Genomic DNA, 72,089 nt, shown 5'->3' with positions numbered 1-72,089 from the left:
AAGGTTCACTACAATTCATCTTAAGTTTAAAACTCTAGTGGAGGAATACATCGTAAAGATTGATATCGATCATAAGATACGTTATTTTATTAGCTTACAATGATATGAAACAATTATTTAAATGTTAATGTAAATGTATCCAAGATTTAGATTAATTGAAAGGTATCTAAATCAAAAACAACTATAAATCTCTTTGACAAATATTGATTAACAATCTAACCGATATTGTAAAGTCACTTTTAAGAAAAACGATTAACTAAAATTAAAACTGAATATATTTATTTAAAATTTATTAAGTTTAAACATTCCAACTATCTTAACAACATAAACAAAAATAACTATCTAATCTTACAAAATTTAAATTACATTCACTAACAACTAACTAAATCTAATACGTACTAACTAAATATAAATCAATGATACATTTTAAAACATATTAGAAGAGAACTATAGTTCCACAAGTTAAATGATGATAGGACCTATAATTTAGCACGATACATAATTTATAACAAAAATTAAACTTATCCTTTTAATTCTAATAAAATCACCATTCAATTAACGCCAAATTATAACTATAATTGCTACTAAACTATATTAAAATATATATCTATTTAAAAATACTAACTAATTAAAACTTAAACTATATTACATTTAATATTAATTTGATACTAAACTAACTTAATTTGATATAAAATAATTAAATTTACCTTTACAAAGTTAAACAAAACTAGATTAAAATAACAACTAACTTTAATGACTAATACTAAAATGAATATTACTAAATTAATTATATATTAAAACTTGAGCAAAAGACTTTGCATAAGTTAAGGTTATCAAAAAAAAATTTTAAAAAAAATTAATTTAACTTAAATTAGACTAACTTAAAAACTTTAATACTTTAAACTAATATAAACTATACTTACAAAATCAACAATAGAAAAGCTAAACAAACTTTCATAACCTAAACTAATTAACTAATTCAATTAATCCTATAACTACATACTAATTTAAAATACCTAACAAAGTAAATAAATTAAACTAACAACCAAAAATAATTTACTAAATTATACTAATTAAACTAACTTAAATCTAACTTAACTTAGACTAAACCCTAACACCCATACTAACTATCACCTAACTCTATTAACCCAAGCGCTTTTCAAGAATGAGGCGCACTGCCCTAAGCGCTGACCTAGCGCATCATCAACTTCTCCCTTATGATGCACTTCAACCAAAGGAAGCATTAAGAGAGAAAGGTCTCTGTCAGGACAAAATTGCCCAAGATACAAATTGCCCCCATCAACATTGGTTAGCGCATTCCTCCAAGGAAAAAGTGCAAATTGCATGGTTTGTTTAAAAACAATCTTAAATGCTCCCCCTCCAACATTGAGCGCTCAGTTTCAAATGGAAAAGAAGATGGCATGGGGACAGGGTGACGTCACCCCCCCATGTTGATTTGATTTGCACAAACAAACTATTTAATAATAAAAAAAAACCATTTTTTTTTAGGCATTATCTAAAAGTGACACCCATGGAAAGAGGGAAAGGAATTTAAGACATAAAGATTATTAGGTAGCTTAGGATATTTAGTATATATATGATTATATATATACTTTTTTTTTGAATTTTCTATGTAACTTTAACAAGCATAACAATGGTTTCTCTTATTTTATTTTATTACAAGGTTTAAAAGAAAAGGATAAATAATGGAATATTCTCTGTCTCAACAAGAGGATAAATTATTTTTCTTATACAATTTCTAGCATCCTGTAGGTGTGTGTTTGTTTGGAAATTTTTTTGTTCACTCTTTTTTTTTAAGTAGGATCAAAAATTGAAAAGCTAACATATTGCTAATATTATCCCAAAGTTTTAATTCCTAAGGTTTCTTATGGCTTACAAAACTAATAGTGCATCTCTTAAATCTATTAGATGATTAAGGTAGGATTCAATACAATTTTCTATCACATCTAAAATAGATAATACCAAGGACTAAATTCGTCATTCCATTCACACCTAAACTCATGAAGGAGCATACACAGATCATACTTTGAACAATATCCTTCCATCATTTATACAAGGGAGTAGAATTGAATGGATTTAAACATGAAGCTAAAGATCGTGTCACAACAATGCATGATTAAATTGATTTCTTAAACAAACTTGAATTAAATTATATCAACCATATACATTATTTTCTTTTTCTTAACATAATCTTCATTTTGATCATATAAGGAAACTTGAAAATTTGCTCAATTAAACCATCATCGAAACACCTTATTCCTGATGTGCATCCATCTATTTTTAAATTACGATTAAATCACAAGACAAGCAATGATACTTAAACACCAATTTTTTTATTGGGAAACCTAATTCAAAGGCTCAGCTGGGAAAGAATCAGGAAGAAAACCCGGCTTCGTTGCCCCCATCCAACAAAGTTTGAAATACAAATTTACATAGGATATCAATCCCAAATACAACAATTTAAAAGAATTTTCTTCATGACCCTCATCAAGGGATTCATAGCGATTTCTGTAACACATTCAAGAACCATGGAGGAACCAGAATTCTGATCAAGTGACAACAAAACATAACCAAGAGACAATCAAACATGCATATTCATACATGGTTTTCACAATATGGTTCACAATGAATCAACACTAGGGAAAGGTGGATTCTTCCAACCAGGAGAAGTCAAGCACAACACCAAACAGATGCCCAATCAGGGATATATACCAAGAACTTTCGTTCTTCCATTTCAACATACCATAATCATACAAGGTTTGTGCTGACAGGTAGGGGCCCATAACACCCTACCCTTTCTCCCTCTTCTCATCCTGAGAAGAGACTCTACACTGATTGGAGTCCGACTAAACAGACCTTTCCCAAAATTGGTCACTTCTGCCCTCTCCAAGGGTGAGTAATACCAAAACACCCATGCAAGAAAAATCTCAAAATTGCAAACATAAACATGAAAGGAAATCATCCAAAAAAATAACATGGTTTTCAAAGTTTCCCAACATACCCACAAACATACAACCATTTAAACAACAACAAAGTAGCATAAGCATGAAACTAGAATAAAATCTGAACAAGGGAGATGAGAAATCCAACCTTCACAAAGAGGTAATGGCAATGAACAAGTTTGAGTAGAGTTCCCTTCTCCTTACTCCAATCTTCAAGAACTCCTCTCTAAATGTAGAGATTGGGTAACCACCTCAACTAGTCCAATGAAGGCCTCTAAATAAGCCTCCAACTCAACCACCCAAAATGAGCAATAACTACTTCCACCCACTAGCAATTCTAGAAACTCCTAACTCAACCTACACTATGATTAAACCCTAAGTGGAGATGAGGTGAGGTAATTCAAAATAACCATGGTCAATTTTCGCACAAAGGCAAAAGGAGACTTTTTGAGTGACCTCAAAAGTCAATAAAAGGGGCTTAGGGGTTGGAAAAGACCCCTAACCCATACCCATACCCTTTGGGTATAATTATTTCATGTTTTAAAGCCTTAGGAATAGGTTTAGAGCCACACAAAGGCTAGGAAATAATTAGGACCAACTAACAACTCTAAAATGCAGATTAAGCACTAAACCGGATTAAGGGTGACTAGAATCGATCAAGAACCAATTAGTAAACTGACACTAACTTAAATCGACTTAGGTCCATGGGTTACACAGCTAACCCTAACTAGCACGCTGAGGAGCACAAACAATTCACGAGTGTCAAGCGACACTAACAGAACATAGTTATGAACATTAACATTTACTGAACACAAAGAGATACATACATACATCTCACAATACAGTACTTGAATTACAAACAACAAGGTTTCCAAAAATTAGCACATAGAGATCAGTTCTATTCCTTCGTCGGTTTCCTCGACTAAAATATCTGCACACTCATTGCACACATCAGTAGTCCCGAAAATCACATGTATACATATCAGAAATTCACATAAATTAAAACATACATCAATAAGGGTTTCTTCATCTTGCTTAATTCTTAATCATTTAAAATCTCTTAAATCAGAGTCTCAATCCTACATTTACTAATTCCATCAACATACATATACATGAAATATTAAATGACAACCATCAAATATATTTGAATGTAACATCACATAACATGAAATAATATAATATGTTCTATGTATCAGATAATGTCTCGACATCTCGAGTCATGGGTGACAAAAAGATAAAATAACAACTAAGGCTATGAAGGGTCGGGGTGAGGCCTCACATCCTCCCCCACTAGGCATGAACTTCCTCCTGGAGTTCATCAAAAGATAAGGGTATAGAGATTGCATCCGTGGCACATCCTTCCATGAAGCCGTGACCTCATTGTAACATTCCCACGGGACCCTAGCCTAGTCTAGTTCTCAACCTCGAGGAGCTAGGGTCTGTCGGGCAATAAAATGGATAGTCTCTAGTGCTAATTGGCCGACCAACTCCACCTGTAGCCTCAATAACTGTACCCTGATGATCAAACTGGCAGTTGTCAACCGCTGCGAAAACTTTGTGGGACCTGCCCATGTCTCCAACTGTCGGCTTTGAAAAAGCCCCTCTCTGACCACTGGATGATTGTCCCTGCAGACACTCTCTAGCTATATGACCCATGCCACCACAAGCATAGCATGGCCCTCGGGTATAAGATCGTGTATCCTGTGATCCTGACTGCTGTGGGCCTCCTGACCTGCTAGACCCACTGTATCCACCCCTGGAAGACTGTTGAGTCTGCACTGACTATGACTGTGGGGATTGTACTCTCTGATCCTACTGTAACTGCCACTGCTTGGGCTTAGAGCCCTGATAACCCTGTGAGGTTTCTTGTTGCTGCTGCGGAGACTGTTGGCCCTTAGAGGACCCTGGTGTATAGTTCTGATTCCCTTTCCAAGGGGGTTTCTGCTGGGTAGAGTTTCGGTTCTGAGATCGATCCCGTGATTCCTGTCTACCCCGAGTATCCTCTGCCACTAGTGCTATCTCCACTACCTGTCTGAAGGTGGTAGGGAAGGCCATCCGAACTGGACCCTGAAGTGAGAAATTCAAACCCATGATAAAACGATGTACCCGTAGTTTCTCGTCCTTCATGTATTCCACATAAGGAAGGAGCTCGAGAAACCTTCTCTCATACTAAGCCACTGTAAGACCTCTCTGATAAAGAGAATGGAACTCCTCTATCTGTTTCTGTCGGAAATGCTCTGACAAGTACCTCTCTCGAAATCTTTCTAGGAATGATTCCCATGTGAGGGTATCCATCCTCACTCCACCTATGATCTCTTCCTAATGCCACCAATTGGAGGCATCCCCTCTCAACTGATGAATTGCTAGGCGTGCCTTTAGATTACTCCCATAGGGTCGTAATCCAAAGCACCGCTGTAGGCTCTGCAACCATGCCTCTGCTACTGTTCCCTCAGTGGAACCTGTAAATAATGGTGGCCCAAGTCGAATCAATTCCCTGATATCATCTCCTACATGTCTAGGAGGTCTGTCAAGTGGGGGTCTTCTCTGGTGTATTGACTCACCTTCATGCTCATCCTGCCCCTCTGACTGTCTCGGTGGAGGACTCCTAGTCCTCTCTCTGCCTCTGGGCCCGCCTCTCCTGGGTCCCTCTGCTTCCACTACTGGAATCTGCTGAACTGGCTGAACCACAGGTGCTACTCTCTGCTGAAGTACACCGATCAAAGTCTGAAGCGCATCTATAATGTCCTGCTTCGGGTTCGGTGGTGGTGGAGGTGGTCCATCCCCCTGCCCCTCTCTACCACCTCTCGCCCTACGACCTCTGCCTCGTGGGTTGCTTCGAGTAACAGGAGGCATCCTACATAATTTAATGTTTAGTTTTAAATTTTAGAAGCGTAAGGGTTTAAGGTTCCTAGTGTTGAAACACGGGCTCTGATACCAAAATGTCATGCCCAAACTATGAGGGCAAAAACACACACAAATCTTTTTTTTTCTTTTTCTTTCATGCAAATATTTCCTAGCTCAGCCCATCCTTGGATTATTTGGAAAACCACTCAAACACACTATAATCTACTGCGACAACCAAAGCTGCATTAAACTATCAGTTAACCCAGTTTTCCATAACAGCTCCGAGCACATAGAAATTCCTTACCATTATGTAAGGGACATGGTGGACAGAGATGTTATCAAATTGATCTACATAGCACTGAAGAACAAAATGTAGACATTTTCACTAAGCCTCTTGCAAAGTTGAAAATTGAGTACTTCAGAAACAAACTTAGTATGATTAAATTGTAACCTGAGATTAAAATCTCCTATTATGTAAATTATTCATGAATATTTAATCAAAATCAATATTGCAATATTGCAATACTGCTCATCAAGAATGTCTAATCAATGAATATGGCAATTTTAGCCTCCATAGCCTTTTGCTTCTCTCTTCTGTGACAGGTGTTTGCATGCAGGTGATTCTTGGGAGTAGTGGGATTGATCTTTCATCAACTTCAACAGTAATAACCTCACTTTTGTTGTCGATGGAAAGAAGGTTGTTCTCCATGGGATGGCCAATGAGAGACTGAAGGAAGTTTCAACACAGCAGATGGAGGCCATTTTTCGACATGATGGCATTGCATGGGATGCACATTGTTTTGTTTCGGCAGAACCAATAAAAGGACAATGAACACCCCACCGAGATGATAATCTCCAAAATATCTTGAGTACCCATGATAAAGTTTTTATAGACATTCCACATACCATACGTCCCCATCGTGGGTTTGAGCATGTCATCGAGTTGGAAGTTAGCGCCAAACTAGTCATCACCACGCCATACCGCCATCCCAAAAAATTCAAAGATGAGATTGAGAAGACGATTCAGGAGCTACTCAAGAAAGGATGGACCTGTCCCAGCTCTAGCCCTTTTGCATCATCAGTAGTATTGGTAAAAAAGAAGGATGGGACGATGCACATGTGTGTGGACTACCATGCATTGAATAAGAAGACAATAAAAAATAGATACCCTATTCCTAGGATCGATGATTTGTTGGATGAGTTGCATGGCGTGGTTTATTTTTCTAAAATAGATCTCTGTTCTAGATACCATCAAATCTGCATGTGAGAAGAAGACATGGAGAAGACGAGTTTTCGTTGTCACTATGAGCATTATGAGTTCCTGGTCATGCCGTTCGGATTAATGAATGCACCAACTACTTTTTAGTCTTGCATGAATCGCATCTTCAACAAACAATTGTGTAAGTACTTGCTGGTATTTTTTGATGATATCCTTATTTACAACAAAACTTGGGAAGAACACTTGAGACATTTTGATGAAGTCTTAGGGATCATGAAGGCCCAGTCCTTGTTCACCAAGCAATCCAAGTGTGAATTTGGAATGACAGAAATATTGTACCTAGGGCACATGTTAGTAAATATGGAGCGCAAGTCCACCAAGAGAAGATTCAAGCTATTCTTGATTGCCCCCCACCAAAATTTGTTCTCTGAGTTGCAAGGGTTCTTTGGACTATGCAGTTATTACCGAAGGGATTCTCTCAGCTCAGTGGACCATTAACAGCTCTGACTAAGAAAGGCTCCTTCCAGTGGAGTGAAAAAGCACAACACACTTTTGATAAGTTAAAAGAAGCAACAAGGACTTGCCTGGTTCTTGCCTTACTTGTCTTCACTCAACCATTCATTCTGGAGTGTGACACATTGGAGAGGGCATTGGTGCAGTATTGATGCAAGATAAATAGCCTATAGCTTATGAGAGTCGGAAGCTTACACAAGCAGAGCGCCTATATTTCATTTATGACAAAGAGATGTTGGCCATCATGCATGCACTGACCAAGTTTCGACAATATCTAGTGGGTGCCAAATTTGTCATCCATACCGACCATAATAGTTTGAGATATTTTCTAGAGCAATGGGATCTAAATGAGAGGCAACAAAAATGGGTTAGTAAGATTCAGGGTTTTGATTTTGACATTGAATATGTGAAGGGAAAGAACAATGTGGTTGCAGATGCTTTGTCAAGAAAACCCGCCATCTACTTACTGTCTCAAATTCCAACTGACTAGAAAGCACACTTATTGATGGAATATTCCAAAACCACATTTGAATGTAAGCTAATGGATGGCGACACTCAGGATGACCGATACAAGGTGGTGGATGCCATCATTTACTATAAGGATCGGATATACTTAGTGCCTGAATCCAAACTGAAGCAGAAAATCTTGAAGGAAATATATGCCTCACCCTTGGTCGGGCAGCCGGGGTTTTTCAAAACCTATACACAGCTCAGGGAGAGGTTTTTTGTGGAAGGGACTAAAAGGTGATGTTTTGCAGTACGTACAGGAATGTGCAGTCTGCTAGCAAAACAAATTTGAACACACTTTACTTGTCAGGCTATTGCAACCCTTGCCAATACCAGAACAAAAGTAGGAAAGTATTTCTATGGAATTCATCACCAGACTTCCTAAGGTAAATGGAAAGGATTGTATCTTTGTGGTGGTTGACAGATTGATGAAGTATGCACACTTCTTCGCCATCTTCTCAGATTTTCAGGTCGTAAAGGTAGCTGACTTATTTTTCAAAGAAGTTTTTTGTCTTCATGGGTTACCCCAAAACATTGTTAGTGACAGGGATGGTCGGTTTCTCAATATTTTCTGAACAAAATTGTTTCAATTGGTAGGAATAGAATTATCGCCAAGTACTAGCTACCACCCTCAGACAAACAGATAGATAGAGATTATGAACAAGTGTTTGGAAGGCTACCTCCGGACTATGTTTCAACACAACAACGGGCATGGGTCAAATGGATGCATCTGGGGAATACTGTTACAATACCATTTATCACATGTCTATTGGGATGACACCCTTCAAAGCACTATACGGGTATGAACCCCTTTCATTTATCGACATGGTATTGGGTGACAGCCACGCACCAAGGGTGAGGGATTGGCTTTAGGAAGGGCAAGGTGTCTTGAGATTCTTGAAGGAGAACTTACGAAGGGCGTAGAATCAACAAAAGCTCTATGCCAATAGACACCAAATCGAGAAAAGTTTCAAAGTGAAAGACTTGGTCTATCTCAAGCTCCAGCCATATAGGCAATCCTCATTGAAAGCACGAGGGAAAGAAAAGTTGAAATGACGTTTTTATGGTCCTTATCGTGTAACTCGTTGTATTGGTGAAGTTGCCTACGAACTTGATCTTCAAGACTGGAGCCGCATCCATAACGTCTTTCATGTCTCTTGCCTGAAGAAAGCCGTGGGATAGAAAATCGTAGTAACCACAGATCTCCCGCCCCTCAATGAAGGGAAGCTCGTGTTAGAACCAACTGAGATCATTGATGTATGGGAGAAGACTCTGTGGAACTGCACCTTGAGGGAATACTTGGTACACTAGAAACACTAGCAGCTAGACGACATGACTTGGGAAGGTGAACACATTCTTCAACATCTGACATTGCATTTGCTTGAGGACAAGCAAATTTTGGGACAGGAGGACTGTAATGTTCCCGTTATAAAATAAATAAATAATCAAAGTTTTGTTTATGGGTCGATTGATTTAGTATATCTTGGACCCATTTTTATTTTAATTGTTTCCTAGGTGTTGCCGTTGGCTGTCTTTGTAAACCCTCGAGAGTTCCTTCGAAGGGTATTTAAGCATGACATGTAGGTAGTAGTTGGTATGCGATTTGGATTATTTCATTGTATTTCGAATTCCTATTGGAGTTCTAGATTGTTCACTATTTCGGAAGTAAAAGATCTTCCCTATTTGGCTATTCCGGTTCCGGTGGGATTCAACCCTCACCCTATTCTGTCATGTAGTACTTGGCTTAGATTTGGCGAATCAGAGCATTAATCTTGTTTGCTAATATCATTGTCTTTTGAAGTTATATTCTGTTTGTGGTAATTTAGTTATTCCAATTATATTCACTATTAATAATATCTGTGTCAAATCTGTGTGTTTACCATTGGCATAATACAATGTTCCATTTCCCAAGTATAGCGTGTAGCCTACGTGGTCATCATCGTTGTCGCCTCCTTACTGGCAAGCTCGGTATACACCAAAAATCACTATATGCAGCTAAGCCCCTCCTCCTAGTCTGTACGATCCCTCTTCATTTTTCTTATTCCCTCCACACCAAAGCGTACATCACTATCACTATATACTGTATGACACTCACATCTCCTTGCCACACATCATATAGTCAAATTTGTTTTCACCATACATTACCAACTTGACCATTGTACGACATCCTGAGTCTATTGTGCGAGCATCCTTCTGTTCACCTTCCGCTCTGTGTACAACCATCCAAATCTCCAACATCTCACCATACGGCCTCTACAATTGTTCCATTATTTGACATTTTCAGCTATTGACGAAGAAAACGTAGGGGAATAGGAACATTACACCTAACCAATCAAATATTCCCAAACACAGTAAAGACAGAAGGGAAAATAACAATTGCAATACTTTAACTGCAATTGCATTGATGAATCAAGGAGAATCAGTCTCCAGACTGGATCACCAAACCCTTATACTTCAACAAGGGCACAAAACCCAATAACTCAGAAAAGTCACAAAGACACAAAAGCAAATAATATTCAATCGGTGACTTTCCCTTCACAATGAGCCCATCTTTATAATCTCCAAAAACCACTTGTTTCACAAATGAAACTCCACTGAAGAAGCTTCACCAACACAACATTTATTAGAAGCTTCCATTATATTTTTTTAACGAATAACAATTCCTTGCCCTTTTGTATTTAATACTTGACTTGGCTTATGACTAATTAAATAAATGGCCTTTTCCAATGATGACTCAACCCTCAATTTAAGTGAAATTATAAAGTTAAATTATAACTTTATAATAAGCCATTTAATGATCTAATAATAATTTGGGCACTAAAAATATAATAACTCCCAAAATACTCATCATTTAAATATGTGGTTTGAAGTAGGAGTCACACCTATTATTTCTCTATGTGACCAAGTGCACCTTTCAAAAATAGAAAGGGTCCATCTCAATCAACACCTGACATACCACAAATAGTAAGTACACAAAATTGAGCCTAAACAAAGTCCAGTCTGAGCCAAACGAAGATCAACCTGTAACTTACTGAATTGTGGAGAAGACAAGACCCTCCCAAGCCAAGCTACTGCCTCAGAAGACCCTCTATCCACAATAATCAGCCTACGAAGATCACAATAATAGGCTATTCTCAGAAACTCTAACGCTGACAAAAATGGGGACTTTAAAATCTGATATACACTTTGATTATGGCATCGATAATTCTTGCTTTCAGCAGTGGCTGCAATATCTGATCAGTATGATTATGTAGCAGTAATTGATGAGAGGACGTTGCCTAGGGTGGTACAAATTACCATGTTTGATCTTTCTTTATGATATATGCAATGGAATCTAATATATTGCTTATAGCAACAAGATTGTTGTTTCTGATATGTAATTAAATACTTGCAATGTATGAAGTAGTAATCCTTTTGGATGTTGGGTCTGGTATTTTTATGGTTATAGTTTGCAATCAATGATGGATGCTGTGTCTAATATGTCCTGTTTAACTTTTGCAATCTAATATGCTGGTATACACTTGCACCAAAGGGCAAAGGCAAGTTGTTCTGAAGTTTAAACAAAGTAGATATGTGAAGGATGAATAACAAAGAAGACTAGTCCACTGATTTTTTTTTGAAGCAATCTAAGATGCTGTCTCTAATATGCTGGTATACACTTGCACCAAATGCCAAAGGCAAGTCATTCTAAAGTTTAAACAGAGTAGATATGTGAAGGATGAATAACAAAGAAGACTAGTCCACTATGATTTTTTTTGAAGTGAGAATGAGTGCCTTCTTATATCCTTTAAACGGATGATAGGTTATGATCATTAGACATGTCTTATGCCCATTCATAATTGTACTCATACTACTCACACCTCTTTACACTTGACCCACTAGTAATCATATTAGCACCTATTAGTTTTCTTTAATCGATTAGCTCAGCATTCTTCACTCACTTATCTATGATAGAGTGGTCGACAACCTTGACATTGTTAGTTGATAGTTACCGACAACTTCTTTGCAATCATTGTCTCCTATTATTCAACTATCTCTATTGATGGTCATCATCCAACATTGATAAAATTCTCCCATCTTAGACGTAGATATTCATATCCTTATGTTGACAGACTGGTGCCTCATCTTAATAAAACGTATGCTTGAAATAAGAATTGCTGCTTATACTTGACATTGGTTATTATTCCATTTGGCCAGCCATGTCAGAATCTTCTTTATCAAGAATCCACGGTGGCCATGGAAAATCATTTTAATCAATGTCTTTAATATGATCACAAGTCGATATCTCCAACTTGTATAATGTTGACTGCTTAGTGTTCTTTAATAGATAATATTTGATTTCCATGTGGAGCTACTATTTAATGACGCTAAGGGTTATCATATCGTTCTCAATATTATAGTCATTTTTAACGTACAATTATTTATATCATTTGATTTGTTTTCTTCGATTCTACTAATTTTGTTTGTGAGCCATGATTGATTTGCCTTAGTTCATGCTTTTTAATATAGTTATGTAATTTAATTTTGTTAGTTCTATCAATATCATGTTTAAAACTTATTTTAACACGTAAATTTGTCATTATATTGTGTATTATATTTGGTTACCATTTCATTGAATATTAACATTGATTAATATAATTATGTTCTATTGACAAAATAATCATATTTATTATTATTTTTTATATAAAATTATATATTATACTCAGTTACCGGATTCGTCCATATACCCACGGATCCAGATTCGGGTCCGATTCGGATCTGGATCCGCGTATGCATCCATGAGGATCCGGGCAGGATCTGTAATCTTGCCTGTGGATCCATAAGGATCCACGGGGCGCGGATCCTTATGGATCCACAGGCAAGATTACGGATCCTGCCCGGATCCTCGAGGATCCACAAGAGGAGCCGCGCGAATCCGCGGCAGGGCCCAAATAAAGAAGCAAAAAAGTGGGCCCAACTTCATTTTTTAATTTTTTTTTTTCCTAAAGGCCCTAAACCCTAAAAACGACCCTCTAAATCACAAATGCAAGTTCATTTACTCTCTATTTTGCTCTCTCATACTTGCTAGTTTGAAGTAAAGTGCTTGGATTCGAAGGAGATCGGTTGTGGAGCTTCAAATACCTTGCAAGAAGTGTTTAAGGTATGCATTTCAACCATATTCTTGAGTTCTTTCATAGATTATTGATTTATTTTTAGTTTTCCAAATTTTCAAGTTTTTTTGAAAGTGCGAAGCATGGTTTTCTTTCATTTTTTTTCTAGATTGCAAGAATAGAACAATGAGTAGTCAAGGCTCAGTGGGTGGGGGTGGGGCTGCATCACCAAGCTTCAAAATTGATAAGGGGTCTCCTTTATGGAGACACACAACAAGAGTCGCACAATGCCCTGGGGGTGGGGCATACATATGGAAATGTAATTATTGCAACATACAACATAGAAGCTCCTATTCCCGAGTGAAACTACATTTTTTGGGTCCTGCGGGGGAAGGAATTCACATGTGTCAGGGTAGTGATAAGAAGGGATTACCAGTTGCACAAATAATAACGTTAGCAAAAGAGCAAGATGATGCTGATAGAGCAGTTGCAAAAGAAAAATGTGGTGCTTCCAAAAAAACAGATACACGAACACCATCATCCAATCAAACAAACACAAGAACACATCCTTTTTTGCCTGTGCCAACTACAAATGATGAAGATGAAGACCCATCTCCACTCACCCGCAAGAGAGGCCCACTAGATAGGGCATTCCAAAATGAAAAGAGAGACATTGTTGATCACAAAATTGGACATTGTTTAATTGCAAATGGTGTTTCATTTAATTTTGCTAGATCACCTTATTTTAGGGAGATCGTGGAAACAATAAATGATGCACCCCATGGTTACAAACCGCCTGGTTATGAGAAGTTGGCACTACCATATTACATGATGAGAGGAAAAATGTAGAGGCTCAACTTCAACCAATAAGCGATTTTTGGGTTCAATCGGGTGTGTCTATTATTTCGGATGGGTGGAAAGATTGTAGAAACCATCCATTGATCAATGTTATTGCTGTATGCCCTAAGGGGGCAATGTTCTTGAAGGCAGTTGATTGTGAAGGGCAAGTGAAAGATGTAGAATTTATTTCACGCATTCTCATTGATGCCATAGAGTCAGTGGGTCCTGATAATGTTGTCCAAGTGGTCACGGACAATGAAAAGTTTGCAGGGCTATAGGGATAATTGTAGAGTCTAGATATGATCATATCTTTTGGACACCATGCACCATCCACTCTCTCAATTTAGTGATGAAAGCAATTGGCACCGAAATAGATTGGGTGAAAAGGATATATGAGAAAGCTGAAGAGATTCAAATGTTTGTGACAAATCACATGTCACAAGCAATTTTTAGGAGTTTTTCGGACTCGAAGTTATTGAAGGTAAATTTATATATTTAATATATAATTGAATATTATTGGATTCCACAATTATTTATTTTTGTTGTTGTTTACATTAACATGTTTTAATTTTTAAATGTATTACTAACTTGAGTTTAACATGTTCTTAGGTTGCTGAAACCCGCTTTGTCTCTCACACAATCGTCTTGAGACGACTTGTGAAGGTAAAAGAAGCATTGAAGCATATGGTCATTAGCCCCCAATGTGGCATTTGGAAGAATTCCAATACAACAAGGGCCTTAAATGTGAGAAGAATGATACTAGATGAGGATTGGTGGGGTCTTGTGAGTTATGTGTTGGAAATCACAGATCCAATAATGGCAATGCTTCGCTTCGTAGATAGTGATGAGCCATGCCTTGGGGATATTTATGATTCCATGGATAGTTACTAGTATGCTGGAAAAAATTAAAATGGTAAGTTTTACGCTCTTTTACAACAATTTTTTATTTGAGAGATATCTAGAGTCTAAAGTTTAAATTAACATATTCACTGATTATAATAATTATTCATATTTCATATCCTAGGTCATACAGAGGAGGGAGAATGATCCTGAGGACACCCTTTACAAGAGGGTGGAAAAAATTGTTCATCATTGATGGAACAAGATGACCACACCTTTGCACCTCCTTGCATATGCTCTATCCCCGAGGTACTGTAGTTCTTATCAAATGTTTGTGCTATTGATATTTGATAGTGTTCAATTGTCTTTTGTTATCCCCAGGTACTATAGTGCAGATGTACTTCGCCTTCTAGGTAGAGTGCCACCATTTAGAGATGCAGAGGTTGTAGATGGGTATAAGAGGGCACTAGCTAAGATATTCCAAGATCCAAAGATTGGGGCAATTGTGAGGAGTGAATTTGCCACTTTCAACTCAGGTGAGGATTTCCACCCTATTGCCATAGCAAACCAAAGCAGGATGGGTGTTATCAAATGGTGGTACCTTCATGGGCAAGCCTTCACGTACCTCCAACCTCTTGCCACAAAGGTCCTATCCCAAGTAAGTTTGTAAAATTAAGCTTAAGGTTAACATTCTCAATTCCTTGAATTTATTATTTAATTTATTTATCTTGATTGTTGTATTGATAATTTTTAATTTCTCTTTAGGTTGCCAGCTCTTCTGCAGCTGAGCGGAATTGGAGTACTTACTCCTTTATCCACTCAATCAAACGCAACCGGTTGGCTCAAAAAAAATCAGAAGACCTTGTGTTCATTCACAACAATTTGTGCTTGTTGTCACAGAAGGATCCTAAGTACAAGAAGGGGCCCGAAAAGCTTTAAGATGTAGCACCCGAGACTCCTGATTTAGATATGACCATCCAGGATCTTGCTAGATCCACTTTGATTGATGTGGATGATGAGGAGGAGGATTATGAGTTAACAATCCCCTCTACTACTAGTGGTTTGGGTTCCTCTACTGATACAGATGCAGCACTTGCAGCTCATCAGTACCCCTTTGATGCGGATTTTCTTGAAAATCCATTTGATGATTAAATCAAAAACTTTAGTGTCGACTCTTGACTCTTTTATGATTAAATCATGTTACAAACTTTAAGTTTAATGATCTATATTTTGAATGTTACAAACTTTCACTTTCAATAATTCAATGTGAATGTGTTGATTTTCTTTATAATCGTGAAAATAGATTAATTATCAATGTCATTGATCAAGTATACTAGATTCATAGATGCATACTAGGATCATAGATTTATACTATGAAATGATTTAGTTTTAGAATTATGTATATTTCTCTTATTTTTTAGTATATATATATATATATATATATATATGCACGAATCCTCCACAAATCATAATTGGGGAAAAAAAAAATTCCTGAATCCACGGATCCGATTCACGTGCCGGAATCGGATTCGTGTCACGAATCAGCAACTAAGATATTATATAAGTGTCCCGTCACTTTTTGTCTAAAAATAAATTATATATTATATTATTTTTAGTGGTTCATTTATTTATTTATTTTAATTATTAATTACTAAATCTTAATTGGAAATGGGAACATTACACTTGTTGTGTTCGCCCATTTGGCTGAAAGAAATTAAATTAAATGAAAATTGTTAGTAGTTTAGCTGTCTGTTAATGTAAAAGTGGCTCTTTATATTAAGGATGTTCAGCAACATTGGAAGATGAGAATGATTTCTTTGAGGTGTAAAAGAGCTCCAGTGAATTTTTTTGTATATTTCCTATAGATCCTATATGGTCCAAAAAACAATAGTTCAAAGCCTGGTCTGATTTTTAAACTGGTTGTACCAACAGGCATAAATACGGTGCACTTATGCAGCCTTTTGTGATGAAACTGAACAAACTTCAAAAAAATCTCAAGAAAATGTGTTCTCTAAGAACCAAGTCACATGGATTTCTTGGTAAATAGAGTGAGACGTTTGATATGCACATGAGTTGGATCCTTGTTGTTCTTAGTAGTGGCATCTGCCTTCCTCTTGTTCTGTTTTCGTTACTGTTTTATCCATAACTGTACATATTTCAAAATTTTAATGGATGCCACATGTAAGTTTTCAAAACAGGTTAAACATTTAGCAAATATATATAAACAAACATAAAACTTCTATTCGACAAATTGATTGCATTGTTGTAGATGGAAGATCTGTCTCTTGAGATATTTCAGTTTAATTAGTTAAGCCCTTCATGCAATCATACTAAATAGGAATTACATTTTGCAGGTAAGGGGGGTGGTGTTATACAAGGTTCAGCAAGTGAAGCAATATTGGTATCACTAGTAGCTGCACGAGACAAAGTTTTAAAACGAATTGGTGAAGAATCTCTGGGCAAGCTGGTCGTATATGTATCTGATCAAACACACTCCTCGATTGAAAAGGCTTGCAGAGTGAGAACCTATTAATCCTCCTGAGAACATTTGTTTCAAGTCAATTTCTAAGTAATAATGGATGAAAAAGTATTACAATAACACCTTAATCAATTATTATCGTAACATCAGAACAATTGATGTCAATTTAAGTTGCATTATCCTTTTCTGAATTTATAGGAGAAACACATGCAACAATTATTTGAGCAGATATGAACAGTATGTCTCAATTATCTTGACGACTACGATGTTTTACCTTTTTACTATATTGAATAACCATCTCTATACATGACGAGAAAAATCGAAGGCCCAAGAAAGCCCATTCAATAACAAATTCTAGCTTCAAATTCAACATAGAGCCCATAGGGTTGGAGTTCAGTTGGTGAGCACTGAGAAGGATGCACCAACAAAGAGCGTAGCATGATTCATTTCTTGCAGGGTGTATTTATAACACAGTTTGATTGCAAGCAACTTTGGCAAATGGATTCACTTCCTTGTGGCCTTACAATCAAACACAACAAAGCAATGATATAAGAAAATAATAGTATAGATGGGTCCAAGTGCGTGTGACACAAAAAGAGGAACCATTAAAGTACCCTTTAAACAATGAAATGAAAATCCTATCACGCATAATTTGATTGGAAGATGGACATAATTTAATGTACTCAAACCAATATGCCATAACCCAAGCTTCAAAATCTCATCTTGTATAACTTGTACTGATTTATTTCATCTCTAGTTTATTTTGGATGTTGGATAATATATTTTTTTTATGTGGGGTGCTTAATGCATAGCAACAAATCACATTATGATGTAAGTTTATGAGAAAAAATGAGCATAGTTTGCTTTTGCAAATTGTAAGGTGAGTTACCAACTAGACCACACCCTAGGTCAGTTGTATTCTTTTTAGTGTTACCCAAGTTTGTGGGATGAGGGGATGAGTTTCTGGGATGGCAAGCTTTTTTTTCCAAGTTTGGGGACAGCCAAGGGGATGGCTATACAAATGTAGGGAAATTTGCATATATACATTACATTCGTATGAAAAAATGGATAAAGCATGTCATTTAATCATCATAGAACTTTAACATACAACATTTGAATAGTCAAACTTAGTACTCAATAGTCAATATGCATTCACAATTTGGAATTCATTGTTTGTAGGAACCTTTGTGGTTCTAACTTTGACAAACATTGAATTGTTTCAATTTTGGATGTTTGATATTTTGTCAAAAACTTTGCATGCAAACTAATAAGCTAGTTTCACCAATAATCTGATTTTTTCATTGAGATAGGCTTGCAAATGACTATGTAATATCATTCAAATTAGCTTAATATTCAACATGGCATTTTGTCAAATACTTGGCAATTTTATCATTCTGAAAATGCACCAAACTAATTAGAGACATTTTATCATACAGTTTGCATACAAACTCACTGATGCAAACTATTCACAAGAACATCTTATTGCAATTCAAGAAGCTGAAATATATACAATGATAATCAAATGCATTGACATATACCTTATTTGGAATTTTTAAAACCTGGAGATCGTCGCAGCTTTGGATTTATGGGCTAATTTGAATCGTTGATGAAATATGGAGACTAGGAATACATGACGCCTATATTCATTGAGCCAACATATCATTGAAACCCAAAAATGTGCCTCCTTTAGCACTAATGCCACTTTCTGGTGACTCACATGGCTTTCTCAGACCCTGCAGCTTCCTTCTCTTTGACTCCACATGCTGCATATGAATGCTGTGATCAGTCTTATTTTCAAACCCTTCAACACCTGCAAATTTATTAGATGTATTGTTTGCTAGAAAATCCCAATCTCTTCACCTTGAGGTACATTCATTGCTTCTGATATAAAGCTATCACTATTGCACAACTCTCTAGTTACTTCACCGATTCAAAGTGCTGAAAATATTAGAAGAATTATGAATTCCCCAAGCTTAAATTCTGCAAACCTTGTCACAATGTCTCTTCCCACAATCAACAATATCCATAGCATGGAATGAATCCATTTCTCTACCCTTCGGCTTTTTATATTTCTCCAGTAGGAAATTGATCAAGTGTCTTCTTGATTACACTTCACATAACTAGTAAGTGTATTTTCTTTTGTTGCATTTGAAATATGATATTTAATTACATTCCCCTCCAAGTTAGGCGCCATTATTCAAATAAATGTTTAATAAAATTTAATGATGACTTAGATGTTTACCGCATAGATTAATTAAGAAACAGACAATGAATACGAACATGAACAGCAAACAGCAGAACTCTTATTATTATTCGCATATGCCCACAGTACATTATACTTCGATGATATCCTCTCTACAATGCTTCCCGAAGGGGTTATAAATACTTTCCGAGGAACCTTTCCGAAGGTATCCGTCGGCCAAATACATTATCTCCGCTACATAACAAAAACCTTTCCGAAGGGACTTGTCGGCTACATAACAAGAACTTTCCCGAAGGTACCCATCGGCTGATACAAAAACTTTCGAAGGGTCCTATCGGCTAACATCATCCCCCCCAAAAAGAAAAGTCGTCTCCTGACGACTAGCAAAATTAGGAGACAACCCACAACAAGGAAAGAAATACTAGAGAGAAGGAGGTGTCCCAGAAGAGTGTTGTTGACGACATAACTCATACACCTGGTCAGTCTGGATGTGCAGATCTGTCTGAATTTGTGAATTAACCTCTACGGCCTCCTTTAGTAGAAGTGCAGCATCCATAGCCTGCCTCTTGGCCAACTGCAACTCATGCTCTGCCGCATCTTTATCCCCGATAGCCGCGTCCTTCTCCTGTACTACTGCTGCCATATCCTTCAATAGTGTTGCCCGCTCAGCTGCCCAAGCTGCCTGCTTGTCGGCCAAATCAGTGGCTAACTTTTCTCTTATCTCTTTTTCAACCGTGAGAGATCTCTGGGCTACAACACTGTCTGCTGCCCTATCCGCCTCCGCGCGCTGCCGCGCATAGTAAACCTCTTTGTACAGTCCCACGATCTCATGTGCCAACTTCATCATCAGAGTGTCACTCAGTCCCAATTATGGCTCAGTGGCCCAATCTGCCAACATCTCTAGTGTCTCAACTGTCGGCCAACCTCTATCCACAAAACAAGTTTGAAATCGCTTAGGACAAATCCTATGAATATACGCTCGAATCAAATGCCACTCCCTTCGTCGAGTGAGCCTGAATCGCCACATCATGCCCCTTCTTTAATGCAGACTTCATAGTCCTGAGGTAGTCCCTGCACCTGTCCTCATCCGACCCGTAATCCTCCTTAGCGAAGTCATCTAATGACCATTCTGCATCACTATTGTCCTCCTCATCAGCAGGAGCCATGCCCACATCCGGTGCCGCCTCCTCTGCTGTCGGCGCAATCACAGCATGTGGCATCCCCTCCTCCTGAGACTAAGGCTCTGGTATAGGTGCTACTCCGAAATAGCTGGGAGACCAAATGGACGGGCCACGCTTGTCAGGGACGAGTTGGAACTGTTGCCTCAGAAAAAAACTGGCTCTATCCATGACCTCTAGTTGTTCGGGCTGCGTTGGGTCCATACACTCCTACACTTCTCCGTCTGGTACGTTCTCTATTGGAAGTGCCTGAGCTTCTGCTGACTGTGCTACGGTAACAACTGCTGCTAGCTAACTTATGGCAGGCGCCACAGTTGCTACTACCGGAAGTGCTTCAGGGGCTGAAGAAGTCTCTCGGTTGACGGGTGCTGTCAGGTGGGTAAAGCCGACCGCAAATCCTGCTCCCAGCCGGACAGGAGAAGGCTGCACCCCGTGTTGCCATGGTGCGGCTAGTGTGACTGCCTGGTGGGATCCTCCAGTCATCAATATCGGTCGTCGAGTCTGTCCAAACCCCGAAATGTCAGTCATGTGTAGACCCCGGGGTACCAACTCGAAAGTCATAGGAACTGTAGTACGCGAAAATAGCAAGGGGGTAGCCATGACAATCTGAACCTCCTCATCATCCTCGCCCTCCCCTTCTTCCTCTACACTGTCCTGCTCAGAAGATGTCTTGTGTCTGCCGCTGTCAGTATCACCTGCCATGTCCATCCAGGGTCTCTTTTGACCTGCTGAACCCTTCTGCCCAGAGATTGTGTCCAAGTGCTTCCATTGCATGATAGGAGGTTCTTCTGGAGCCAGTGTTCCAGGCTTTGCCTCTAACTCCTCTGTTGGAATCATCCATGCTACGGCATCAAGGAATAGACCAATGGCGTAATGGGGCATATAGAAGGTCTTGTGCTGGAGAGTCATAAACTCATGCATCCGTTCAGCCAGCACAAATGCCCAATCGTACACTTTCCCAGTCATTATGCCGTTCATCATGGATACCTGCAGAAATGTGATATTCGATGCCCTAGAGGATCCTGTGAGCCTGCTCTTGACCAAGTCCATCAGACACTGCCATGGCCCCTCCTGAATGTCGGTTTTCTTTAAACCCCTTCCCTTCGATGTCTTAGCTAATGCCGCCTGTTCTGCTTCAGTCAACTCTCCACATACTAATCTGATTAAAAATAGCTTCCCATCCTTTGGAATTTTCTTCAGCTGAATCTTTTTGCCCTGCTGCCCTAGAATGCCAAAAACACGTGTGAAATTTGCTGCTTTGAATGATACCACTAAGTTCCGTCCCAGATACTGAAATGTGCTCCTCCGAGAAGCTCTGCCATATGTCTCGATCATGGTACGCAGATACCCTTCATAATCTCGAATGCAAAAAATCGGAATCTGAATGGCCCATTCAACCTGCGCTCTTCTGATGCTTGCTTTAATTGGATGGTCATCAGGGGTTTCTTGCCACCATTTTCGGCAATTCGTTCCATTTAATCCCTCAAATTGGATAGTCTGTGGTGTGACTTCAGCTGCTACAGGTGCTGTAGTCCTACACTTCTCCTTGCTACTGCTCAAGCCTTCATTCAAGTTACCTGTACCTGCTATGCTCCTACCTTCCACAACTTTAGACTATGCTAATTGTTTTTTCCATTACCGTTTACCTGCAGACTCCATTAATTATATCTTTGTCTTTTCCTAACGGTCTCCCAAATCCATACAGTGAAAAATTCTTTCCAATATGTACAGTGAATTGCAACCTTTGGAATGAAAATCCGTACTCTAGAAAAGTTGGAAGGAGGATCAAGTAACAAAGCCGTACTACCAGAAAACCACAATTCCGTACAATAGTTTCCCTCCCCAAATCTGTACGGTTGTAATTTTAATGCCCTTCACTGATCATGGTATGCCGAATCCGACTAGAAGTGATATACCGCTTGGCTTATTGTTGAATTCCGGACCTCAACCTTGAGAACGTTGCATTCAATAATCCATACAATGAAATCCATACCCTACTCTTCAGAAGGAATCCGTACGCTTGAAATGCTGGAAGTCTTCTGTATGGTTGATGCTTTAACAAGCCGTACAGTGCCCTGCAAGGTGCATATGGTAACTTGGCCCTTTAAGATGAAATCCGTACGGCTTCAAACTTGACATTGTCTGCTGATTGCATATGGATGCCTCCTTCTTGCACACGGGTTTTGATGAAAAAAATCTGAAGGCGTCTTCACTATTTCAATCTTCTGGAAAAGCCGTACTGCAATATCCTCCGAAGTCTTCAAAATCCGTAGGATGCAAATTAAAATTTGGCTCCAAATTCCATACGTTATCCTTCTCAGGCTTTCAAAAAAAAACCGTACACTACCACAAAACCGTACTACCATCTTGAAAACCGTACCACATTTTGGATTGTCTGAAACCCATACACCATAATCTGTACACTCCTTCAGATCTCAAAAACCGTATGGTACTCTTCTTCCTTTAGGTGTTAAGGACCATACGGTACTTGCCCGTTAAAAACAGTACGGACTCTTTCCTCTAAAAATCGTACGTCACATTCCATCCTGTGAGAAATCCGTACGACGTTCCTTTACTGTGAAATCCGTACGGTGCTTGTGGAAGCCGTACGGCGCTCATATTTTACTTGTGAAATCCGTACGGTGCTAAACCGTACGGTACTTTTCCTTTTCCCATTTTTTTTTCTTTTCTTTTTCACAAAAAATAGCAATCAGTTTTCCCTTTGACCGGCATCACCGTCGGTCTGTAATGACGAAGGGGTCTCCCGAAGGCCATTCTGTGATGTAGAAGTCTTCCGGCCGTGATATATCTTCAACTTCGACCCATTCACCGCCTGAGGCAGTTCGTGTCCATCCAAAGTCCATAATTTGATTGCTCCATTGTCCCCTACTTCCCGAATCTGATACGGCTTGACCCACTTAACCTTGAACTTGCCCGGTTTGATCTCATTCCAGCCGTCGTACTTCAATACCCACTGTCCAGGCTGAAACCTGTTTAGCTTCAGGTGCTTATCGTGCCATGCCTTCCGCCTATTTTGTGTTACTTCAGTTGCCCATTGTGCTAATAATCGCTTCTCCTCTAACCTATTCAGTTTATACAGCCACTCCCTTAAGCTTTCCATGTCGCCCAACTTGTTTTCTAGTGCTATCCGCAAGCTTGGTATCATAAATTCCACTGGTACTACGGCCTCCTGTCCGAACATCAGTTGAAACGGCGTGTGTCCTGTTGTAACTTTGTACGCCGTGCGGTAAGCCCACAGAGAAGAAGGTAATTTCTCCTCCCAATCCTCCCCTTCGACTGCGCAGGATTTGTATATAATTGATACCAAGATTTTGTTGGTAGCTTCGGCCTGTTCATTTGCTCTTGGGTAGTACGGACTTGACAGTGAATGGTAAATTTTGAACTCCATGGTGAGCGGTCGGATCACATGGTTTACAAAATGTCCTCCTCTATCACTTGTTAATTGTAATGGAATGCCGTACTTGGTAATAATTTGCTCATAAATAAATTGTGTTGTACTTACCGCTGAGTTGTCTAGTAGTGCACACGCCTCCACCCATTTAGTCAAGTACTCCGTGGCGACCACAATGTAACGGCATCTTCTGGTTCTGCTCGTCTTTAGTGGTCCTATGAAATCCAAACCCCATCGTTCAAAAAGCTCCTGAGCATGAGAAGGATTCAGAGGCATGAAATCTCTTTTCAAGGGTTTTCCAGCTCACTGACATGTATCGCATGCAACAACCCATTCCCTGGCGTCATTGTATACTGTTGGCCACCATAATCTTGCTAGAAGTATTTTTCGTGCAGTTGTGTCAGGCCCCATGTGTCCTCCTGTCGGTCCTTCATGCGCTTCCTTCAGTACCCATGGAATTTCTTCCTTCAGGACACAACGCCTCAGGATCTGATCAGGTCCCATTTTATACAACAATCCATTAATCAGTTGGAATGTTCCCCTCCGTATCACCAACTTCCGTTTTTCATTCGGTGGCATGGTATTTGGAAACTGTCCTGTTGACAAGTATTCGCCGATGCTTGTATACCATTCTGGTAGTGCAGCAATCTGAAACAACTGTGCGTCAGGAAAGTCATCATTTACACCGTCTGCCAGTTCTCCTATTCTGATATGTGATAAATGATCCGCGCTTACATGTTTCTTTCCTGGCCGTACAATAATCTTGAAAGTAAACTCCTGCAACAAGAGTAACCATCGGCTGATTCTTCCTTGAATGACTGGTTTGTTGATCATATACAACAGGGCCTGATGATCAACATAGAACACAAATGGAGTGGCCAACAAGTAATGTCGGAATTTTTGCACAACATAGACCATCCCCAATGCCTCCCGTTCGGTGGTACTATAATTTTGTTCAGCTTTTGATAGCAACCGACTGGTGAAATAAATCGGATGATCCAACCCATGGCTTCCCGTCTGCGCGAGAGTTGCTCCGATCGCATAGTTCGATGCATCCACATGCGCATGAAACTCCTTCCAATCTGGGTATGCCAAAATAGGTGTTGTAGCCAGTCGTACCTTGAGTCCTTCAAATGCTTCATCCTGCTCCTTGTCCCATCGAAACGATTCTATCTTGCAAGTTAACCTATCCAACGGATATGCTATCCTGGCAAAGTTTTTGATGAAACGCCTGTGATACCCTATATGCCCAAGGAAAGATTTTACCTCTGTCACATTGGTGGACGGCTGCATCTCCAATATGACCCGCACTTTGTCCAGATCTGTCTTCGGTCCCTCCTTACAAACTATGTGTCCAAGCAACCTTCCGTGTGGGACCATAAATCTGCACTTCTTTGGGTTCAGGGCCAAACGCGCACGGCGGCACCTTTCCATACACTCGCTTAAGGCTACCAGATGTTTGTCCTCTGCACTGAACACTGACCAATCATCCAAAAATGCCTCGAAGTTTTCTATGGACATCTTGTCAAAAATGTGTAGTATGATCCGCTGAAATGTCGCAGGTGCATTGCACAGACCGAACGGCATCCGATTATAGGCATAGACCCCATCTTCTACAACAAATGTTGTCTTCAGTTTATCCTCTGCGATTGAGATCTGATTGTAGCCGGAAAAACCATCCATAAATGAGTAGATCTCATGTCCTGCTACCTCCTCCAGGATGCTATCCATGAATGGGATCGGGAATGGATCCTTGATGGTGACTGCATTCAGACATCGGAAATCAACACATATTCGGATCTGAATGGAGTCCTTCTTCAGGGAAATCACGATCAGGGATACCCATTCACTGGTCTGCACCTTGAAAATAATTTCGGCTTCTAGCATCCGATTGATTTCTTTCGTAACCCGGGCCGCATAATTTTTGTTCATTCTGTAGGGCCTCTTTCGTACGGGTATTGCTCCTTCGATCAATGGAATGCGATGCACACACAATTCAGGTGGTACGCCTTTCAGGTCCTTGTATGTCCATGCAAAGACATCCTTATACTCTAAAAATATCTTGAATGCTATTGTCTTTAGTATTGGGTCCCAATTGTCTCCTACCAGTATGTTCTGTGGTTCTGCTTCGTTTCCCAAATTCATGGTCTGCAATGCGACTTCATTGTATTTGATGGTTTCTCCTTTAGTGAACTGATGTGCCGGGGTCACATCGAGTGACGCATCCCCTTCCTTTATTTCAGTGAACTCCTTTGGAAATGCATCGGTATTGTGTTCTTCTATTGTCAGTATGTTGCAGGTTGGAAACAATTCATAATCCTCTATCTGCCAATGGTAAAGGCCATTTACTGAATCCAAATCGTCATCTCCTTCTAGTCGTAAAACTCCCTCCTGATCTGGTTCCATAGTTTGCCCCTTTTCATCCTCTTCTCCCTCAGAATCTGACAATAGGGCTTCTTCCCCGACCATCTGAGTGTGCAGATCGATGACATACTTCCGGCCTTTTCTTTCGAGTGATAAATTATTTTTCTTCCAATCGTGCTTTGCTTTTGCTTGTATCAGCCACCCCCGGCCCAGAATAGCATCGTACCCCTTTCGCTTGAGAGGAATCACAATGAAGTCCAACAGGAATGGTTGTGTTCCGATTGTCACTGGTTGCACTGTGAGTATTCCCAATGGCTTGATTCCGTGTTGATCGGCTGTTAACAGCTGGAAGGTAGGTGGCCATAATGTCGGTCGTCCCAACTTTTTCCAAGTATCCTCTGGTAGCACATTGACACCGGATCCTCCGTTGATGATCGTGTCCGTTAGCACAGTCTCGAGAATGCCCATTTCAACAACCGCCGGATAGCGTCCAGATGAAAGAGCTAACAACATCGGATCTTCTGCACTTGTACCCCCCTGTTTCTCGTTGTCTTGCTCTACGGGTTGCTTAGCACTCGGAACTATATTTGTGAGGGCCGTACGGAGTTGAGGCATAGTGAGCAACAGATCATTTATTCTGACGGGTATCTCAACTTGCAATATTTGGCATACAATGTTCTGTTTTGCACAGTTCCGGATTGAGGTACTTGGCGGGTCCTTTAGGTGTGCCGTTTCTGCCTGTGTTGCTTTCTGGATCTCTGCCCTTGCTTCCTCTAGTCTCTTCTTTTCTTCCGCTGGGTCAGGGTATAGCTTCGCCTGCTTCCGAGTGATTGCCAGAACTTCTTCCTCGTCTGTCCCCACGGTAATCAAGTTTACTCCAGACTTTGGGCACTTAGTATCATCATGATCGCCAGGTCCACACCATCGGCATAGCAACTTCGGTGTGTTCATCGTTGTGCACTGTCGGGAAAAGTGACCCCATAGATTGCATGCGCGACATTGAACAATTGGCCGACCATTCGCATCGTACTGAATTCAACTTCTTCCTCCATTGTTGTTGTTGCCAGCATTGTTGTTATTGCTGTTGTTTTGACCGCGCCGGTTGTTCCTGTATCCGCCCGATGTGGCTCCTTCCGTACTGGTGTTCCCGTTCCCTCCTGACGGGGATGCCTCCTGTGACAGGAACACTTGCTGCGGTGTCTTGGTTTTTAAATTGAAAGGGCATTCCTTTACCGAGTGTCCCAGGATCTAGCAGATTTCACAAAATTGATCTTTCGGGCAGGATCCCTTCGTATGGCCTTCTTTCTTACACTCTGTGCACCATAGGTCATTGCCCTTAGTCTCCTTGTTCATGTTTTTGAATTCCTTCATCATCCGCATCATATCCTTCTGGAGGGCACAGACCTTCCTGTTGCTTCCCTCGTCATCGCTGCTATACTCTCCTGAAGATGCATCGTCATCTAAATCGAACGAGCTGTTCTTCTTCTTCTTCTTTGTCTTCTGGTCACTTTCGAGGTTCATTGCCCGATTGTACGCTTCATCGTATGTTGATGGTGGTACGATCTTCATCTTTTTCCGCAGCTTAGGGTGAAGGCCTTCAATGAACCATCTTTTCTGGAGTCCATCTACCGGCTTATTCTCCGTTTTACTGATTAAGTCCTTCAATCTCCTGGTGAAGACCCGTACTATTTCATTTTTCTTTTGCTGGGTATTGAATATCTTTGCTACAATTTCATTATCATCACGCAAAAGTTGAAATTCTGCAATGAACTCCTTCTTAATGTTATCCCAACTATTTAAATTTTGTGGATCAGCATCAGTAAACCAATCAATCGCAACACCCCGTAGGGTAGTGGGAATTTGTCGGATCCATTCGTTTGTATCTGTTATGCCATTTGCCCTCCAGATCGTTTCACATGTTTTACAATTTCGAATGGGATCAGCTGCTTCATCACCATCAAATTTAGGCAATTTTTCCTTCGGACCTGCCATTATCACTATATGTTGGGGGTTTTGTTGTTACCTGTGCTGTTTTGCATTCCCGCGCTGTTTTGAACACCCGCGCTGTTCTGCACATCCGCGTTGTTTTCTGCTTTCATGTTGTTTTCAACACCCGCGCTGTTTTCGACTTCCACGCTGTTTGGTGAAGAAAAGGGTTCGTCAACTGAAGCTGTTCGTTCCGGAAGTATATTTCGAACGAAGAGGTCACTCCACACTCGTGCTCCCTCGGTACTCCGAGCCGTGCGAGTCAATCTCCTTCCGTCAGGATTCTCTTCCCGTGGCGTATGCAGGTTCAGAAACTCCTCCCTCGCTTCTTCTACCAACTCAAGCCGTTGTCGAGTCTCCTTCAACAATCCTTCTGTGTTCTTGTTTCCGTCGGCAATTTTTTGAAATCTCCTTCGACGCTTTGTCTGCTGAGCCAGAATTAAATTTTTCTGCGCAAAGCGTATGTCATCTTTTTCCTTCAGCTTATTCTTATCTTTGTTCAACTGATTCGGCATTTAATTCATATCCGCCTGTGTGTGTACCAGGTCCATCGGGCAACGACGCCAAATGTTTACCGCATAGATTAATTAAGAAACAGACAATGAATACGAACATGAACAGCAAACAGCGGAACTCTTATTATTATTCGCATATGCCCACAGTACATTATACTTCGATGATATCCTCTCTACAATGCTTCCCGAAGGGGTTATAAATACTTTCCGAGGAACCTTCCCGAAGGTATCCGTCGGCCAGATACATTATTTCCGCTACATAACAAAAACCTTTCCGAAGGGACCTGTCGGCTACATAACAAGAACTTTCCCGAAGGTACCCGTCGGCTGATACAAAAACTTCCGAAGGGTCCTGTTGGCTAACATTAGACCCCATCAAAGTAATAAGCTTTATAATTCCCTTCTAAACACTTGACTCTAAAACCACTTGCTATTGAATTGGCTCTAAAAACAATAATTGATGTACTTCTTCAAGTCCCACATTGACTTAAAATAATAAATAAATAGGCCCCCATATTATCATGTTCATTTAATGCACTATAAGTCAATTGGTCCCATTTTCTTAAAAAATTTATATTATAACTTTTAATAATTAATTATTTATAAAGAATCCTTTATTAATAATTAATATTTTGAACTTGAGCCAATAAACTAGTTCCACTTAATCAATTGATGAAATCTACTAATACCAAGTCCAAGTGTATTGCCAAAAATAGCAATATGGGCATAATAGACTTACTATAAATAGTCAATCCCTCAAACTTGATCAACTAACGAGTGAGTCAATCATTGTGCATACTATGAGTTTGGGTGCTCTTGCCAGATATAACAATTCCTCAACAATGACTTATTATAAATAGTCAGTCTCTAAATAACTGCTCCGATAAATGATACCAAATCTCAACACTAACACCAAGTTGTTCAAGTGCTCTGCTAAAGATAGAAATCCTAACTTCCTAAAATGAACACTTACTATAAATAGTAAGTGCACCAAACTGATCCAAACGCAGAGCAATCTTGAACATCCCTGACCTCTAGAGCGAGATTTGACCTCTTGTTTTGCCAACTGAGACCCTCTAACCATTTTAATTAACCTACGAGGACCACTGATAGGATAATCCACACTACAAGCCAAGTTGAGCTAAGATGGGGACACTACATTGTTAATAGCAACGATAACAAGAACCCATCTGCCAAATTTAAACATACTACTAGCATTTAGTTTTGATATAATTTATTAGTGTACACATTGTAGATACAATGTACAATTGCTTTGGAAGATTATCATTCCCATAATAGTGCCAATACATGAAATAACACGATGAGAAATCTTGGAAACTGTGTTGGAGTTGATTGTTGCAGATTTGGCATTGTCTCTGGAAAGGGCTGCTACAAATAGTGGATCAAGTATATGTCTCCCAATGCTCTTCTAATTCTTGACCACATTCACCTACGATCTAAATTGGGGTTACACCCCTAAAAGTACTCCAACTCATTTTTAGTGGACTAATATTAGTATGAACATATTTTCTATACAATTCCCATCATGATATAGGTCTGTTACAGAAAGATGACACCTTGATGCAACATCCAATATTCACCAAATCTCCCACCAAGCACCCAAATCAACCCAAAACCAACCTAGCACTAATATTAATATTGCCTCTAGAAGACTTAAAGATTTATGTACCGGGACTGTAATGGACTTTTCAAGATTTACCAACACCTTGTGAAAAATCTACTATATGATTTTGAGCATGTAGCATGACTTCAATAACAATCTTAATTTCATGAATCTTAATTTAATATTGCCAAGAACTAGTCAGAAGACCCCAAATGACATGAATTAGGTGCCAAACAGTAACAAACATGTTATTGAGAACTTTGAAGGAGGTGCCCACTTTAGGAATTAAAAAGAAAGAATTTTAGAAAAGAAAAATGTGTTTTTTGAAGTGTTGATGCTACCTATGCCATCGGTGATGCCCATCTATCTTGCAGACATTCAAGGCATCCACAGCTATCCCCGGGATGTACAACCATCCCCAAAAAAATTCTAAACATCCTTAGGTCTTTAAGATGTTTCATATGAATTCTCAAAAAATTGGAATGGGGTGTTGACATCCCCTAGCCATCCCTCTGTACTGCGAACATCCCCAGTACAAGGATGAGGGTTTTTAGGCTAGGGACGTGTTGCTGGGTAACACTGATTATTTCAGCTAATGGGTTTAGATTTATCAAATCTATGATATTTAAATGTATCTTAGCTTTTTGATAATTTTCAAACTCGTAGGTTTAGGGAACATTTGAAGGTGCTTAAAACCTTTTGTTGGGGAGTTGGGATGCAAGTGTACAAAAGCAAAACGAAAGTAACATATTTTATTCAGAGAGAAATAAAAAGAAACAAAAGAACTTTTTTTCTTTATGACAACCCATTGGTAGTTGTGAATGATTACAAATACCTAGGCCTTGACTTTCATAAGATGTTTTATTCGGAAATATGTAGAGCAAAGAGAATTTGAACTATGACTTAGACTTCGTGAGCTTACAATGATGATGACATAAACCTGGTACAAAAAATAGCATATAATACGCTAGGTTCATTGTTTGTTGATTTGTCAAAAGGCACTTTTATCTTGAAGTTATTCTCTTTTACATTATAATTATTGCTTTCACTTGGGCCAGTTTAAATCAAATTGAATCAAATGTGAAGACAACTAAATAGTGAATGTCTAAATCACTTATGCCCATTGGTGTGCTTTTTAAGTCACTTCTGGTGTTCTTGGTTTAGCTGACCACTTTGTAAGATTTTTGATCTTCACTAGTATATTACAGCAAAATATCTATTTAGAATCCATGCTAATTTATTTTTTGTAAGAGACAAATATGATTGTGAATTTGATATTCTTATTTTTATTTTAATCATCTTTTGTGTTGCATTGCAGATTGCAGGAATACATCAAAAGAATGTTAGAGTTCTATCGACAGATTCTTCTACTAATTATGCCCTCTCTCTTGACACGGTTCGCAAATACGTAGTAGCGGACACAAGTGATGGTTTGCATCCACTTTGTTTATGTGCAATGGTATGTAACATGCATGGTATTTTACGCGAGGATTTATTCTCAGCTTTTGGCTTCCACTAGTCCACTATGAAAGATATATGTCCATAAGATTAGCATGATGGGTGAAGTGCACATTCCTTAATCGCTTAAAGTTCAAACAATTTTGGGTAAACTTATGCAATCTGCAAATGCTAATGAATACAGCTTCAATAACATTTGCAGATTAATTTTCTTCAAAATCAAATTTTCAAACCCCATTTTGCCAAGGATTAATGTCTCGCACCACAGATTGTGGTTTGGGAGGAATGAGGAACCTCAATCTGTGGCTAGGAACATTGATTTTTAATTTTTTTTTGAGAAATTGTTATGGATGCTGTGCTGTATTTCTCAATCTAGGCCTTCAAGTATAAATTACATCATATACATTTTTTCCGTTATTAACTGAATAGTTTTGGATATCAATCATTACTTGTTTCTCTAATGGTCTATCCGTAAGTCAATTTATAGAAAATGGCATATTTGATGTTTCAGATTGGGACGACATCATCAACAGCTGTGGATCCTTTGTCTGAACTTGGAAAAGTAGCAAGGGTAATTTCTTCCTATCAATAAACACAAACCATCATGCTATAAAACAAAAAATAATTTTGCATGTTAACCCTTGAATATGTTTATAAAAAGCAATTATCATTCATATATTAACATGAACAGTAAATATATGCAAATTTATACTTTCTTATATAAAGTTTAGAAAGGACTGAAAATTACTGTCTGCATTGTTCACAGTTGGAAAAATATTTCATTGCATCCATGCATTTTCGTACAATTCATACTTGTAAATGTGTTGCCAAATTTTATCAATAAAAATCAAATTGCCATTTGCTTACAACTTGGAGAAAGTTATTATGTTGTCGGTAGAAATTGTATATCAGCCGACGGGTCCCTTCGGGAAGGAAATTGTGTATCAGCCGACGGGTCCCTTCGGAAAGGAAATTGTGTATCAGCCGACAAGTCCCTTCAGAAAGGAAATTGTGTATCAGCCGACAGGTCCCTTCGGAAAGGTTCTTGTTATGTAGCGACATGTTGTATGTGGCCGACGGACTCCTTCGGAAAAGTTCCTTCGGAAAGTATTTATAACCCCTTCGGGAAGCATTGTATTCATGAGATCTTATCATGAAAGCATAATGTAATGTTTTGGCATATGCGAATAATAATAAGAAGAGTTCTGCTGTTCGTGTTCGTGTTCATTATCTGTGTGCAATTCTTAATTAACCTATGCGGTAAACATATTATACCACTCACCCCACATGTCACAGTATTTTGTATTTTCTGTACACACAGCTGTAATGGAGGATCTTTTCACACATTCAACCCCTTCATGTTGACCCCGTCATCCTATATACATACATATATATAAAGTTCCAGTTTGGAGTTCTTTTTCTTTTATAGCTTTTCTGCTTTTGGTTATGAATCATGTAGACAACTTTTCAATCCACCTGATTATTGATAGTCTTACGCAAATCAATACATAATAAGCCAAACCAGTTGACCCCTGCCATCCCTGCAGGCTCTACCTGCCCCAGCTTGATTGGTGTTCCATCAAAAACAAAATTGAACATAGTATCTGGTGGAGGTTCTGGTTGCCCTTTTTATATATTCTGAATTGTTTATGATGTTTTTCTTGAACCAAAGCTTATTATTGCTTATAATATTAATTCTTATATTTTCCTCAGATACGAGGAGCTGGCTCCAGGTACAATCCTTGGCACACTCTCTTTGCCAAGAGACAGTAGCTAGGTCCAGCCCTGGCATAGAGAAGCATGTTGGTAGGGCAGTTATAGTAGGCACGAGTGTTTTCTAGGTCATGCCCTACTATAGAGAGGCATGCTAACTGCAACTAAAGATGAGTGTTCGCCAAGTTAGATCACAATATAAGGGATACTAGAGAAACTGTAACTAGGGATTATAATTTGTCAAGTAGGGAGTATTATGATATTCTAGGGCAGGGTCATTAAGATAGTTCAGTATTCAAGGTTAAGTAAGCTGTTGGCTAGACAAGCTAGATAGGTTTTGAAACAGCTTGATTGGCTATAGGTTAATTAGATCTTGGTGAAAGTATATTTAATTGTCACATCCAGCTAGGTCAACTAAGAGGTTGGAGAATGCAATTAGCTGAGATAATCCAACTTCAGTTTTTTGGTTATATATGGCGTAGACAAAAACCAACAAAGGAGACTTTACATCAAGGGTACTTGAGAGATCACACAGTCACCCCTCACCTTCCAATACCTTTATAGTTCAAATTCAAGGAAATTGGATACTAGTGTGAAATATCTGATTATATTTTATCACATGTCACCTCAAGAAAAAAACATTAATTTTTTTTCTTTTATAATGATTTCATTTTAAAAATTAATTTAGTTGAGAGTTCTGATTCCTAAATGATAAAGACATGAACAAATTTCTTTTTTCTCTTTATAATGTTTTGATATTATATCATAATTTATTCTTTGTATTTTTGTTGTAGGAACATGACATATGGCTCCACGTGGATGCTGCTTATGCTGGCAGTGCTTGTATATGCCCCGAATATCAACATTATCTTGATGGGTCGGAGGATGCAGACTCTTTTACTATGAATCCCCATAAATAGCTTCTCACCAATTTTGATAGCTTCTCACCAATTTTGATTGCTCGGCTCTTTGGGTTAAGGTAATGGTTATTAATTTTCTTTTGTTCTAAGTAACTTATAGGAAATTAAGTGTCTTAATATTTCATAACTTTGTAACTTTAACATATAGATTGTTTTTATAAATTCTCAACTTTTGAATTACTTATCTGAGCTGATATTTTGAAGATTCTTTATATGCATTAAAGATTGCTATGAAAACTTGTTCCTTGTGCTTCATCTATGGACCTTTACTAAGATTTGTTCCAAATCACTCACACAACTTGTATTAACCCTCAATAGGCGATAGGACACGTCCCCCCCCCACCTTTTGCCCCACGTCCTGGAGATGGGGATGCACTAGGGACTTGGGAACTCCGTTACTCCATCCCTAGCAGTACCACCAGATTCTGCCACCTCCGCAGAGGATGGAGGGACATCCTAGTGTTGACTATTTGCTGATTTGACTATTTATGTTCAATGTATGATGTTCCAATTCAATGCAAAGTTCAAGTATTTACTCTTTTACATTTTTATATCTTATATTGCAAACCATCTTTTCATAACTAGCATTTTAAGTACCATATGTACAGTATATACAACACCCCCACCTACCCTCGTCCCCTAACACCGTCCCCCCGCCATCCCCCCGCAGTCCCCAAATTAAGGCCCCTCTATCTCCCTCTCCTAGAAACTTGTCCCCCTTCTGTCATTCCCCTGTCCCCCAGGGTGGTGTAACTATGGTGATAGTTTAGTTAAACAAAAATGTGGCATGTAACACTTATACCGCTTTGATTAATATTTCAATCTTGTGAACTTTATTGATGAATTTTGCAATATAATAATATCCCACTTTCAAATGCTAGCCAATACTATGCCCGAAAAATTAGAATTATAATAGTGGAGCAAATACCAAACTATTACTATGCTGCAACTATAATATTAGATTATCAGTTAGCTGCAAATTCCACAACATACATAGCTAATACACATGGTATCTATTGAACATTGAGCATTTATTGATTATACTCAACGATGGACCTGAGGGTGATAATCGCAGCCTCCCAAATGTTGCTGTTACTGAAATTTTGCACACGTAAAATTTTAGTATGAATGCAAGTAATCAAAAGTGCGTAGATGTTATTCATTGTGTACCAAAAGAATATAAATGTCCTTGTATTTTCATTTTTTGAAATACAACTGATATTTACATAAAATGAATGAATATGAAAATGCTCGAAATGGAAATATCACACAAGCCGTGAGTCTGACTACTACTTCTACACATATTGAAAATAAGAAAAATACAGCATACGGGAGTAGAGTCAGAGGTAACCAGTCATTGCCTTTCAGCCTTTGACTGGTTATGTGATCTTGTTGCCACTCCTGGTCCAGCTCTCGACCTGATGACCCCGTGATGTTCTTAAACAATCTAAGCAATGACTGGTTATTACCAACTTGATACCCACGCATGCTATATAATTCCTATTCTGAATACGTGTAAAAACGACAGAACAAATTCTAAGTGCTTCAGTGTTAAAAAAAATCAGAAAATATAATGTTAAAGGGACATATTATTTCTTTGATATGAAACCTTTCATCATAATCAAGCGTAAGCATATTGATCTCAAAAAACAGTACTCTACATGTTCAGATACACATCATAGAGAGATAATTTATGAGTGTCACGAGCCCGTGCTCGAACCTCGTAGATGATATGCTACAGGGTACACAAAAGGCTGCAGCATATGATTATAGTTGACGTTACAGTTCGCAGATGCATAACTTACTGCCATAGAGCATGAAAGATGTATTCAGCAAGAAGCATGAGAACAAAGCATCACAGACCAGTGGAGGACATTGCATATGCCACTGCAAGATTCTATGCAGGGAGTGGCGAATAACTCATGATAACTTATACAGGGAATGGTGGTAATGAGAAGTGAAAAACTAGTGATAACAGCATGAGAATGACAAATGATCTGCATAGTAATACAGATATCAGTAAGTACAGCAGACATAAATCCAATGATTTAATGGAAATCATTATTGCAAATGTACAAGAAACCTGGAGTTTGTTCCACAATCTTCAGAATAACAAGACTAGTTCTGCATCAGAAGATAACTAGCATGGTGTTGCTGGCTACAAGAGAAATCAAAAGGAGCATATGGGAAAAGTGATGAGAAAATTGTAAAGGTGGGGCTCTGTCATGGTCATGCTGAGACACCAATATTGCAGAATAATCTAGATGCGTGAATTCCCAAGGAACAAGAGAAATATATGGATTTTGACGCCATGCTCAAGCATACCAGCATCTATCTATGTTTTGGATGGAAGGCAGTTAATGGGTTTATCTCGGGTTATGAACATTGATGAAAAGGTATTCAAAATGGCATACAACAGTGCCGACAGTCTTCTTATTTTCTACACTATACCATTCACAAGCATTAAAGCAGCGCTTTCAGCAAGAATGTGGAAATAAAACAATGCATCCACATGCCATAGAAAGATCTAAAGCATGACAGTGAACTCTTTAGGGTTTTAAAGCTATAACTTTCAAATCCACTCAGAACAAGGCAATGACTTCTTCATACCTTGGCGGATTCATCTTGAACTTGTGAGTTCAACCAGCAAGCCAATAACGTTAATGATGGCTCCGGTTTAAAGTCTCTTGCGGATTATCAAAAAGCAACAATAGCAGCTTCATCAAAAAAAAAAAAAAAAAACCCAGACCATTCCCATCCAACGGCAAGCAGATCTCATGGCAGATAAAAGAATTACGACATTTCCAATAGCAGGCAAAGTCATGGCGGCCCGAGCTAATAAACTCATGGATGCAAATGTTTTAAACAATGACCACATACCTTCCAAGTTTTGTAATGGCGGCTTGATCTAGAAGACAGCGAAAATGCGTGGAGGAAGGGCAAAAAAATGCGGCAGGGGTCTGGTTTTTCCCCATCAAACCCTCTTTCTTCACAGCCGCGGCTCAATTTTTTTTGCAAGTGCGGATTAAAAAAAATGAAGAATGTGGCATCGTTTTTAGGATTTGAGATGCCTTTGTATGACATGTCCTAGAAAGGCTTTTGCCTTGTGTCATTTTTTCCTTCTCTAGGCTTTAACGCCATTTTTGTGATCCAAAAAAAAAACCAAAAGCATCTTTCCTTTTACCTTGGCTCGACTCTTAGCTATTTTATTTTTTGCAAATGATAATGTTGTTAAGTCTTTTAAAGGTTTTATTAGACTTTTATTTTCTTTGTAAAATAATAAATTATTATGACATAATTTATCCTTATTGTTTTAATAAATACTAACTATTCTAAATAAAATATTAAGTGATCTATTATTATCACTCTAATATTTTATATAAAATAATTAATACTTATTAAAATAAAAAGAACAAACTATATTATAATAAATTATTATTTAATAGATATTAAACGCCTTATATTTTGTTACAAGATATAAATCGTTTAATAAATATTATTGTGCAAAGAAATAAATATTTAATTTTCCTTTAGAAGATTAAAAGCAGATATTTTACAAATTATTATGGCTAAGTATTGAGTCAGGTGTTGATGGGACTTGGAGGCCAGAGAAGTTACTGCTTTTTGGAGACCTTTTGGAGTCTGGCAGGGGATATGACCATATTTATGAAGGGCAGTTGGTGATATTATCAGACCTTGCCCTTTGGGGGGATTTTGGACACCTTTTGGAGTCTTTGAGAAGACTCAAGTTTGGCCTTTGGGGTTGAATCCGACCCAGTATTTATGACTTTAAAATGCAGTTGGATGGATAGTGCATAAGTATGAGTTGAAGGCTCATTTTGTAGAGGTTCTTCTTTTTCTCTGCTTGGCCTATTTTTGTAAGTTTTTTAGACTTCTTGACAGGAGCAGGGATCATTTTGTAACCCATTATTCAGAGATATATACAAATCTGCAGCACTTTTGGGCATTGATTTCAGCTTATGCCTTCTCTTTTTTCTGTATGTGTGTCATGTTGATGCCTTCTACAGGATGGTTTCAGTTTTTGTAGGTTGAAAGTTGTGTTACAAAGCAATTTTTTGGATTGAGTAATCTATTCTCCTTTTAGAAACTGTTATTTTAGCCCTCTTATTAGCTTTTTGCAAGGATTCTGATTATTGAGTTGTGCAAGGGAGTTTTGTTATTGCTATTTCATGGTGTTGCTTATGTGTTAGATCTCAGGGATACTTTTCTGGTGTATCACCCCTTAGGTTTTAAGTTTCCATTTTCTGTTATCCTTCTCCCCTTTTCCTCCATCAAAAGTTCAGTTTCAGTAGTATAAAGTGATATACCAGATAGGAAGCCGGCCTAGAATCTGGAGATTCGTTCCAACCACAGTTCACCCACAACCCTAGAATGTTTCCATGTTACTCCAAAAGGCTAAGTTTTCTGCAAACTTAACAGGGTGCATTTTTGGTAGATAACAGTTGCCAATCAAGCAGCTGGGTGCTCAGAATTCAGAATTACAAATGTCCCAGGTTGCAGTTTCTAACACCTCCAAACTCCTCAAATTCTAGGTGTCCATTGCAAATATAGAAAACTGTAAGCACCAAACCCAAAATTGCACTATGCAGTAGAGTCCAACTGTCAAACGCAAGCCTGGTAAAGTCAGAGTGTGGATATATATATAGCAGATCGCAGGACTTGAATGCTACTCATAGGTTAATGGAGAATGTTCGGTGGTGGGTATGGAGTGTCTATAGATGACAAACACTACCGAATGCAGCCCTGCTATTGATCAGCAGCCTTGAACATGCCCAAAATTTCAATATTCAAACAGCAGCAGCAAATTCTCTTGATTACTAAACAATTTCTTTCAGCACTAATCTCTCCTTCCAAAGCAACAGGAAAATACAGACATGGAAGACAAATCAATTAGAATAATTCTCAAACTTAACCACAATACCTCAACCATGGAAAAACACAATCAGCTTCAAACCCTTATACTTCAGCAAGGGCACAAAAATCCATAAATTAAGAAAAGTCACCAAGATAACAAAAGAAAATGAGATAATTGAATGCTTCTCATCAAATGGGCTCATATTTATAATCTCCAAATGGCACAAGTTTCCCAAATAAACTCTACAACATTAAAATATAATAGAGTGTCATTATAATATAATTTATTAATTGTTTTTGGCTCCCAAAAATGACCTTTTCCACCATAACGTAATATTCAGACCCACAAAGGTCACTATTTCTTGTGCCCACAATTTAAAACTTTTCAACCTGGTTCCAACGAGCTATGATACTGAGGTGACCAACATACAACACCAACAAAATAGCAACCTCAGCATATTTAGATGAATAATAATAATAATTCACCCATCTTGCGAAAACAACTGTAGAAGCATCAAAATTGAAATTTGACAACACTAAATGCTCCTGATGAAGAAAGACGATGAATAAACCCGGCAAGGCGACTTACTATAAATAGACGATCCCTCCAAGATTCTTGGAGCCCAAACTAGAAGCTCGAAATAGAAAGTGAGAGCATCACTCAACTCCTCTAACTTAAATGAGCTCTTTGAAACCAACATTTGACTTACTCTAAATAGTAAGTCCCTGTAACAGAGCCAAAACACACTGTAGGCTACTAGAAAGCCTATAACCCCACAACCGATGTTAGCCGACTGGATGGTTCCGGCAATATTTTGCATTCTGTAGTCGATGGTCCGGCGGTGTTCCTGTAGCCGACAGTCCGGCGGTGTTCCTGTAGCCGACGGTCCGGCGGTGTTTTTGTAGCCGACGGTCCGGCGATGTTCTGTAGCCGACGGTCCGGCGGTGTTCCTGTAGCCGACAGTCCGGCGGTGTTCCTGTAGCCGACGGTCCGGAGGTGTTTCTGTAGCCGACGGTCCGGCGGTGTTTCTGTAGCCGACGGTCCGGCGATGTTCTGTAGCCGACGGTTCGGCGGTGTTTCTGTAGCCGACGGTCCGGCGGTAAATAGTTGGTAACGGATAAAATAATGGTGGCCGACGGACTCCTTCGGGAATGTTCGGCAGTAGTATTTATATCCCGTCCGGGATCATTGTAAATCATCATTCACTTACTATTGCGAATATTATGCTACTGTTCTGCTGTTACTTTCTGTATGCGTTACTTTACTTTACCTGTACGGTAAACATTTGGCGCCGTTGCCTTATGAATCTGGAAGGTGGGAGGCATGAAGATTAATGCCAAATCAGCTTAACAAGGATCGGAATAAGGTGAAGGGAAAAGATGGAATCCGTACTGCGCAAGAGAATTTAATTTTGGCACAGCAAGCCGAACGCCGACGGAGATTCCAAAAGATTACCGACGGAAACCGAAGTGCGGATGAGCTCTTTGAAACCAACATTTGACTTACTCTAAATAGTAAGTCCCTGTAACAGAGCCAAAACACACTGTAGGCTACTAGAAAGCCTATAACCCCACAACCGAGACCCTCAAATCCCACTGTTAGCTCACGAGGGTCATGATAGTGAACTGACCAAGCCAACTGCAGAACCTTTCTAAAAATAGGGACATTATAGTCCTCCTTCCCTAAGATTGCTTGTCACTAAGCAATCCCAAAGCAAAATGAACATTAGAGACCACCTAGATCCCAAGGGTAGAACTGTGTACTATCTCTGTAGTGTACAAGCAACTCCTATAGCACCAACACCCAAATAACTGATATCAATGATAGAATCATTTGGAAACTGATTGTAGGCGCTAATGGTAGTAACAACTCATCGGAACTCAATCCAACTAAAATACCAACTTTGTCAACATCTAAGTCCCTATCAAACTGACACTCACACCCAACTGCCCTATGGAGATGATAACGACCATAAGTACCTGAATCACCATCACCTACTCCAACCTCTGATAGGATGTCTTGGGTGTGTAGATATTGTAAGTGGTCTAACTTGTAGCTATTGATCCCATCTGCAAAAGATGGTGTTGATCCATCTCATAATGGATGGTATGAAACTAGAGCCAACCCACACTAACAAAAAACCAAATCCTCTACCTGTGGGTCGAAAAAGAAGTGATGAGAACTCCTCATAGTGTAATGCCGATAAAAACTCCCAAACTCCCCTCGAAGCATATGAATCTCTGCTAGGGAAAGACTACTATCACCGTGCTCATCTAACATAAGAGCACCCCAACTGGATGTAGCTAGCATCTGACGGATTTACTCACCTTCAACTAGCTGGTCACATGATGCCGTTGTAACCCTTGCATTCAATGCAAGCTCTTTGTCTCACTAACTGCATTGTGATAGTTAACTGAATTAGAACAGCTCACCACAAGATTGCTCATTGCATGTGTATTACTATCCTCACACGCATCTACAATCGAGGTACAACCACTCAATACCTCAACTAACACCTCTAAAGAAGCAAAAGCCCTCATTATATCACACTCGCATGGCTCTACTTCCTCAACAAAAAGTCCCTGTAAATCCTAATCCTGGGACCTATCTAAAACCTCCTCGAAGTCATCACCAAATATTTGACAAGGAATATCATACCCAGTGCAGCTCATAGAATCCTCAAATGGATCATTAGAGGTGTCCATACTATGTGTATCACCATCACTTGACAAAGTCTCAGCTGCTGTCACCTGATTTTGCACACATGACAATGTCAAGTTGTGAATCAATAATGCTAGAGCATAAACCAACGTCTGCTAACTCTATTGTAAGACCCAAATCACCAATAACACAACTAGGTGACTCCATACATGCATTAATCCCACTCGGGGGAGCTACTGCCTCCTGCAAAGGAGCAACACTACGACAACTGACATACAAATCTCCAATAACAATCCCCTCCTCGAGAGAGTAAGAACAATCGGTAGTAACTACTGCCCCAATAGCACCTGCACTACTCACAGCAACAACTTTAGAATCATTAACCCATTGAAGCCTCAGTGCTGCTATCCACTAGTGGAACTGGCACATCCACATGTCTTTGTGTGGAAAGTCCATCATCAGAACTACAAATAGGACTAGTGGATGTCGTACTGAAAACAAGTACATTTGCCTCCTAAATGCCAACCAGAGAGAACTCGAGCCTTCTTCCCTACATCCTTGGTGCTGGTCTCCTAAAAGAGGAAACCATATACATTGCTTCCTTATCAACTGTCTCTGGATCCGATAGTCTCTCAGCCAATCTCTACTAATGAAGCTTAAGTTCTTCCACACTTTCTCTCAAGGCATTTATTTTCTTGCTATCTTCCTCACTACTCTGTCAGCTCCCGAAACTACTAGGCCTCCTATGTCTGTCCATAACTGGAAACACAAGTGTCGATCACTCCAATCACTACTGCAGATATGAAATAAAAAAGAATTTCCTACCCCACAACATGGCAGGAAACCACTCTGATACCATTGTATTAACCCTCATTAGGTGATATCTTAGTTAAACATTAGTTTCTTTCACAATTCAATAGTTTTGCATTTCAACAAACATTTGGCATGCAACTCTTATACCCCTTTGATTTATATTTCAATATTCTGAACTTTATCAATGAATTTTGCAATATAATAATAACATCCCACTTTCAAATGCTAGCCAATACTATGCCCAAAAAATTATAATTATAATAGTGGAACAAATACCAAACTATTACTATGCTGCAACTATAATAATGGATTATCAATTAGCTGCAAATTCCACAACATACATAGCTAATACACATAACATCTATTGAACATTGAGCATTTATTGATTATACTCAATGATGAACCTGAGGATGATAATCACAGCCTCCCAAATGTTGCCAATCAAGTAGCCGGGTGCTCAAAATTCAGAATTACAAACGTCCCAAGTTGCAGTTGTCGTCGGTAGAAATTGTGTATCAGCCGACGGGTCCCTTCGAAAAGATTTGTGTTATGTAGCGACATGTTGTATGTGGCCGACGGACTCCTTCGGGAAAGTTCTTCGGAAAGTATTTATAACCCCTTTGGGAAGCATTGTATTCGTCTTGTCATTGAAGCATAATGTAATGTTCTGGCATACACGAATAATAATAATAAGAAGAAGAGTTCTGCTGTTCGTGTTCGTGTTCATTATCTGTGTGCAATTCTCAATTAACCTATGCAGTAAACATTTGGCGCTGTTGCCCGATGGACCTGGTACGCAGGCAGGTGAATGGGAATTAAATGCCGAATCAGTTGAACAAGAATAAGGATAAGCTGAAGGAAAATGATGACATACATGTCGCGCAGGAAAAATTAATTCTGGCACAACAGATAGAGTGTCGAAGGAGATTTTAGAAGATTGCCGACGGAAACACGAGCGCGGAAGGATTGTTGAAGGAGACTCGACAACGGTTTGATTTGGTGGAAGAAGCGAGGGAAGAGTTTTTGAACCTGCATATGCTATGGGAAGAGAATCCTGACGGAAGGAGATCGACTCACACGGCTCGGAGTGCCAAGGGAGCATGAGTGTGGAGTGACCTCTTCGTCCGAGATATACTTCCGGAACGGACAGCTTTGGTTGACGAAACCTCTTCTTCACCAAACAGCGCGGAAGTCGAAAATAGCGCGGGTGTTGCAAACAGCGCGGGTGTCCAAAACAGCGCAGGTGTTGGAAATAGCGTGGGTGTGCAAAATAGCGCGGGTGTTCAAAACAGCACGGGAGTGCAAAACAATGCAGGTACACAACAAAACCCTCAACATACAGTAATAATGGCAGGTCCAAAAGAAAAGTTGCCTAAATTTGATGGTGATGAAGTAGCTGATTCCATTCAACATTGTAAAACATGTGAAACGATCTAGAGAGCGAATGGCATAACAGATGCGAACGAATGGGTCCGGCAATTTCCAGCCACCCTACGGGGTGTTGCGATTGATTGGTTTACTGACATAGATCCGCAGAAATTAAACACTTGGGATAACATTAAGAAGAAGTTTTGTGCAGAATTTCAAATATTGCGCGATGATAATGAGATCGTCAATGAGATATTCAATACCAAGCAGAAGAAGAATGAAACAGTACAGGTCTTTGCTAGGAGGTTGAAGGACTTAATCAATAAAATGGAGAATAAGCCAGCAGATGGGCTCCAAAAAAGATGGTTCATTGAAGGCCTTCACCCGAAGCTGCGAAAAAAGATGAAGATTGTGCCACCATCGACATATCCTGAAGCATACAATCGGGCATTGAACCTTGAAAGTGAACAAAAGACAAAGAAGAAGAAGAAGACTAGCTCATCCGATTCAGACAACGACGAGCCTTTAGGAGAAGATAGTAGTGACAATGAAGGCAGCAGCAAGAAAGTCTGTGCTCTTCAGAAGGACATGCTTCGGATGATGAGGGAGTTCAAAAACATGAACAAGGAGACTAAGGGCAATGACCTATGGTGCACAGAGTGCAAGAAAGAAGGCCATACGAAGGGATCATGCCCGAAAGATCAATTTTGTGAGATTTGCCAGATTATGGGACACCCGGTAAAGGAATGCCCTTTCAATTTGAAAACAAGAACACCACAGCAAGTGTTCTTGACACAAGAGGCATCCCCGTCAGGAGGGAACGGGAACACCAGTACGGAAGGTGCCACATCGGGCGGATACAAAAACAATCGGTGCAACAACAATAGCAGCAACAACAATACCGGCAACAACAATAATGGCGGAAGGAGTCGAATTCAATATGATGCCAATGGTCGGCCAATTGTTCAATGCCGCGCATGTAATCTGTGGGGTCACTTTGCCCGAGAGTGCACAACGGTGAACACACTGAAGTTGCTATGCCGATGGTGTGGACCTGGCGATCATGACGATGCTAAGTGCCTGAAGTCTGGAGTAAACTTGATTACTGTCGGGATGGATGAGGAAGAAGTTCTGGCAATCACTCGGAAGTAGGCAAAGCTATACCCCGATCCGACGGAGGAAAAGAAGAGACTGGAGGAAGCACGGGCAGAGATCTAGAGAGCAATGCAGATAGAAACTGCACACCTGAAGGACATGCCGAGTACCTCCGTACGGAATTGCGCAGAACAGAACGTTGTACGGAAAATATTGCAAGTCGAAATACCCGTCAGGATAAATGATCTGTTGCTCATTATGCCTCAGCTCCGATTGACACTCACAAACATTGTTTCCGCTGCTCAACTACCAGGAGAACATGGAAGCAAGCAGGAAAGTGGAGCAAGTACAGCGGACAAAAAGGAGAAGGAAAGTGGCGCAAGTGTAGAAGATTCGATGCTGTTAGCTCTTTCATCCAGACGCTATCCAACAGTTGTTGAAATGGGCATTCTCAGGATTGTGCTAACGAACACTATCATGGACGGAGGGTCTGGTGTCAATGTGCTGCCAGAGGATACCTGGAAAAAGTTGGGACAGCCAACATTGTGGCCACCTACCTTCTAGTTGTTAACAATCAATCAACATGGAATCAAGCCATTGGGAGTACTCACAGCTCAACCAGTGACGATTGGAACACAACCGTTCCTATTGGACTTTGTCGTGATCCCACTAAAGCGGAGAGGATATGATGCCATTCTGGGCCGGGGGTGGCTGATACAAGCCAAGGTAAAACACGATTGGAAGAAAAATACTTTATCACTTGAAAGCAAAGGCCGGAAGTATGTCATCGATCTACACACTTAGATGGTTGGAGAAGAAGCTCTATTGTCGGATTCTGAAGGAGAAGACGATGAGAGGAGGCAGAGTATGGAACCCGATCAAGAGGGAGTCCTACGATTGGAAGGAGATGATGATCTGGATTCAGTAAATGGTCTTTACCACTGGCAGATAGAGGATTACGAGCTCTTTCCAAGTTGTAATATGCTAAGGATTGATGAAGCTAAGAAAGAAGAAGGAAATGAATGTCCAAAGGAACACAGAGAAGCTGGAGGAAATGAATGTTTGAAGGAACACAGAGAAGCCGAAGGAGGAAATGAATGTCCGAAGGAACACAGAGAAGCCGATGGAGGAAATGAATGTCTGAAGGAACATGGAGAAGCCAAAGGAGGAAATGAATGTTCGAAGCAACATAGAGAAGCCGAAGAAGGAAACACGAGTATGACTGAAGCTGAAGGAAAGAACATATAGTACAAACCCGAAAGAAGGAAAGATTCTATTGTACGACTGCGCAGGAAGTATTACGTCGAACCACAAATATAGCAGAAAGGTACCGGCAGCAAGGAAGACACACGATACGGTCTGCACAGGCAACAAAGAGGAAGGGTTCAATAAAAGTTGTAGCAGTACAGAGTGAATGTGTTATTGACGGACAGAAGGGGCAGCGGACGGAGTCCATGGTAGCAAGCTTCGGGAACAAACTAGGCGATATGGAGATGACACAGAACAGACATAGCAGGTTTCAACTCAGACAGTGGGTGTTGAAGTACGATGACCGGAATGAGATCAAACTAGGCAAGTTCAAAGATAAGTGGGTTGGGCCGTATCAGATCCAGGAAGTAGGGGACAATGGAGCAATAAAATTATGGACTTTGGATGGATAGGAAGTGCCTCAGGCGGTGAATGGCTCGAAGCTGAAGGTATACCACGGTCGGAAGACTTCTGCGTCAGAGAATGGCCTTCGAGCGACCCCTTCGTCGTTGCAGAACGACAATGCCGACAGTCGAAGGGAAAACTGACTTTGCTATTGGAAAAAAAAAATGGCAAAAAAAAAAAAAAAAGTGATGAAAAAGCTATTGTACGGATTCTGGAAACAAAGCACCGTACGGATTCTTAACTATTCACCGTACGGTTTTGGAGGAAGTGTACGGTTTTTGCATATTATAAAGTTTGAGAGTGTACGGCTTTTCCTGTATGGATTTTCTAGTTCAATGTACGGTTTTTTGTGCAGTACAGATTTCATCAGGCTTTTGCATCCTCTTGCTGTACGGCGTACAGATTTTGGAAGCTGAAGTGAAGGCAATGTATGGATTTTTGTGGAGCTTGGAACAGTACGGATTTTAATATGTGATGTACGGATTTTATAACAATAATGCAGTGTACGGTTTCTAAGTAAAGGTTACTGTATGGATTTTCTAAGGATTGGTGGTTGCACGGGTTTTAGACATTTTACTGATTTCTAGCAGGAGTCACCGTACGGAGTTCTGGAGTGAAGCTACCGTACGGATTTTTATAGTCAGTTTTTGATAGGCCATCGTACGGATTTTAAGCTTGTGTTCTTGTACGGCTTTCTACCTCACCACATGGATGTTATAAAAATCTAAGTACCGTATGGATTTAGCAGAGCACCTGGTGAATGGACTTTCTTGATGTACGAATTTTTCAGGCAAAGCCTAGCATATAGATTTCTGAGACAAAGCATGGCATACGGATTTTAAAGTTTTCATTATAGACTAATGCCATACAGATTCCATTTACTATACTGATTTGTATGGTTCTGAGGTCACCGTACAAATTTTGCATAATATGGGGTACGATTTTTACATAATGTGGCGAATTGATTCTATAGGTTTTGGCGTACGGCTTCTACCTATTATTGCATTCAAACTTTGGAGGACGTTACAGGATATTGCATTAGGAAGGAGTCGATACGGTGGCAAGATGTATGGTGTAGCTATACATTGGTAGCACAGAAGGGTGACAGGAGGTTTTTTAAAAAAAAAAAAAAAAAAAAAGTCGACTCAAAATGAGTAACGGATGATGATGCCACAGGGTAGAGGAAGAACTAGCGGTTGCCAGAAAGAGTGTAGAATCGGCAGAACATGATAGAAATGGTGTGTTCTGTGCATTTTTCTTTGGGTTTCAGAGTGCTAATTTGGTCTTGGCGGTGAGGGGCGCTGCCCCTCGACCCCGCCGAGGGCATTGCCCCCTGGACCCCCAGTCGTTGCAGATATCAGTCGTGGGAGTCTGACCAGTTGAGAAGACTTGGAGCTGCTGCAGGCATGGAGTGTCTGTGTACCAGAGGCACTGAGAGTAGGTGTTGGCCGTGAGGCTGTCTTGGCGGATGCGTAGAGAGCTCGAGAGAAGCTGATCATCCAGTTGGAGGCAGTGCAGCGACACTTGGCTCAGGGTACCAAGGAGTTGAAAGCAGAGAAAGCAACACAGGTGGCTATCAAGGTTAGCTTGAGGAGTCAGTATTGTGTTAGCAAAGGCTATAGATGCAATGGGATGAATGTGAAAGTGATGTGGCAGATCAATATTGTTGTATTAGTTGTTTGAGTTTTGTTCTGTAGTCGTCAAGAGACGACTTTTCTTTTTGGGGGGGATGATGTCGTCGGTAGAAATTGTGTATCAGCCAACGGGCCCCTTCGGAAAGGGAATTGTGTATCAGTCGACGGGTCCCTTTGGAAAGGTTTGTGTTATATAGCAACATGTTGTATGTGGCCGACGGAATCCTTCGGAAAAGTTCTTCGGAAAGTATTTATAACCCCTTCGGGAAGCATTGTATTTGTCTTGTCATTGAAGCATAATGTAATGTTCTGGCATACGCGAATAATAATAATAAGAAGAGTTCTGCTGTTCGTGTTCGTGTTCATTGTCTGTGTGCAATTCTCAATTAACCTATGCGGTAAACAGCAGTAGATTCTAACAACTCCAAACTCCTCAAATTCTAGGCATCCATTGCAGATATAGCAAACTGTAAAGACCAGACCCAAAATCGCACCGTGTAATAGAGTCCAACTGTCAAATGCAAGCCTGGTAAAGTCAGATCACAGATACATATAGCAGATCGCAGGACTTGAATGCTACTTGCAAGTTAATGGAAAATGTTCGCTGGTGGGTATGGAGTGTCTACAGATCACAAACACTACCGAATGCAGCCTTGGTATTGATTAGCAGCCTTGAACATGCCCAGAATTTCAATAGTCAAACAACAGCAGCAAATTCTCGTGATTTCCAAACAATTTCTTTCAGCACTAATGTCTCCTTCCAAAGCAACAGGAAAATATAGACATGGAAGACAAATCATTTAGAATAGTTCTCGGACTTAACCACAATACTTCATCTATGAATTTGATATTTAGTATGTGGATGGAAAGTAGTAAATGGTCAGATCATTTGGCTGATGCTCCCTTGATTGATGTTTATCCTTTAACCATCGAATTCCTAGAAGAAAAAATCCTAAATGTATGGAGGAACCCTCTTAGAAGCTCTAGTTTGATGGATCGTATACCTCTCATGGGTCAGGTGTAGGACTTTCTTTGTTACTTCTTAAGGAGGTCTTATTCCAAATGCATTCAAATTGGGATTTCAATGTACAAACAATATTGCTAAGTACAAGGCTTTGATCAGAAGTCTTAAAATGGGAATCCAATGGAATATCACAGAGTTACATGTCTATGGTGTCTCCTAACTTATTGTCAAATTGGTCAATGATGAATAGCAAACAAAGAATGACAAGTTGTTACCCTACAAGTGTATGGTGGAGGATTTCAAAGAATATTTTCTGTGCATTTGGTTTGACCGATTTCACAGACTTCAAATAGAGCTACAAATGCTATGGCTACTATCACATTTCTTTTGGATCTGCAACAAGGTAGCCCAAAGTGTGAATTCTTAGTTTTGTAGCTCCTCCAATCCACTTTCAAGGTCCTCCTTACTAAGATGATGTGTGAAATTGTTGGTTGCGAATGCCCTTGGTAACAACATATATACAGTTATCGTAAAGATGGTATCCTCCTACCTAACCTTACATTTGCCAACACCAAAATCTCATACGTTGAGCATCCCATTTCACTATTCTTGAAGATAACTTGTATTGTCAAGCCTATCATGGTATCCTTTCTAGATGTCTCAATTTCAAGGAAGCAAATCTCACGTTGCAAGAGTTACACATTGGGTCTTGTAGCATTCATATGAGTGGCTATGTCCTTGCTAAACAACTCTTGAGGGTAGGTACTACTGGTCTACCACAAATAGCGACACCTATGAACTTGTCAAGAAGTGCTTATCATGTCAACGATATAGAGATCTAATAAATGTGTCAATACAATTTATAACCTATCACTAGACCATTACCCTTTTCTTAATTGGGCCTTGAACTTGTAGGTAAGATATATCCCCCTCCATTCATTGAGCATAAATTTATCATTACCGTCATTGAGTACTTTACCAAGTCAGTGGAAGCGATTCCACTTAATCTCACAACCAGTGCCTAGATTTCCAAATTCATCCTATACCATATTGTGTGTTGTTATGACATCTCTTCCATCATCATTATTAGTAATGAAACTCCTTTTAAAAACCAACATATATGAAAGTTTTGTAAGACATTCCATGTACATCACTGTTGGTCCACTCCATATTACCTCCTAGGTAATGGCAAAGTTGAGGCAACCAATAAAACTCTCATCAAAATCCTCAAAAAGGTTGTTAGTGATATTGTTCATTGCTGGCACATCCATTTCAATCCCCCCATTGGGCTTACTATAGAAGCATCCATACCCCTACCGGTGTCACTCCATATTGTCTTGTTTATGGTGTCGTTGTCTTATTGATAGACCTTGAGATACCCTTCTTACGAGTGTCTATGCAAAACTTCATTACAGATAAGGAGTGTTGACTGGTAATGTTGACTCAACTAGATATGAAAGGTGTCAAAAGGCCTATGATCACCTCCAAGTTTAACAAAATAGGCTTAAGAGGATACCATAAGAAAACCTAACCCTGTGAGTTCCAAGTGGGTGATTTATGCTCAAAGAGCATCAAAGGAACCTATAGGATCATGAAGACAAGAAAATGTTTGAACCTAATTGGATCGGTCCCTATGTGTAACTATTAAGTATGGCTTGGGAGCTTAGCAATTGTCAAATCCTGAAAGAAAGCCTCTTAGTGATCCACTCTACATTGCCCATCTTAAAAAGTTGTATACTTCAGTCATAGGAGTGTACCTCACTTTTCAAAGGACCAAAACAATTTAAAAATAAAATAAAATAAATAAAAAAATAAAAAAATAATTTTTTTTAGTAAAGATAAAATAATTCATCCTATTATTAAAACTACATTTGGTCGCACCTTGGCCAAGTACATGTGGTAAAGAATTAGTAACACACAATATGGGTAGCAGACGATTTCGTTACCCTTCATGTCCTTGATCACCCATCCCACGTGTGATCTCCATCCTCCATTCCTCCTAATTTGTACTTTTGTTAGAGAGATTTTTCCATCACCCCTTCTTCAAGACACCCATTTGCCCTCACTAATTTCATCTTTGTCTTCAATTCCATCCTAAAACCAATGCCTATCCCAACTCTTGAGTTTCACCACTTTGTGTGTTCACCAAGTTATCTATGAGTTCATTATAGATACTTGGTCCTTTAGTCTTTTCCATAGCGTTAGTCATGTTTTTTTGCATAGGTGTCAGTTGGACTTTTCCTTAGCGTCAATCGTATATTGTTGAGACCTTGTCCCATCCAACTTGTGCTTCAAGAATCATCGTTTAGTTTCCTTGTAGTTTTAGGTGTCTTGCGCATCTCTGTCACAGGGGTCCTTAGTTTAGTATCCATTGTCAGTCTTTGCACAATGTCACCTTCCTCAAATCAGAACAATCAATCCCATCTATCAGTCATCCTTTGGAAAATGATGTTAGAGATATGTGTTACATTGATGATTTTTAATCTTTGTTCATCTTTTATTGAGCTTCGTGGTTATATCTCCTCATAATCACCATGATCCTTCATATCATGGTGTGGAATGGTTCATGAAACTAGGTTACACAATCTCACCTTTTTGCTTGTGTGTGTTTGTGGATATGTCCCTCCTTGTTCCTTAATAATCTTTTTGTAGTCTCTTGTTATGTTGGGGCATTTCCTTTTCTCTATGGTTTTCTAGCATTGTGCACACCAAAGTTCCCTGTAGCTTTTTGAGATGCACTAGCCTTTCTTTCTTTTTGGAGTCAGTCTTATGCAATTGATACAATATTACCTTGGTGCATAGTGTCAGATGCTAAATCAAATAAGTAATCACTATATGGTAGCTCCTTTACAATGTTCAATCCTCAAATCCCCCTTATTTTTCCTACATCCATCTCCATTTCATGTCCTTGTATCCTTCCAACTGATTCATCTCCCTAATCCATCAGATAACGAATGTGAATCCTAACTCTATATGTTCTGTCTATCCTAGTTGGAGATCATTGAGATGTGTGTTCATGCTTTTACATACTAAAGTTGGGCCATATCATTTCATAACTTCAGAACATTTGTGCATTTTCATTTATTAGGCTCATTTGTGTCTTGCATTACATTCATTCTTACAGTATCACTAGCATTACCTGAGGTTTTATATAGACATGCTAGTCTTGTGTTTCATTGTTTGTCATCATTATTATTTAGTTACATTTTCCATCCTAGTGTCATGTTCATTACATTTTGCATTGTGTTAGGCAAATTCATTATTTGGTGCATTCCATTATCATCTTTCTTTACGCTCATTTGTCATTCTCATTAGTAATTAAGTGCATTGCACATAATATAGACTTGTTTGTTTGTATCTTTTAGCTTCAATTGCATACATTTCATTTTATTGCTTTTAGGTTCATAGCCTTTTAGGGATTTATTTCCAAATGCATCCAATTGAATTTGTCATTATTATATCCCATATTCACCATATTCTTCCCATATCATTAGAATGTCATTGTCCACAAGCATTCATTGTAGATTCATAGATCGCATTCATTTAGTTAATTAGCCATTAGTTACATTTTCATCCATAAATATCATGAAAATATAAATCAAATGACTGTCCACATTAGCACAATAAATTCAACTTGTGCATCAGCACCCATCCTGCGTCACTAACATTATATTCAAACGGATCAATATATTGTAGGCTAGCCTTTTACTACTCTCAGCATTTTAATGGTTTGATTTTTCTCATCAATCTGTTATTAGGCATTATTTTTTATTTAGATTTATAGATGTACTATTGTTGCAATTTTTTATATTTTGTCCACTAATAAACTGAACAGAATAACCAATAGACTTTGCCATTAGTGTCTAGTTTGTTTTGCCTCATGTTAGCTGATTCTTAAAATTATCTGAATGAAATTCTATGTTCTTGAGTTGTATTTTTTGTTTCAGGACTCAAAGGCTCTGGTTGAAGCTTTGTATACAGATTCGGAAGTTTTAAGGAATAAGGTTGGTTTTAATGTGTAAATTTCAGGGAAACAACTTAAAAACAATCATCTATTAATTCGGATACAAATGACCTATTGTTGACTCTAATTAGTATACTAATTAATTTTTGTATTTAGGGTTGTATACTCTGTTTCAAATTGCTATTAATTAAATGGGTAGAATCATGTAATCCAAACAAAACGATATTACATAACCCTGTTGTTTTCTATTGGTATCTGTTTCTGTAGAAAGAAAGATAACAACTTAACATCCATGAGACTAAACATAGTCTATGGGACAGCCCATCGCTTTCAGCGTATCAAATCTTTTCCTATACAAAATGATGATGAGGGCCCCAAGCTTCTCAATGTTCTCCTTGCTGATAAAGTTATGCCAGGAACAAGCAGTTACAAAATCTTTGAATTTGGCCCAATTGTCCTAAAAAGCAACATATTCAACCACAAAATCGTGCTTAGTTTCCACATTTCCAGAGTTGCAAAAGGTACAGGCCCTCTTCTTTCAAGCCTCTTTAGGCCTTTTCCTATGCCCGGTCTCACCACAGAGCTGATGCGAGTTACTCCTCAACTGAGCAATACAAAGTTAAGCTTTCTGAGCAATATTGGCACCAATGTAAGGCTTTTGAAGTTTTCACCTGTGGGATTGAACTCGCTGATATAATACTTTTTATTCCCGCCTATCCCTTTACCCAATTTCTCTTAAAATTTATCCAAAAGGAAGGCCTTAATTGCTTTGCTATTAGTGGAACACGTGTTGAAATGGATGTTCCATTTACTCATACATTTGATGCTTTGCCTTATCCACATCCTCTTCCTTTTGAAGTATATAGTACAGTGAATGCAATCACAAACTAATCAAACAGCAGAAAAAATTCAATAAATAATTAAATGTAATAGAAACCATTTATTTTCCAGCGATAAAGAGTAAAAAAATAAGAATCATAATGTTCACAAATGGCCACAAGTAGGCCAATGAGGGTACTAAAAGTCTGTTGATTTCAGTTCAGAACTAGTATTAGAGTTTAGAAAGTGGTCATGCTTAATTAGGTATCTATGATAGTTATGTAGGTAGTCGTTCATTAGTTGACAGGTAAAATAGTATGCAAGTGCAGATTAATATGAAACTGTTAGTATGTGTTGTAATGTCCCCTCTTAAATAAACTATTAATAAACACTTTGTCATGTTTGATGCTAGTTGTGTGTCTCCTGGACTTGGCCAAATTTATGAAATAAAAGAAGACGATTATGTGGGCCCTTTGTCACTTAAGTGATTCGTATTTTTCAGTAATCAATTGGGGCCATTTGAAACTTTATGACACAGTCCTAAGACTTAATGAAGGGAGGTGCTGAAGGTTATATTAATGATTTAATTTAATGGCCAAGTAAGTAATGTCATCACCTATTTATTTAAGGAAATTGCCTGATTTGTAGGGATTGAGAGGCAAGAGAATTTTTGCCTTTATAAGTCACTCAGCAAGGAGGCAGGCTTATTATGTTTTCGTTTTATTTTCTCTATCTCTCTGCTCTGGGACGATAACCACATGGTATCTCAGCTTGGAAAATCATCCAAGGCTGCATGTATGGTTGAAGGCACAGAAGCATCATTGCTTCTTGTTGAAGATTGGCAACAACAACTCTCTTAGTATTCAATCTTTAGGGGAGATTGTTGATCTGTGTTGAATACATCCCCTTGAGATTCATGGCATGGTTTAATAGCCTCCTATGAGATCCTTAACTAAGATGGTAGCAGTTTCCCTGAATAGAGGTGTATTTTGGGAGAAATGGACAACTCAACTCCGTATAGAAGCCAATGCGGTACTTAAATATCTTGAATTTTCCAGTTTTTATGAAATATTATTTGTTACTGACTCTATAAACATGTTAGCCAAATAGTACCATCCTAGTACTAGATGAACATTTGACACATCCAATTATTGAATGCGAAATCATTTAAAAAATCATAACATCCGATTAATTCATTTAACAAGCATTTGAATGAGATTTTATTAGAAATTGTAAACCTCATAATGATCATAAGTCACTTAATGTATCTAGTCACTATATGTATCTTTAGATGTATCTAGTCAGTTAGATAGTTTAGTATATTTCTTTTTCAGTCCTCATTTAATGATTGTTTCTTTAGAAACATCATCCTTTTATTCTCTCATATAAGGAGCTTTTATCTCATTTGTAATTACTAATTAATCAATTAATTATCATTTCATGGTATCAGAACCTATAGGTCAATTTTTGTAGTTTCATATTTGGAATTGATATACAAAAGTTTTAAACAATTTTTGATAGTTTTAAACATTTTTTTATCAAAAATTGTGTAGAATCCTAGAATATTTTAGAATTATTTATTAATAAAAGTTGAAGGTTTTGAAAATGAGTGTTTTTGAAATTACAAATCTTTGAAGATTTCAAAGGTTTTCTTTGCATATTTTAAAGATATTTCTATTGGGTGTAAGGGTTTTTGGACTTACAACTTCATTGTTTGGAGGTTTTGTTTGCCGCATTCAAGGGTTTCCACATTTGCTAATGGAGGGTGTGTTTCTGATTCTTTTGCCACTAAAATAATGGATGGAGGATTCTCTAGGTTTTTTCCACAAAATATCATAGATGGAGGTTTTGTTGATGTTTTTCACAAACAATCATGGATGAAGGGTTTTCTGATTTTATTTCCAGAGTTTCTTTTTTTCCCAAAATAATATCATGGAGGATTTTGCATAATTTTGTCGTATAAATCATGGTCTTCTGTTTTGGGGTTTTCTGATTTTTTCTCACAAAAAGAATTATGATTTGTTTTCTAAAATTTTTCCAAAAGAATCACGATGGGGTTTTTCCCCACAAAAAAATTACAAATGAATTTTTCTGCACAAAAAAATCGTGTTGAGTTTTGGGTTTTTTTCCAAAAACTCATGATGGGTTTGTTTCAAATGTTTTCCAAAATTAAATTGTGTACACTTTCTATTTCTTTTTTTGGGGTTCACTTTATTTTTTTCAGAAAAATCATGATGTTTTGCAGAAGTGTTTTTGCTTAACTTTTCTGAAAAGAAAAAATATATTTTTGTATTGTTTTTTTTATCGGTAATAGGCCGAATCCATAGTTCATTATCATTATTTGTTGTGTTTTATTATTATTATTAGTTAAGTTCAAGTCGACTCGAACCCAAGACCTCTCAAATAAGAGGCTCACAATTTACCGTTGTGTTGTAGGCTCTTGCCTCATTTTTTTTGTATAGTTGCTGGTTTTTTGACATTTGAAATAAAATCATGGATATTTTCCATTTTTTCTTGAAATTGAAGGTTTTTAACAAATTTTTCACTACATCGCTACTTTCCCTCTTTGACAAGTTGTTTTCTCAATTATTAAAAAAATTGTGATTTCTTGCATAGCCTTTTGGGTTGTACCTCAGATTTTAAGGGTGAACATTATTCTTGCAAATGTATAGGTGTTCACTAGTGTTCATCGGTGTTGCTGCTTTAGACGATCTTTTGCAATATCATTGTTTTTCAGAGTTATGAAGCTTTTTGAACCTGATATCAATATCTCTAGATAAAGTAAGAGATAGCTTTTCTACCTGACATCATGTTGGAAAAGTTATGGTAGACTTGTTTGTATCTAGGATTTTTGTAACACCAAGGAGGGTCTGCGTAGAAGGTTCATGTCATGGAAGATTTTTGGAGAGAAGGGGGCAATCATTTATGCATTCATGGCCAAATGACCTAAATGATTCTGTCAAGTCTTCTGTAGGGTAGTTAGTTAAAATGTTGACCACTAAGGGAAGGTATTAGAATAATATTGTATTATTACCTCATAATGGTCATTTGAGTTAATGTATCTTCAGATGTATCTAACCACTTAATATATCTAGTTGGTTAGATAGTTTAGTATATTTCTATTTCAGTTTTTAGTTAACCATTTGTTCCTTTTGTAAGCATCGTCTTTGTATTTCCTTATTTAAGGAGCTTTTGTGTCCTTTTTAATTACTCTTTCAATCAATCAATCATCAGATTTTGTATAAAACTATAAAGATGAAGGGGTAAAAAGTTGTAGGGAATATAGAAGAGAATTAAGATGAAAATTCATGTCCACTTAAAAGGTATAGTAAGTTCTTAGCTCTTTCAGCTCACTCTATGTCAGAAAACAATTTAAAGAAGGTTTTTGAATAATTTCTATGGAATTAAATTTGTGTTTATGTGTCGAAATCATTTTGTGAATGCAAATATTCCCTACTTTCACTAAATTCTGACTACCTTGATTTATAAGTGTTTAGGTTATGAGCACTTATTTAAACTGTCCAGTTTTATGCGTGAAATTGGTGACATAAGGTTTGTTGGAGGATAGCATCAGGAGGATGACTTTGAGACAGAGATCACATATCTATTTTGGTTTGTTAAAAGTTACATGCACCAGGAGAACTGATTACCAATCAGTTATGTATATAATATAGCAAGGATATTAAAGTGCAATCTATAGAATGTGTTTAACATTAACAAACTGCAATTATAACAAATGAAAAGGTGCAAGATAACCTCCCATTGTGAATGGATGCGATCCATTCCTACTTACAGATATAAAGTGCAAAAGTTATTGTCTCCAAGATCATCGAAGACATTAGTAAGCATTGCAGAGTATATTAAGGTTTGTTGCCAAAGATATATATATGTATTGTAATCGCAGTTTATACAGAAAAATATTGTGATCACAGGTTATACATATAAGATCACAGAGGAAACTGCATTGCAGTTTATATACTAGATCAGGATATATATTAAGATTGCAGCATATATTATATTGAAGAGGATCGCAACATATATTCTTACAGAGAATATACTTATTGGATTTCAAATATTATTAGGTATTGGAGATACATTCTGCAGACCAATATTGATCTTGATGAATTGTAATCAGACCCTAACATTTTTTTATTATTATTTAAGTTGAAGGTTTTCCAAGGGTACCTTGAAGTATTGTGTTAATTAATTTAGAGTTCTGCTTTGTTATTAAATCTGATTGAAAAAAGACATGGTATCAGAGCAGGCTTGACAAAGATCGTGATCAGATTTATTTAGCAGAAAAGTTATTATTCATCTCTCGTATTCAAGGTACAATATCAAGTCACTATTGGTATTTGGGGGTGCCACAAACTTCACTTTATGGAAAGTTGAAGTACTTTTTGCACTTGAAGAAAATGATCTACTTCAGTTTGTAGAGAAAAATCCATTAGAACCTGATGGTCAAGAGGAAAAACTCCAATTCAAAAGGAATGTAGTTAAAACAAAGAATCTTTTAATTGAATCCATAAAAGATCACTTAGTGCCCATCATTTCCAAAATGACAAATGCAAGGAACATGTTTAAAAACTTGGAAAGACTATATGAGATCAACAACACAAGTAGGGCTCTTGCATTGAGGCAACAACTTCATCAAGTCAAAATGGCCAAAGGAGAATCAGTCATATCTTTCTTCATGAAGATCTGATATAGTTAATTAAGATTTAATTAAATTTAATGAATGGTCAAAAGACATGAAATGAAGAGTTGTGATTCCCTCAAACATGAGATATAAAAGGTAGAAGAGTGCATTTGAAAGGAGGATATGGAGAAAGTAAGAAAGAAGGGAGAATATGAAATAGGGAAGGATGAATGGAAGAGAAAAGAAATTGGATAAGGTTGTCTCTTTCAAAGGGAGGCAACTATGAATCATTGTCTTTCTCAAAGGGTGGCAACTATGAATGGTTTGTGACTCTCTCAAAGTGCAGAAATGATGATGGATGATGACTCTTTGAAGAGTGGTTATTGTCAAAAGTGGTGACCATTGCAAATGGCAGACATGATGAAGATGTGCGACTTGTGGGAAGCATGTGCCGTTGCACCAAAAATTGAAATTGTTAATGCCTGATACAAATGCCAGATTTAACCCAATCCACAACACAAATCTCCAAGGAGGTGCTGACCACCAAGTCAACAATCTCAACATGACTCACCCTCACATTGGAAGATACAAAGGGGAGAAAGTTTCATTTAAAGGGAACATCCAAGTAAGATCATTTTGGGGGAAATAATATATTATTCTTATAGGCAACAATGAAATGTGGTGACTCAATTCTTATGAAAGGTGTTGAACTTTTCAACAATTAAAGTATAAAGGAGAAATCTTTCCAAGCATTCAAGGATCACTTATCTATCATCACACACCAATACATCAAACCAACACTCACTCAATCACTAGTCATCACTTTGTGAATTCCAAATTCATTTATTCATCATTAACTAATACATCAAATAATCAAATCAAAGGAAATCATCAAGCAATCAGTTCTAATAAGGAACATCAATCTTCATAAGAAGAAAATAATACACAACAATAAAAGAGATCGTCAAACCTCATTTAAGAATTACTAAAAAAAGGAATCTGGTAGACTTGATAATTTCAGGGTGCTTGATAATACTTGGAAATAATAAGATATATATATATATATATATATATATATATATATATATATATATATATATATATATTTTACTGTAATTGTATATTCTCATTATTGCTACCACTTCCTTTAATACATGCATAATTAATTATATTGATAAGGATTCCTTTAATACTTTGATCCAACCAACCATCCCTTTGGATAAGAAGGCAGCAGTGGTGGCACCCCTATCAAGTACAGCAACTCACGTAGTGGGACCAGGAGGCTGAATGGTTGGGTGCTCATTCCTTCTCTTGGGCTTGATTGCAAAGGATAGGCTCCCGACGTATTATACAATTTTCTGAGGGATTACAAAGTGTGGATTGTTTGATTGTTGGAAGATGATACAGGGTACATGAATAAGGAGTACAGACTAGATAGACCCATTGATATTGGATGTTCAATGTGCCTACCACTTGGGGCCAAGAGGGCAAGTGTTTCTTTTGGGCTTGATGTGAGGGTTGATTTGGGCCAACCTATCATGCTCTCAATCATAAGAGGATGAATAAGGAAACATGGATAGGGCTACAACTGCAAACATTCCTCTCTGCTGCTGAAACTTATGGAGATCTTTGGTTTATGCTTGACTTGCACAAATGACTTATTTGCCATAGCTCAGATGATGCCCATTTGACACTCCTTGTTGTCACCTTCAACATTTATACGACTAGCATTGAAGACTATCATCTCCGACTCCTCTTACCAACATCAGACTCACATCCTCCAAACCCTCTGTTTATGGCCACAATGGATTTTTTTGTACCCATTTGGAGTCTGTCGTGGAAGCTAATTCCCAACAAATATTGGGGTGGAATTATGTGTATCACACTATGCGCTGGATTTTGTGTATCAGACTATGCTAAAGATTGCAGCCGCACCATAAATGATACCTTTGATTAAAATAATGATTCAATCACTTATTGATGTTTTTTGTATAAGATATTATTCACCACCTTTCTGTCATTTGAATCCCCATCATCAGACCAACTCTTTCAATGGTGAAATGGCCGTTTGGCTTTAAATCCGAGAGAAAATAGTGTCCATCAAATTCAATCCCCCTTCTTCACCATCCCATCCTTTCAAAAAAAAGGTTTTCTCGTATTATTCAGTTCCTCTTTTGTTACCATTCCTTTAATTATTTAATATTAGTTAATATGAATGAACTAATGTTAAATAATTAGTATTTATTGACTATATTAATTAATGTATAATGAAAACTTTTATAATTATTTTATATAAGTTTATAGTAAAAGAACTATTATTAAATAATGCTAATGTTTTGTATCTTTAGTCGGATAAACCTACGAATAAATATATATGAGATATAATGTGTTCATTATATATAAGGTTATTATAATATGAGATAAATTAATAATGATATTTATATTAAAGAATTGTTATTATATTATGTAATTAATGAACAGACATGTCCCATGAAGGGAAATGTCTCTTCATAGCCTTATTTCCAATATAAATACAAGGGAAATTGTTGCATTTGAAAAACAAATACTACACAGGCAGTGCTATTACATTTGCAGCAATCTCAATTTTTAACATGATATCAGAGCAGGTTCTCTATCTTACCTATATGATTTTAGAAATATTTCATATCTGGTGGAAAGGCATAGAAATTAGTTTGGAGTTGATTCAACATGAGAATTATTATTTGACACACTTCATATTTGAATATCACCATCGTGTTTTTTAAATAATCAATAAGTATTTAGTGGATATCCCTTCGCATAACGCAAATATTTCATAGATTTGAATTTGAATTCAAACTAGCGCTAAATATCAGTATTCTACTAATTTGGACAACGAAATAAAATTTGGTGCAAGATTTTGTGCTTTGAATATTGCAGGATTACCAATTGAGTCACAATGTGACTGATAGTGTCGTGTAAAGTACCAGAGTAGATGAACAGTCGATTAGCGTGTGTCAACCCAGGCAAAGAAGAAAACCATTGCAAAGTAGAAGTATTTGCTCAAGGGCTTTCATCGAAGACTCCAGCTCAATCAATGTACAATCTGGAAATTCATAGGACATGATATAGGTCAACAATTTTTAATATTATATGGTGGACAAACTAGCCAAGATCCATCAACGGATTCATGCAACAATAGAATAAGGACCTGAACATCAGCCCTGTGTATTATTAAATAACTAGGTGAGTTTGTATATTTCCAGCTATTGTATGTTGCAAATACTTAAAACGACACCCAAGAAGTATGTGAGGACTTTTATGGGGACCAGTGATAGAAAAGACGGAGCTATGAAGAAGTTGTATATGGGCTTGCATACAACTTAATCAACAGACACCAATATATGAAGAGTAATCAATGAACATAAAAAGTTAGATTTTGCAGGGCAACAATTATTTTGAGTTGTACTTCATTTATAAATTATCAGCAACAAGGACTTGGATGAGAGGTCCATTGAAGTAATATATGAGAATTGAATTAAAATCACAAGAGCATAATAAATACTATGACATATTAACATAGTTCATTTACCGTAAAAGAAGAGTCACGGAAATTATGATGAAAATCTCATTTGGTATTTTGTAAGACAATGTACTTTGCTCATAGCATGGTGGGATTCATCCTCACAATCTATAACCTTGTATCTTAGTCGGGAGAAGAAATAATTATGTGCGCAAGCCTATTCAGGGAATCACGCCTTCTTTTGATTTTCCAACATCACAGATAGGAATCATTGTTGAGGAAAAGATGCTGACTGATGCCAGTTGAACCTTGGAGCCATAGAAATTGTGAGCGTCATTTTTGAGTTGGCGGGATCTATATGAAATTCATGAACAAACATACTTGTAAGTCTTTCATCCTATGAGCTAGATGGAAGATACGAGTCCCTATGTTTTATTTGGGATCTTGCTTCTTTCTGGCACAAGGAGTCGAGTGTAAGTTTTCTGCAAATTCTGATGTAATAATACTGATATATTACCTTCAACCTTGCTGGGAATAGTCCTTAAAAATATTCTGGACAGAATATTAATTGTTCTTGGATAATGGTGTATAATTCTTGAAACCATTTTTATTCCTGATATAAAATCACTCAATGTAGTAATGCTAGAAGAGCAGACTTGTGTGTTGAAATGTGTGTCTTCTATCCACATCCTTGCCTCTCCTTTATAGTAAACCCAAGGGGCATGTCCTTAGAAAGGACATGACCCTTTCTAGGTCGGCCCTCCATAAAACATATTTAATTTACCAAGATTGGCCTCCCTAAGTATATGTCTATTAGTTAGTTAAACTAACTACATTTAGGCAATTAGGAACTCTAGGAAAATGTTCCCAAATGAAACACTGATCTGCATGATAAATTAAAGTCTTCTAAAGGCTAATTCAACAAATGCATTACCAGATATGTTCGATCTGAAGAAACAGATCATTAGATTATCAGAGTTACTCATAGAATTAACATCAAGGACTAATATATTTAGAATCGTGGACTAGTTGAGCTCAAGGAGCATTTCCAAAATCTGAAGATTCAGAGTTTCTTGAAGAGTTTGTTTACCATACAGGGTAAAGAAATCAATGCATACAGGCAATGGATCAGAATAGCAGAACTTCTTATATTATTCGCATATGCCAAAAGACGTTATATCCAGATGATAAGATGATTACAACAATCCCGAAGGGGGGTATATATACATCTCGAGGAACCTTCTCAAAGGTGTCTGTCAGCTACATACAACATGTCGGCTACAAAGTAAGAACCTTCCCAATACAACCTTCTCGATACCGACGAGAACTTTCTCGATACACACCCTGTCGGCCAATACCAACGACATACATCCCGATACTAATGACATACATCCTGATACTAATACTATACATATTGATATTGATGACATACATCTTGATACCATATTTACTAATGACATCATCCCCCCAAAAAGAAAAGTCGTCTCCAGACGACCACACGACAAAACTCAACAACTAACTACATTTATTCATAAAAACAACATAGACACAGACGTCATGAACCAGAAGGCTATGTCTCAGACTATGAAGACCGACTGCATTGAAGCTGATACACTTGATCTGTCCAGACCTTCAAATCAGCTCTGATCTGAGAGTTCTCTTCCACTACTTCCTTCAACATCAATGCAACCTCCTGACACTCAGCTTCTTTTTGATAATGAGCCCTCTTTGTTGAGTCTTTCTCCTAAAGAGCTTCTACTTAATACTGCTGCTACCTGTTGTTCTGCCTGCTGCTTCCCTCGTGCACTTTCCTCGAGTTGTGCTAACAGGGCTGCCCGCTCTACTTCCCATGCATTTTGCTGGGTGGCAAGTCGGTCAACCATCTCCTCTCGAGCCTTCTCCGTTGTCTCCCAAGCTTCTTGCCCAGCCTCTACCCTTCTTCGCTTTGTAAGCACCAACTCTGCCAGGAACTTGCTCTATTCTACGATGATAGCAAGACAAGAATGAACATCCTTATCCTTCTCCTTCGCTACTGGTAGAGGGTTCGACACCTGCACCCCTTCATCTACTTTCTTTGCTACCGCTGTTGGACTCTAAGTCATCACCCCTGGTGATGTCGGTATCTCGACTACCTCGTTGCTCGACCAAATGGCTTCCAACTATGTGTTCTCTCTCATCGGAGACTAAATGGAAGGACCTTTGGCAACATGTGCAAGTAGCTATCGCCTCAAGTACACTCGCCCGACTTTCTGTACTCATTCATTCCCCTGTTGGCACCTAGGGTTTTGCTTCCGGAATACTAAAATCAGCATTCTGATCCTCATCCAACAGTGTCCACTATGGTGACTACTGCATCCTTCCCAATCACCTCTAAACGAACTTGCTCCTGTGTGCCCCCCTGTCTGACTCCTCGCTCTGCTACAGGAAGAGGCTGAGGAAAACTTTCTGCTACGGGCACGGGAGTCGGTTCCTGAACTGATGGCTGAGGCTGTGACCCCGTAGGCGTGCCTGCTAGTGATGCTGTCCTCCGGCTTACTAAAGTCTGGACCGGCATTGAGTGTGGAACTAATCCTGCTACTGCTATGCATGATCTAGGATTAAGAGTCACTGGGGTCATCACCATTGGATGCCGAAACTGTTTGAATCTCGGAATGTAAACATCCGCCATGGTGTGCATATGCAGAGCTGAAAATGACGGGACTGATGGTGTAGTAGTCACTGGCACAGTTGTCAACTATCGCGGAAAGCGAAGTGGAGTTACTGAAATTACCCCGACTTCGTCATCATCTTTCTCATCCTGCTCCACCTCCATATCCTCAAAATCGTCCTCACAAGATGTGTCCTGGCGGCCACTATCCGTGTTGCCTGATTCATCCACCTCGTGTCGTGCCCTCTTCTAGCCAATGCCCTTCTATCCTGTAGGTGAGTCTAAATGCTTCCATTGCATTATCGGAGGCTCGCAAGGTACCGCCGAACTTGGCTTAATTTCTAGCTACTCATGGGGTATCGTCCTCCCAGTAGCTTCCAGAAAGAGTCTGATGGTGTAGTGCGACATATAGAATGTTTTATGCTGCAGAGTCCTAAACTCATCCATGCGCGTGGCTAAAAGAGAAGCCCAGTTGTACACCTTCCCATTCATGAGCCCATTCATCATACTACCAAGGGAAAGGAAATGTCGATGCCCTGCTGGACCTTGTAAGCCTACTTTTTACCACATCCATCAAGCACTTCCAATGGCCATCTCTAATATCAGACTTTTGCAACCCTCTTCCCTTCGAAGTGCCAATAAGGGTATCTGTCTGCTGCTGCACCTGGTCGTTACACACCAACTGTACTAGTTGTAACTTCCTTCTCCTATCCATTTTTTGTGGCATACTGTCAATTTTCTTCCTACCTTGTGCTGCTCCTAGAATGCTGAACACTCTGGTAAAGTCAGTTGGCCGAAATGAAGCCACGACGTTATACCCCAAATACATAACTGAACTCCTCCGAGAGTGCCTTTCATATGCCTCAATCATGGAACGCAATACACCTTCAAAGTCTTGGATATAGAAAAGTTGCATCCGAATTGCCCACTCCACCTGCGCCCTTCGGATGCTTGCTTTAACGAGGTGCGTATCCGGATTTTCATCCCACCATTTCCTGCAGTCCCATCCATTCAACCCTTCGAAAACTACAGTTTGGGGCGTTGTGTGCACATTCGGCTGATTCTTCACTTTTGTCCTCTGCTTGCCTTTTTCCTTTCTGCTTGGCCATGCTTGAGAAGATCCTGCCTGTACATCTTGGTTCATGGTTGAATCCTGATCCAGTTGCTTACTCCAAGCTCACTTTCCGGCTGATTGCATACCTAGTATGCCTTTACGAATTTGCTGACAATAAAATCGATAGGTCAATTTCTTGGCCGTATGGCTTGCAAAAAAAAATTTCCCTCCTGAGGTTTGTATGGACGCTGGCCCTTTTACTCTTTCTTTTGTATGCCGTATGGCTTCCCTGCACCCTTCACAAAAAACATCGTACGAAACTCTCCTCTTGAATGCCGTACACCTCCCTAAAAGCAATTTGCAGCCACTTGCAGGTCTCCTTCCCTATACGTCTCCAGACTAGGCATTTGGAATGATTTTACCACTTCATATTCTTGCCTTCGTACAGAATTTCACCTTATAGAGAAATCTTCTATTTTGTCCTTTATTACCATACAACGTGTGCTATATAACACTCAGCCTGGATGCTTGTGCAGCAACTTTCCCATCCACAATGCCTTTACAAAGTTTTCACATCATACACCCATTCAACACCTACGCCTAAAGAGCTATACAATAAATATTATTCATGCTGAAGATGTCGTACGGTTGCCAATGATGAGTCCCTGGAGTGAATGCTTCCCCACAAATGCTCAGTGAGTGCCTCCCAATGAATGCTCTGTGAATGCCTCCCAACGAATGCTTAGTGTCTCTAGGGCCATACGTATCCTCCTTATATTGTTGGATGACCGTACAGTGTTATAACTTGAGTACTGATGTCCATATGGTGTTTAGTTGAAGGTGAATGTCTTCCAACCTTATGTTGCCAAAGAGAAGCCGTATGGCTCACTGTGCCGATACCTTCACTGCCATATGACGTCTAACCTTTGAATGCTCTAAGAAACCTCCGGGCAATGTCACCACTAAGCCGTACAGTATCAATTTGTACTCACTGTTATGTCCGTACAGTGACCAATGCCTCCAATGCTTTCGGAATGAATGACTTGTTTTGCAGAAGGAGAGTCGTACGGGCTTTATGTGCCAATTCCTTGCCATACGATGATCACCTTAATCACTCAAGCCAACACTAAGCCGTACAGTGGTATAACTATTATGCCGTACGGTGGTATAACTATTATGTCGTACGATGATGTAACCATTCCACCGTATGGTGATTATTGCTTCTTCACAATGTCCTACGGTCACTTGACCGTACGGTGCTTTTACTATTTTCTTTTCTTTTTTTTTCAAATTTTTTTTTTCTACTGCTCCTTAATAGGTCCTAATGGTGACTTAGTTGGTGCGCGATAAATTTTCAGCTTACACCCGTTCACTGTTTCCGGAACTTCCTGTGCATCCAGTGGCCATAACTTGATCGCTCCATTGTCGCCTACTTCTCGGATCTGATATGGCCCGACCCACTTAATCTTGAACTTACCTGGTTTGATCTCATTCCAGCCGTCGTACTTCAACACCCACTCTCTAGGTTGAAACCTATTCAGTTTTAAGTGCTTATTGTGCCATGCCTTCCTCCTGTTTTGGATCACCTTTGTCACCCACTGCGCCAATAATCGTTTCTCCTCCAACTTATTCAATTTATACAGCCACTCCCTTAAGCTTTCCATGTCACCTAAATTGTTTTCCAATGCTATCTTCAGGCTTGGTATCATGAATTTCGCTAGTACTATGGCCTCCTGTCCAAACATCAATTGAAACGGTGTGTGCCTCGTTGTCACCTTATACGCCGTGCAATAAGCCCAAAGGGCGGAGGGTAATTTTTCCTCCCAATTCTCACCTTCAACCGCGCAGGATTTGTAGATAATTGATACCAAAATTTTATTGGTAGCCTCAGCTCGTCCGTTTGCTCTTGGGTAGTACGGGCTCAATAATGAATGATAGATTTTGAACTCAGTGGTGAGCAGTCGGATAACATGATTTACAAAATGTCCACCTCTATCACTTGTTAACTACAATGGAATCCTATACCTGGTAATAATGTCATAAATGAATGTTGTGTGCTTACCGCCAAGTTATCGGGTAGTGTGCATGGCTCCACCCATTTGGTCAAGTACTCCATCGCTACGACGATGTATCGACATCTTCTGGTTCTACTCACCTTTAGGGGCCCGATGAAGTCCAATCCCCATCATTCAAAGAGTTCCTGCGCATGAGAGGGATTCAAAAGCATGAAATCTCTCTTCAAAGGTTTCCCGGCTCGCTGACATGTATCGCATGCAATGACCCACTCCCTGGCGTCGTTGTGTACAATCGGCCACCGTAGTCCTGCCAAGAGTATCTTCCGTGCAATTGTGTCTAGCCCCATGTGTCCTGCCGGTTCTTCATGTGCTTCCTTCAGTACCCTTGGGATCTCTTCCTCTAGGACGCATCGCCTTAGGATCTGATCAGGTCCCATTTTATATAACAACCCATTAATTAGCTGAAACGTTCAGCTACGTAACACCAACTTTTGTCTTTCATTTGGTGGCATGCTACTCGGAAACTATCCCGTTGACAGGTACTCTCCGATGCTCATGTACCACTTTGGCAATACACCAATCTGGAATAGCTATGCATCAGGAAAGTCATCATTCACACCGTCTGTCGGTTCTCTTGTTTTGAGGCATGACAGATGATTTGCGCTTACATGTTTCCTCCCCCGCCATACAATGATCTTGAAGGTAAACTCCTACAATAGAAGTAACCAACGGCTCATCCTTCCTTGAATGACAAGTTTATTTATCATATACAGCAGAGCCTGATGGTCGACGTAGAAGACGAACGGTGTCACCAGCAAGTAATGACAATTTTTGTACAACATAGACCATCCCCAAAGCTTCCCATTCGGTCGTATTGTAATTCTACTTGGCTTTTGATAACAGTTGACTAGCAAAGTAGATCGGGTGATCCAACTCGTGAGTACCTGTTTGCGCCAAGGTTGCTCCAATTGCATAGTTGGATGCATCGACATGTACATGAAACTCTTTGCTCCAATCCGGATATGCCAAGATGGGTGCCATAGCCAATCGTACTTTGAGCCCTTAAAATGCTTCATCCTATTCCTTCTCCCATCAGAACGATTCTCCTTTGCATGTTAACCTATCCAACGGGTATGCTATCTTGGCAAAAATTTTGATGAAGCGTCTGTAATAACCTATATGTCCGAGGAAAGATTTTACCTCCGTTACATTGGTGGACAGCTGCATCTCCAATATTACTCTCACCTTATTCGGATCTGTCTTCAATCCCTCCTTGCAGACTATGTGTCCAAGCAACCTTCCCTACAGAACCATAAACCTGCACTTCTTCGAGTTTAGGGCTAGGCGTGCGCATTGGCATCTCTCCATACATTTGCCTAGTGCTGCCAGATGTTTGTCCTCGGTACTGAATACCAACCAATTGTCCAGAAATGCCTTGAAGTTTACGACGGACATCTTGTCAAAGATGTGCAGTATGATCCGCTTGAATGTAGCAGGCGCATTGCACAAGCCGAACGACATCCGATTATATGCGTACACTACATCTTCTACGACAAATGTCGTCTTCAGTTTGTCCTCTACGATTGAAATCTGATGGTATCCAGAAAAGCCATCCATGAATGAGTAGATCTCATGTCCCGCTACCTCCTCCAAGATGTTGTCCGTGAATTGAATCGGAAACGGATCCTTGATGGTGATTGCATTCAGACATCTGAAATCAATGCATATCTGGATCTGGGTGGTGTCCTTCAATGAGATTACTATGGGCAACACCCATTCACTGGTCTGCACCTTGAAGATAATGCTGGCCTCCAGCATCCGATTGATTTCCTCCGTAACTCGTGCCGCGTAGTTCTGGTTCATCCTATAGGGCCACTTCCGTATAGGTACCGCTCCTTCGATCAACGGGATGCGGTGCACACACAACTCCGACGGTACTCCTTTCAGGTCCTTGTATGTCCATGCAAACACATCCTTATATTCCAAAAATATCTTGAATGCCGTTGCCTTCAATACTGGGTCCCAGTTATCTCCCACCAGTATGTTTTGTGGTTCAGCTTCGTCTCCCAAATTCATAGTCTGCAGCATGGCTTCATTATATTTGATGGGTTCCCCCTCCGTGAACGTATGTGCGGGTGTCGCATCTCCTTCCTTTATCGCTGTGAATTCCCTTGGAAATTCTTCTGCGCTTCGGCCTTCCTCAATTATCAAGACGTTGCAACTTTGAAACAGTTCATAGTCCTCTATCTACCAATGGTAAAGACCGTTCACTGAATCCAAATCGTCATCACCCTCCAATCGTAAGACTCCCTCCTGATCTGGTTCCATAACCTGCCTCCCTTCATCCTCTTCTTCTTCAGAATCTGATGACAAAGCTTCTTCCTCGACCATTTGAGTGTGTGGATCAATGATGTATTTCCTGCCTTTGCTTTCAAGTGATAAAGTATTTTTCTTCCAATCGTGTTTAACCTTGGCTTGTATCAGCCACCCTTAGCCTAGAATGGCATCGTATCCTTTCCGCTTTAGCGGGATGACAACAAAGTCCAACAAGAATGGTTGTGTTCCAATCATCACTGGTTGTGCTATCAGGACTCCCAATGGCTTGATTCCATGTTGATCGGTCGTTAGCAGCTGGAATGTAGGTGGCCACAATGTCGGCTGTCCCAACCTTTTCCAAGTATCCTCTAGTAGCACGTTGACACCGGACCCTCCGTCCACAATCGTGTCCGTCAGCACAGTCCCGAGAATGCCCATTTCGACAACTGCCGGATGGCGTTTGGATGAAAGGGCTAACAGCATCGGATCTTCCACACTTGCACCACCTTCCTTCTCCCTTCCTTGCTCTGCTGGTTGCTTAGCAATTGGAGCTATATTCTTGAGTGTCGTACGGAGTTGAGGCATAGTGAGCAACAGATCATTTATCCTGACAAGTATCTTAGTTTGTAATATTTGTCGTACGATGTTCTGTTCTGCGCAGTTTCGTGCGGAGGTACTAGTCGTGTCCTTCAGGTGTGCCATTTTTGCCTGCGTTGCTTTCTGGATCTCCGCCCGTGCTTCCTCTAGTCTCTTCTTTTCCTCCGTTGGGTCAGGGTATAGTTTTTCCTGCTTTCGAGTGATGGCTAGAACCTCTTCTTCGTCCGTTCCGACAGTGATCAAGTTTACTCCCGACTTCATGCACTTAGCATTTTCATGATCGCCGGGTCCACACCATCTGCATAACAATTTCGGTGTGTTCGCCATTGTGCACTCTTGGGCAAAGTGACTCCACAAATTGCATGTGCGGCATTGAACTATCAATCGGCCGTTTGCATCGTACTGAATTTGACTCCTGCCATTATTGGTGTTGCCACTGTTGTCTTGACCGCGCTGATTATTTTTGTATCCTCCTAACGTGGCACCCTCCGTACTGATGTTCCCGCTCCCTCCTAATGCAAACGCCTCCTGTGTGAGGAACACTTGCTGCGGTGCTCTTGTTTTCAAGTTGAAATGACATTCCTTTATTGAATGTCCCATGATCTGGCAAATCTCACAAAATTGGTCTTTTGGGCAGGATCCCTTCGCATGGCCTTCTTTCTTGCACTCCGTGCACCATAGCTCATTGCCCTTAGTCTCCTTGTGCATGTTCTTGAACTCCATCATTCAAATCATGTCCTTTTGGAGGGCACAGACCTTCTTGCTGCTGCCTTCATCATCGCTGCTATCTTCTCCAGAAGGTGT

This window comes from Cupressus sempervirens, chromosome 8 (genome assembly GCF_028749045.1).
Source record: "Cupressus sempervirens isolate cs-2001-9-10 chromosome 8, ASM2874904v1, whole genome shotgun sequence".
Classification (NCBI taxonomy): domain Eukaryota; kingdom Viridiplantae; phylum Streptophyta; class Pinopsida; order Cupressales; family Cupressaceae; genus Cupressus; species Cupressus sempervirens.
The sequence above is the reverse complement of the archived record's forward strand: the minus strand, read 5'-3'. Positions refer to the sequence as shown.